The 72,089-nt window shown below is 40.5% G+C and overlaps 1 protein-coding gene and 1 long non-coding RNA gene across 2 annotated transcripts; one reads left to right on the forward strand and one right to left on the reverse strand.

Moving 5' to 3' along the window:
• Nucleotides 1–18,279: 18,279 nt before the first annotated feature.
• COL1A2 (collagen type I alpha 2 chain) lies at nucleotides 18,280–53,496 on the reverse strand. The gene is made up of 51 exons (XM_077765393.1): nucleotides 53,280–53,496; nucleotides 50,732–50,742; nucleotides 50,115–50,129; nucleotides 49,445–49,480; nucleotides 48,186–48,278; nucleotides 46,849–46,899; nucleotides 44,000–44,044; nucleotides 43,859–43,912; nucleotides 43,708–43,761; nucleotides 43,341–43,394; nucleotides 42,865–42,918; nucleotides 42,314–42,367; nucleotides 40,538–40,582; nucleotides 40,190–40,243; nucleotides 40,043–40,087; nucleotides 39,621–39,674; nucleotides 39,024–39,122; nucleotides 38,865–38,909; nucleotides 38,656–38,754; nucleotides 38,123–38,176; nucleotides 37,850–37,957; nucleotides 37,436–37,489; nucleotides 37,246–37,344; nucleotides 36,285–36,338; nucleotides 35,721–35,819; nucleotides 35,281–35,334; nucleotides 34,525–34,578; nucleotides 34,350–34,403; nucleotides 33,993–34,046; nucleotides 32,961–33,005; nucleotides 31,795–31,893; nucleotides 30,298–30,405; nucleotides 29,595–29,648; nucleotides 28,597–28,650; nucleotides 27,841–27,894; nucleotides 27,689–27,742; nucleotides 27,486–27,593; nucleotides 27,052–27,105; nucleotides 26,145–26,198; nucleotides 25,011–25,172; nucleotides 24,199–24,306; nucleotides 23,417–23,524; nucleotides 22,923–22,976; nucleotides 22,644–22,835; nucleotides 22,147–22,254; nucleotides 21,635–21,688; nucleotides 21,403–21,510; nucleotides 20,841–21,099; nucleotides 20,263–20,447; nucleotides 19,329–19,571; nucleotides 18,280–18,583 (listed from the first exon to the last, which is right to left on the reverse strand). The coding sequence occupies exons 1-51, from the start codon at nucleotides 53,347–53,349 to the stop codon at nucleotides 18,437–18,439; spliced, it is 4,128 nt and encodes a 1,375-aa protein (XP_077621519.1). The 5' UTR covers nucleotides 53,350–53,496; the 3' UTR covers nucleotides 18,280–18,436.
• Nucleotides 34,344–43,586, forward strand: LOC144232535 (uncharacterized). The gene is made up of 4 exons (XR_013335431.1): nucleotides 34,344–34,438; nucleotides 35,440–35,575; nucleotides 42,411–42,504; nucleotides 43,194–43,586. It is a non-coding gene; the product is annotated as an uncharacterized LOC144232535 (long non-coding RNA).
• Nucleotides 53,497–72,089: the final 18,593 nt, after the last annotated feature.

The following is a 72,089-nucleotide window of genomic DNA, read 5'->3' on the forward strand; positions in this document are numbered from 1 at the left end:
CTTCCTGGGACTTTGAAGGTTCTCTCTCTCTCAGGGGATTGTGCTGTATAGTTTATTCTAAAATATTAGTGCAAAAAAGAGTATGATTTTTCTACAAAATTAAAAAAAAATTGGATGTCTATACTATATTTGGTTTGGAGACTAAGTATCTAAATATGTTGGTCAAACTATCAGTGAAAGTGCCAAGAACTGCTTTCTTTCATGATCTGATGTTTGGGATCATTGAATTTTGCACTGAAAAAACCAATTACTTTGATTTTATGTTCATTTTTGTTTCTAAAATGGAAGTTAAGTGCAATTTAGGCTATTATGTGCAAGTCCATCCCTATGTGGATTCTCCTTCCTTCTAAGCTTCCTACCATCCTTACTGCCTTTAACTCTAATGGTGGCTCAGCTGTGTGCTTGAATGTTTTGCTAGTAACTCAAATTTGCTGTTTTCCCATCACAACAGTATTCTCCATTACTTTTTGTTTTGTTTTTCAGCAATGGTTGTAATTCATGTAATTGTAGGATGTTTGTTTGATGTAAACTCTTAGTCCTTTTTGGAAATATTTAAAACACTGTGTTCTTTGGGAGCACATGAGGAATAATATTTTAACACATAGCTTTTATTTTCACTGAGTTCGCATTAGGCCAAGGTAATTTTGTTCCATGTTGTGTAATGTTCTCACTTGTGATTATTTCTGCAGGTTTCTCGTTTTCTTTTTTAAATCACAACAACTAAAGGACAACAATAGCGGCTGGAGATACGTTTGTCAGACATTTTAGGTTAGTTTTCCCCTTTGCATGACCAGGTTCCATTGACAGCACCAAGCTGGGTATATGTTGAGATTGCCACCCACTGGTGAAATAGAGAATTTTCATTTTCATGTGTAAGAAAACACATTTGTTTTTCTGTTTTCAGAGTATGAGTTCATATATTTAGGTCCTCTAAAAAGTATATATTTCAAGCTCCATTAAAAGAACAAGAATTTCATTATTGTGAAACAATTTAAAGCTTTATGAGATTAATAAAAAAAAAGTCATTATTATAAAACCATTTAGAAACCTTTGTTTACATCTCTTGTATCCTCTGCAAAGGGGTGAAGTGAAAAAAAATCTTGGAATTAATTATGCCAAGAGTGTTATCAGTGGTTGCTGTTGAATACTAAGATTAAGAGGGATTAAACTAATTTTTGTTGCATCTCTACACTTTTATTTAGGTACCTTTTTTTTTTTTCCTACAGAAAGCTTGTATTGCTTTAAAAGAAAATATAAATCTAAGGAGGAAAAATAACTATATGTGTGTATATAAATCGAAAGGTAAGTCTTCAATAACAGCACTTTATGGAGTGTTAAAAAAAAATAGCACCACCCTAAATCAATGCCACATTTAACTAAACAGATACGAAAGGAACAAAAGCTCTGAGATTGAACTGCAGCTTTCATCACTCCGCTAGCACAAATTTTAAATTCAAATGCATACATGAGAATTTATTATGTGATAAAGATGCCATTTCAAGTTCATGTGCAAGGATGCTTGGTTACCTTACAGTATTTACCAAATAAATTCCACATGTGAAAATTAAAAACATAAAATAAATTTCAAAATACATAAATGAATATTTAAGCTAAGCAAATATGCAATGGAAAAAAATTATAAAGGAATATATTGAAAACTCCTGTATAAGAATATTACCATAAAAGCAAATGAGAAGCTGGGAAAAAATATTTACAGCATATAGAACTAAAATAAATATTTTTTAAAAGGCCTGTGAGCATTTAGAAAAAAAGTTAAACCTCATTACTAATCAAAGGATTGAACATTTTTTTTGAAATGAATAATTTAGCTATAAATTGGCCAAGATTTAAAAAAGATCAATGTTTTCAAAAGTATTCCATACTATAGAGCTACTTTGCTATTTAAAATTGTTCCTTAAAAGGATATGTAATAACATGGAAAAGTATCCATTATCAAATTTAGATTATAAATAGGATTTAAATAATAATGTAGTTTATCTATCTCTCCAGGAAAATATTATTGCAAAGTTTTAAATGAGGTTATTCATGTTACTAGAGTTATTGGTGATAACTTCCTTTTTCATGTATTTCTGTACTTTTTAACTTTTGACAACAAAAAATTTCCAATATATAAAATGCTCATTAAAATTCACTTAATTGGAGTACAAAATAATATATGTAGTTTGATTACTATTTTAATAAGATACAAAGCATATGTATGTGTACATTTCTGTATTTGTGTCTCATATATGTAGATTAAAATCGTTTTAGAGTTTAATAGTGATTATTTGTATGGTTATTACTTTGTTTATGTTTCTGTGGTTATAGGTGATTATTCGTCATTCATTTTGTAATAATTTTACTACTGATAAACAAAAATGTACATTGTATATACTGAAAGTCTTCTTTAGGATGATAGTTAAAGACATGTAAAATATTCACAGACACTTAATGGTTGAAAGAGGAAAAATTATAGGCAGTATATGCAGTTTGTTGACAGTGTGATAGAAGTAGAAGCATGTATCTATTTTGTTCATACATGCACATGAATAGGCTTTTAAAAACTTATGAGGACAATGTTCTAAAAGTTTAACTGTGGTTATAGTACTACAAACATAGTTGATAGTTTTCTTCTTTAGTTTTCTAACTTTTTAACTAGAAATAATAGAGTCTATACATATATGTCAAATATTTACGTTGAACTGCATAGTTTAAATATGTGTAGTTTATTGTGTTGACTATACTTCAATAAAGTTGTTAAAAATGTATAGTATAAAACTGCTGCCCAGTAGCACAATAGAAACTCTCACCTTTTCTTTCTAATAAGAAAATTTAATGTTTAAAAAATGTGGTGTCAGCTTTCACTAGCCCAACTTTCACTTCATCCCATTTGTAGATATGTAGACTACTTAAGACATTTCAAAATATTTCTTCACTAGCATTTGGCACAGTAATGAATGAGCATTTTAAACCAGTTTCCACAAATTTGGATCTGCACAATTCTTCTCTAGGGTATGGAGAGTGGGGTAGAATATTTCTACCTATCATGATAATGTTAATCCTGATCATGTGCAAGGAGCCAAGTACCTTGTGGAAACATTTAGCCATTTTTCCATCAGAAGAAGGTGATTTCTTATGATTAACAAACTTCAACAAGCAAACAAACATGATTTGACTATCCAGAAAGAAACCACTTACTCAGATATTAGAGTCTCTCATTAACACATCCTGTGCTTCAGCAGTAATTTTATTGATTATGTGAACTGTTAAATAGTCCATCTGCAATGCAAATGTGACTTTAAAATTAAAAACCTGACATCAATTTATTTTCCTCCAGCAACTTCAGAGCTAAATTAAATAAAACCCTTGATTTGAGGCAGCCAGCCCTTTCTGATAAAGCTTTCAAATATCCGGCATGTTAAAAGTGTGTTGCTAGGTACGTGAAAGATGATACTAGACAAAGAACGGCACTGTTTCAATCATTTTTTAATAAAGGAAAATATACAGCTCTCCTGTGTAGCTGCACACTGCTCGACTGGTGGGCAATACTAATCTGTGTCCAGAGATACGATGATGTATCTGCTAGTCTTGCCGAGCTGTGCTGAGACCTCTTGTACAGATGCTCCTGTGTGACAGCTGGCTGTGTAGTCTGCTCTGCCTTGCTTGCAAAGCTCGTGGTCTCAAAACCAAGCAGCTAATTTTAAAATAGTAATGCATGGCACAGGCCTAAAGAATGAATGAAAATACTCATCCCCGAGGCATATCATGAGTTGATTATAATAAAAATTGCTTAATTATTTATTAGTAGTTGCTTTATAAATTACTCTGGTTTTGCTGAAGGGTATAAACTGTGAGATGGGAGAGAAGAGCTAGAGAGGTGAAATTGTCAGGGGACACTGCAGTTAAGGGTTTCATATACCACACAGATGCCTTTTGACTTTATCTTGTAAGTGATGTGGAAACAGAAATCTTTTAACGGGATATTGAAAGGTCAGGTTTGTGTTTTCTCTGTGTGATGGGAGATGGGTGTGAGAGGGACAGGAAAAGAGGCAGGTAGCAGTTAAGGTGAAAGACTACGAAAGCCTAAAGTGAAAAAGTACAGGGGAAAAAGATGAGAGGAAGCACCAAAATATTTAAAAGGGAAAACATGTGGGAAAACATTCAGAAAGATCTGCTAAGTGAATATGGGGGCCAGAGATAAAGTAGAGGAAAGAATTGAGTTTTCTTCTTTGTTTAACTGGGTGGATAGTTAACATCTTTCACTGATACTGAAATCGCAGGTGCTGATGCCTATTAGAAGGGGGAAACCTAAGTGGCTGGTTGACCTACTTTGCTAATGGATACATGCAGTCACTCAGAAATTTTACAAGAGCAAATTGTATAGATAGACATACAGTAAACAATGACAGTAAAATTACAGACAGAGCCCTCCAACTAAATCACAAAAGGCTGGGAAAGCATAAGAACCTTTTTATGAAGCTGATGTCAGAGACATGGACAAAAATGGAATAATTAGATTGCATTAATTGTATTTGTTATGTTGCAATGGCAATGATTTTCTTGCAGTAATAATGAGCTCGGTTATAATGGGCATTCACCTTGTATCCCACCTATTCATTCATTAGAATGAAGGTTCTCCCCCCCCTTTTTACAAAGTAAATACACAATAAGATCAAATAAATTTTGATGATTGCCAACAGATGGTGAGGGGCTCAACCTCAGACCATCTGATCTTTTCACTTTTCAGTTCTTTCCGGCTGTTCTTTCTACTTAATTACCTTCCCCTCACTTCCTAATCCTTTCCATGTAATTCTACACCAAGATTGGGTCTAGCCACTCTCTATTAATTTTCCACAGCCTACACTCCTTTTTGATAAGATATTCTTTCTTTGTAGCTGTGTTGCTAATGGATCTAAACAGTCTGGTTTTAGCAGAACCTTTCAATCCTACTTGAACCATGTCTTTGCTCAATTTATTAATTCAGTTTAATGCTGAGAATTTAAAACTGACTCTTACAGTTTAATCTCATTTCACATCTGACACAATAGATCAACCACCAGTAATTTTACACAATCAAAGAACTATTTTAACTGACCAGTCTTTGAAATCCTTCTCATATGAGACATTTATTTTTTCCAATCACTAAAACAGACTTACTAGAGTGATATATATGTTTCAGTGAAAAATTTCCTTTATTACATGAATGTGTCTATGCATTTTTTATGAATGAATCGGGGAAAGTATTGCTGTAATAGGTATTTTAATGAAATTTTAGACAAGTGCATAAAGGGTAGGAATTCATGGAAGCTCAACTCAGAAGGCATCTCCTAACATAATTTACTGTAGACTCTGTATGTGTATTTACATAATCTATATCTAGATAGAACCTTCTTTTTTCCTTTGACAAGTACATTTTAATGTCCAGTTCAATATAAGAAGGCTGTTTCCACGTCCTGTCCGATAGTCCCTAATAATACTGCTTTACGGAGGTAGACTAATAGAATTCTGTTGATTGAGACTTCCTGCATTATACATGTGTTCTCATGTTTCTGTTGTATTTAGTGGTAGTTTGTTTAACCAAGTGCTCGCTCTTTTGGTATAGAGATTGCACACCCAAAACTATACATTATAAGCATTTGTATTAAATAAGGCTTAGTTTTAAAGGTATCATCTATGCTTTGTGAGTGCCATTTAAAAACAATCACTTTTTTTCTGATAATGAAAGCAATAAATGTTCATTTAAATTTTTTAAAAAACAAGAGGGAAGAATCCCACCAATACCCATAATCTCATTAGAGATGATGGCTGTTAAATTGTTGCATATACCCTTTCGGGATCTCGTATGCATATCTGTTTAAAATTAAAATTTTAAAACACACTTGGACTTGAATATGGTGATTTATACAGATAATTGCTACACACATTTAACTTATGTGAATTTTACTCTGTGTGTGTGTGTGTACAACAATTTAAATAGATTTAAACACTTTTCCCCTTTATTATGTTCATGAGTATACCCCAGAATAAGCATGAGATGGGTGATAGGAATTGACTGTTTCCTCAATCTCTGTGCCTCAATTCTTGTGTGTCTCTTATAGTATGTGCATCTTGCTACAGTGACTATGATTCCAGTGGTAAAAATATATATTTTTTCCTACAACGTAGTTTAACCTTAAGCCAACTGCTTTGATGCTCACAGATGCAGTTATCTACTCTAATATGAAAAAGAAAACCTGTGATGAAATTATGGTATTTGGTATCCAACCTGGAGATTTTCAAGGATAATGGTAACTATATGAGATTTTTTCATCATGATTTAAAAGCCTATCTGCTGCATGAGATGCAACTTCCCTGTAATCTACTTATTTATTTTAGTGTATAGTTATTAATTTCCCCCCATATCACGAAGTACTCTTTGACAACATTCTTAATAACCACACAACAATCTATCAAACGGATGTGCCATATCTACTTTAACCAATACACTATTATTAGACATTTGGTTAATTTCCAGTCTTTTGCTATAAATAAGGCTATGACAACTGTTGCGCCCGAGATATGATACGACCATCAGCCATTATTTTTGCACATGTACTTACTGCTGCTGTAGTGTCTTTCCTTCAGGCACTTCTACCACGCTCGTTCTGATAAGATACAGGAGGCAGGAGAATGTGATTCCTCACAATAACCAACTGGGGATTGACTCCAGTGGAAGAGGAGGCAATACAACATGCTGTTTTAATACAACCTTTTGGTGTTTCTTGGTGATTCCTTATGATGACACCTCCTGTTCAGAGGGTTAGATTGGCACTTAGCAGTGTGAGCCAGTTCAAAGAGTGGATTTGCTGTGGCTTTTTTGGGAGCTCCAGGGTTCTGCCTCCTTCTGTCAGCTTCGTGCTGCAAATAGCCACAGCGTTTCTCAAAGTTAGAAGACTTGTGCGATTCATGTGCTTGTCGCTCTTACTGGCCTAGGTTGCTCTGGGTAGCTGCACTGAAGGACAGCTATGTGTTCGAACTTGGGCGGTGGAAGAAAAATTAGAGTCTCACCAGCTTCATGAGAAACTCTTCATACAAACTGTGCTTTGTTCAAAAGTCTGGAGAAGAGTTAAGGATTCATTTCCTAGGATACATTCCAAGGTACGGAATAATAACTGGTCAAAAGTATAAACATTTTTAAGGCTTTAGATACATGCCGATAAATTGCTCTCCAGAGGTTTTGTACCAATTTATACTTATTCCACCTGTAAATGAGACTGATCTTTTGGCTGAAACACTGTTTATTTTTTAAAGGAGCAAAGCCAGACACCAGTTAAGATTCTACTTTTTGTTTCTTTATTAGACAAGTTGAACCTTTTTTTTTGTATATTTAATGACATTTTGTTTTGTTTTTCCTAAAATTCATATTCTTTGTCCAGTCCCTCCTTCCCACATCCAAGGGTTTTTTTTTTTTTTTTATGGGGTCTGGCTTATCTGGGGGTGTTCATTCTGCCGCAAATAACCAGGGGTTATTTGTATTATTATTTTTTTTTACAAGCTCACTGGGGCCTGTGCCAGCACCAACCTGGTAGAAAAAGCAACCACGAAGCCAGAGAGGGAAGAGAGCTCCAGNCCATGGGTTTTTTTGTTTTTTTGTGTGAGTGTGTTTTTTTAATTAATGTCTAAGAACTTTCTGTATTTTATGTTCTTATCTAAAGACAAGTACTGAAAGCGCGTGAAATAAGGTACACGTTTTTCAGGAGGAAGGAGTGGCAGAAGGAGTTTAGGAGGAAAGAAAGGCTGCAGACCTCCAAATAGAGATGTTGCTTATGGCTTTTGGTGCCCTCGCCCCCCTCCAAAAATGGCCCCACCCATGGCTTCTGACGCCTAGGTGGCCAGGTGTTATAACACACGACTTTAAAGATCACAGCTGATGGGATGTCTACTCGAAGGTCATCAGTTAATAGGCTGCCAAGGGATTTATGAACTGCGCAGGAGTCTCTTCCAAAGGAATTAGGATAGCAAGTTAAAAAAAAAAAAAAAGCCTTCCAATTAATAGGAGATCTAAAAAGACAAGCATGGGGAATATGAATGAACCAGATTAGCGGTAGAGCTGCAGAGAATAGAGTCACCAATTCCTGCCCACCAGAGATCTCTAAAGCCACCTTAAATAGAGAGCCACATTCCAGCTCCAGTTCCAGCAAAGCTGTTTATGTTTCCCACTCTAAGCGTGTCCTTGTCACAACAAGCTTCCTGGATGCATCTCTATTATTTACAATTAAGTGAACTTGACGAAACAGAATGAGTCCAAGTGGAAGTACTTATGATAGAGACTTAAGAACTACCTCAGTTAGAATTCCATACATATCCCAGCAAAGCCATCCCTATAGTTAATTCTTTGATTTAACAATTTGTTCAACATAAAATCATCGAGCATGCAGTTTATTTTAGGCATTGGGCTAGGTGATGAAGGAGACACGGAGACGAATCAGACAATCTCTGTGATCTAGAAGCATATAGTTCAATCACACTTTTCTACATAGCGTGGTCTTTCATTACTGCAGATTGTCAGATCAATGGTGACCAACTAGTTGCTAGGCAACTCGAAAGACAGGAATAAAGAACCGATGCAGCTCTATTCTGATATGTATTCTTCTTCGAAATGTTTGTCAAGAGCTGTGAAGGGTCTGAAATTTTCTCTGCTTTAAAGCTAAGATGTTAGCCTGCTTACAGTTTAATAGATGCTGGCAGAAGACATGTGACATCTAGGTCAGAGACAAAGGAGTTTATGACTCAGAGCACAAGGCAAGCAACCAGAGCTTTGTGTTTACTTCTGGTTCCCTTGCCCCCAAGTCCTATGGAGACAAGGTAGAGCAACCCAGGTGGGTGAGTCACAACTGAGGAGCACCAAGTGAAGGGAACCCAAGTAGTTTACAGTGGGCTACAAACAAACCTGCCAGACATTTGCCCTGTAGGGAAACATTATCTTTATTAAACCGGACAGTAGCCTGTTCTGTCCTGGAAGAAGACACCATCTCCCTCTTTCAAGGCTGTTCACTATCTCTATAGAAGCATCCTTGAAATGGTTATCCAGAACAAATGTTATCAGAATCTTTGTCTGCAAGACATTTTGCAGAAACACCAAAGCTCCATGGAGAATTGTTTCCTTACTGTATTCTTTCTCTGGCTACTTTTTTAAGTCATTCAAATTTTTGGTTCTTATTTTTACTAACTCTGAGTATCTACTCATTCTAAGATTGGCCTATACTCCTCTATTTTTGCTATTCACTCTATATCCTGTTTGCTAGGTGTATTTGTTGAAACTTGTTTGGTTTATGTAATAGAAACCAACTTCCTCTAACTTAAGCCAAAAAGATAGTGGAACAATACTGGATTATGTCATAATTCAAAGCAAAACACCTATTAGCATTCTAGGACCTCATCAGCAGAAGTGCATGTCCACATCTAGAGTGCTGTGTTAGCACGCCTCAACTTCAGTGGCTCTATCTTCAGTCTCTATCATTCTTCACTCCAAGTTTTAAATTCTCAGGAAAGAGGAGTCAAATGGCCCGGTGTGGCTAAGGCCCTGCCTTTATTTTTTCAGTTAAGGAAGGGGAAAGGGCCATAAAAAAGCACAGGCCTAGTAAATCTTGGCTGTCCCCAAATTAGGAGAGATTATTTCTTGAGAGCTTTGGAAGCCTTCCCAATTGCTTTCTACTCTGTCTAGATTTGTTTTGATTGACATTCCATTACATATAAGAGAAATACAGTTATTGTATGTAACTTCTTTTGAAAAATCAATTAAATACAGTTTTGCTTTGCATATTATTTTCTTGACATCTTCTGCCATTTCTCAAAATTTTTTGTTTTGTTTTGTTTGTTTGGAGTCATTTCATGACCTGATAAACCAATTTAGTGATTCAAGAATTTTGGGTAAATATAGGTAGCCTCTAGTGGTTGGAGGTTGATTGGACTATATGTCTTTTCTCGTCAATCTTGCTACCAAGTGGTATACCAGTAGAGCAAGGCTTAGTTCAAATTTTGTTAATATTAATACTTATTAGCTAGTCATTTATCTTCAAGACCATTATTCCAACAACAAAATTTATTTTTCACATCTTTTATGCTAATTAATGTATCCCCTGATGTAGGTTTCAATAATGCTATTTGAACTACCACAGTAGCTACCTACCTCTAAAACTTGAATTTTCCTAATTAGGGTCTTTCCAAGGTTAGCTAATCAGCCCCGGAGTGTGGACTAATGTTACCTTATTGCCCACGTGCACGTATATACATGAGACTTCATGTGGAAGTATTTTTAAAGTAAATTGCCAGACCGACAATATAATAGGTCAGAATTTAGGCATTTAGTCATGCACTCATACTAATTTCCATACTCCTTTGTAATTAACATTCCTCCTGGCTGGATTAATTGGGTTTGCAATAAGTAATCACATTTATAATACTGCAACTGTTCCCAAATTAATTGCTCACAAGTTCAATGAGCCATTACATGTTCTCATTTAAAGCAGCTTAGAGAGCCCATGATTTTAGAGCTGTGGTCCTAAACATTTTGGGGAGAGGGGCACAGAATCATCCAAGAATATGTCAATAATATGGTAACAGCAATAAACCGGTGGTTCCCTAACTTTGAGAGTACATGGGAATCATCTTAATGTACTCCCTGAAAATGAAGATCTCTTCCTCAGCAGTTCTGGTTAGGCAGATACTATGGGGTCTGGAAAAACTTTTAAGTATTGCACACCATCTTCCTAGCAAAAGGCCTGAATACACATACTTCCAACTTTACCAGTGATTTTAAGGGAGAGTATCAGAGCCCAGTGCCATGACTTGAGTACAGTTTTTCTCAAGACTGGCTGCATATTACATTCACCAAGGGAGTTTTAAAACAATATTTCAGACCAATTAAATCATAATGTGAGTGGTATAGGGTGACTAAATTGTCTGCATGGTTTTTTCCCCAACCCAGAATGGAGACTAGAGATTTTTCCCAGTGTATCAATCTATTTTACTGAATTAGACTCACTTGACAGATACCTAGCAAAAGTGATAATAAAAAGAAGCCCACTTACTCTATAAATCTTACAAAATACACAGTTTAATTTGTGTATTGGTGAGAAGGCACATCATTTTTGGCATTGATTTGTCTCTCTCTTCAAAGGTTCAAAGGATTTAGTGGACTTTGTTTTCTTGTTTGATAGATAGCCCTCCCAAGCTTGAGGGAAGAAAAGCAAGGCTCTTTTTATAGCTTATGGTGACAAGGTGAGTGTTTATTGTGATATTTTAGTTGAAGAAAATCTAGGAAAACATTTCGAGCTGCAAGTTGACCATAAGTTTACTATATTTCAATGTTTAACAGAAAGTAAATATTTGTTATGAATAAACCCAGAGAAATGGTTAAAATGGGCAATTGTCTGGATGTTATCTGAGGAAAGTCTTCTTTTTTTCATTCTTTTGATTAGGAACATATCGTGATGAGCAAAGTAGCAGATGGAAACTGTAGTTACATTGATAAAGTTTAAAAAAATTTTTCGACACTTGTGTTATAAGGAAAAGGAGACCTATAATCAGTGATAGAAAAACCATGTTGGAAATTGCTATAATCCAACATCTTTGAAGTGGATCCACTTATAATAATACTCAGAGAGACATTCAAAGCACTGGCAATAATAGGTGATTTAATGATGCTTAAAACCCTTGAGTAAATTCATATAGGCTAAGAAATTTTCCAGAGGAACTGAATTTAATAATTACCATCATTTCTTGTGCTGATAACTTTTGAGTTAGAAATTCTGCTTCCAGAGACAAAGTTTTAGAAACTCAAATTGTGAAAATTAAGTGTCAGGAGTTTGGCTAGTTCAACATGTATATGTATGACTTAGTCCATTTGTGTACAAGAACTGGTTTCCACGTAAGCAAAAGGGGCATTTTCTCAGCTCAGAAAGCTTTGTCTCCAAAGTTAGATGAACCTAATGATTTTAGAAATTTTGCCTTTTTGTTTTTACTGTTAAGGTGGGATTGTTAGTTTCCTTTGTAAACAATTGAGAAGATTTTCAAGCTTCTAATAAAAGGTTGATACTTTTTTTTTTTTTATCAGACTGTGGAGGACTCACCAAAATTGTGAGAGTTTGGAAGTTTGCTGGAATCCATTTGTAGGAGAAAGTAAGGTGTAATTGCATTGTAGATGTGCTATCATTTTAAGCCACTCTTGTTAGAGAAGGTAGTGACCCTGGAATGGTGAGGATGGGGTTACAGGCTTTAGGGAAGACCCACCTTTGTGGGGACAATGCTAGCAGTGGTTTTGCCTGCTTACTGCCCATCAGCCTTACAAACTGCTATGCATCCCCGTTTCTGATCCTAACAGTCTGGTGGGCAGTTCATCACTGTCCCCATCTTACAGATGAGGAAATGGTGGAGACTGGGTTCATATCCAGATATCTGCTTTCCAAGCCCCTGTTCTTCTATCACATCCTCTTATTTCTGATCTACATAATCCCCCAACCCCTTGCTTAAATCCTGAAGGGTTTTTTTTTAGTGCATTTTGGGGTAACATTTGTAGCATTGGACAGCTCTACTCACTCCAAAAGGCCATTCTCCTTTTAAGCTTATGTTTGCCTCCTTGTGACTTCCACTTACCAGCTCCATGGGAGAGATATGAAGGATAGATTAAGGTGGGTAAGAAAAAAAAGGGAGCATTGAGGACATGGAGGTAGGCAGCGTGGAAGCTGGAGAGAGGGCCCTGTGTCTGGGGCAGACGGGAAATAAGCACAGGAGACTGTTCTATTTTTCTCCTCCAAAATTTGAGTTTTCATTCTCTGATGGTGTGCATGTGGCCGTGTTAAAAGACTGGGGTGTTCTATTATCCAGTCAGCAGGGGGAGCAGTGAACTCGAAGTGACCTCCCGTGGGGAGAGAAAGGCCATCTACTCAGCACAGTGGTTTATGAGTAGGTGTTCTTATTCTGCCTGGGATTCATAGATTCCATTAAAAAATTGTTACTGGCTTTTTTTTCTTCATGCTGTTGATGGCTAATTAAGTCATTGGGCACCAAGACCAATGTTGTCCTAGAAAAAAAATTCACTTTATTGGCATTTTGTGTTTGTGAATTTCTTTAAATATGTAGTGAATTGCAATTTTAAGGATACCTTTCTAGAATCCATAGGCTTGTTAGTTCTGGCCAAAATTATTCTTATAGGTTGGGTTCAGAATAATAGCTCCGTTTGAGAAGAGCCAGATGAAGAGGAGACATTTGGTTCTGGGATGACTTAAGGATCTCTGAAGAACACGTTCCAATCATTGTCCTTATCGTCTTTTTTCTATAGAACCAGGGACTGCAATCTCTTTTAGGTTAAAGCTTCTGTTTTGAAAAGTAAATACAACTAATTTATGCATATTTTACCTAAAAATAACTCCTTAATCAATCTCCATTATCGAATATGTTTATTCTTAATTGAAAAGGTTGTGTGGATGGGTGTACTTTGACGTTGTAAAGTCCAACTCTGGGTCAGAGCACATCTGCCAGGTCCTGTTCAAGCTCAGGAAAGAGGGTCCACAGCAGGGAAGGTGGAAGAGCGAAATGTTCCTATTTTCATGTGGGTTGCTGCTGGTTGGTTCTCTCAGGTCTTAGGATAGGAGAAGCGGCATGCTCTGAGTATGAGACCCGAGATGAGATAAGAAAGTCATAGTTCAGAAAAGCCCAGGGTTTAATGGATAAATAATACTGCTTTTGTGCAGTAGTTCATAACTACTTCTTAGTCATAGACCCGTTAAGGTATCTGAAGAAAGTTGTGGCTTCTATTCCAAGAAAAATGCACATACCCACAACATTTGGCACCCTATTTCAGGAGTCCGTTGATGTTCTGCCCTCGCCCGAAGCCCATCATGAATCCTTGTTGAGGGCCATAGTCTTCACAGTAGGGGGTGGGAATGTGCACACACTCTAGGGTGTGTGTGAAATGATCCACTGGAGTATGGAATTTTCTATTTGTATTTATTTTCTCTCTTTACAGTTTTCTTCCCATGTAGGTTTTCCATTGCACATCATGTATTAGTCCCATAGTATATAGTACATGTATAACATCTATATATAAATAGACTAACAGAATTAGTTGTTAAGGGCTCACATTTTTTACTGGTGGGGAAGCATGGCTCAAAATTGATAGGTTATCAGTTTGAAGGGCGGTGCTTATTAAATTTAAATTCTGGGCTCTCTTCTCCCTACTCCCTACCTTGGAGGGCCAGGGATAGGAGATTAACTCAAGAGATGACCACCAGGGCCTGGAAACTTGGGACCTAATGATGATTGGTAGCATTTGACCACACTTCACAGAGTGCACACGTGTATGCCATGTTCTATTTGGAGCTCCCGGTGGTCCTGTGAGAGAGGCAGAGCGGGCATGCTAATGGAAACCTCTGAGAGCAAGTGTGTTAACCAGATTCTCAGAGAACTTGAGAGACGTTCCCAGGTGCCCTTGGCTAGTCACTGGTGGAGCTGGTGCACATAACCTTGGCTGCTGGCCACCAATTATGTGCTCCTTCCACCGAACTGCAGGGATAAGTCAATCATTATGGGCTGTCGATGGCCCCATTGCAGCAGTTACTGGTGCTCTCTGTGGACAGTGAGTAGTTGAATCCCTGGCTGATCCAGGCAAAGGGATAGAAAGCATATTTTAGCTACTTGATCAGAGGGCCAGGAAGCCAAGCTAACAATTCAGCATTAGCTCTCTCCTGTTGGTATAGTAATACCAACATATTTCAAAACAGATAGAGGGCTCTGGAAGGGTTTAGATTCATCTATGTACAAAAAAAGATTTACAAGGGGTTATTAAATGGGAGTTTTGAGGCGGGTTTCTCAGGAAGTGCCAACCACTCTTTCTCCCAAATTTCCCTTGGTGCCACTGTCAAAGGCAAAGTACTCATCTAGATGGATTGTTGTTCTGACCCAAGATGACATTTCCAACTTTTCTTATATACAATCCAATTTCTGAACTTCTTTTTCAGTGATATTAAGTGGAATAGCAGAAAAAAGTATTTTGGCATTAAAGATAATAAATGTGTTCTGCATTGGTCAGGTGTCCTTGCTCTTTGCCAGCGCATTAGCTGTATTGATTTTAGAATTTTAAATGACCCTTTTTACCAGACTTGATTAATGTCTTGTCCCCCAGTCTTGGCTACCTGCTCCTTCCTTCTCTCGTAGGCAATCTTCTTCCCTCTCAGACTGGCACAAGTTAGAGGCGGCTGACCTTCATCAGACCAAGGGTCAGGAAACGTTATGAGGAGGGTCGCTTGGGCCTGGCGATTAGTCTCTAAAGAGGGGGCTGGTATGCCAGAGTCAAGCCTTCAGTGCTCTGCCCAGGCCCTGGGAACACTCACAGTGGACCTCCTGCTTGGTAAGTACCAGACTGTTCTAATACGTGGCTTCCAGAGAAGAAGCCTCTGGCCAGACAGAGGGTTTGAAATTAGATCTCCGGCAAAAGCTGGCCAGCTCAACCCAAATGTCACCGTTACTGCATGAAGCTAAGGTTAATTTTCTGAGATTCCCTCTCATTAATTAAGAGTGTCTTCCACTATCGTCACAGGGCACTTTGTTTAAAATTGTGTTCACACATTATTTTATTCTCTCTCTGCAACCGAACCGCGAAATCCCTCAGGATGCTGCTGCCTGGTATGTATGGCCTCGTGTGCCCATCTCTGATGCCCCCCAGTGTGGCCGGGTCACAGTGAGTGATGACTCTTAGGTTAGGGTTTTCTTCTTTCTCAGAAGATAAATGGGCGGGAGGTTGACCACTCTTTCCCCGGGGATGGCCACTTCTCAGCCAGGATTGTTTTCACTTGTTGGCTGCTTATTTCTTTTCATAATATTTTAAGGCTAACTTTGTTGTAAATGATAAAGGTGATATAACTACATTACAGCAAATTTGGAAAATTTAGCCATAAAAGTCATTCCTATCATTACTCCTTGAATGTGCCTACTCCTAGCATTTTTGCATGCATGTTTGATATATTTCTAATGACATTGTACTTGAAAATGATATTTTAGAGATTGTAATATTCCGTTCTAAGCATTTTTTGTTGTTTAATTATCCTCATAAAATGTTTTTGGGATAGCAACACTTATTTCACTATTTTCCCATTGCTGTGCATTAGATATACCATTATTCATTCCTCATGAGTATTTATTGGATATACCATCATTTATTTCCTCATTGTTATTTATCAGATACATCGTTATTTATTAAACAATTTTTCTGTAGTCCCACACTGATGGCTAAATGATTATTAATGACTTTTGGCTTCAGAAATCTGCCTATTTGGATTCAGTTTGACAAAGAGCTTATTATTATTATCATCCAACGTAGTGTTTGGCTCATAGCTGGTACTCAAGAAATGGTTTTTTCCTTTTTCACTTTCACCCTTGATGCTAACTTTCTTGGATTGTGAACCTGAGGGCATAGCATGTTGAAGAAATCCAGGGATTTCTAACCGGTTATCATGTAAGCTTGTCCTGGCCATTTTAATGACTAATTTGTAGGGAGCACTCATATCCTCATTTACAGGGGTTTGGTTTTCTTTGTATCATTTGGCCAGGTATATTGGTTCATTCTTGGCAGATACAAAATGTTAGAGCTACAAAGCGTTGTGGAAATCACCGTGTACAGTGGCTTCCCAATGGATGTACATCAGAAGTTGGCAGGGTGCTTAAGAATACTGATTCCCCACTAAATCTGAATTTGGTGGCTGAGGACTGGGAATCTGCATTTTAATAAGCATCCCTATGTTCAGATTCCGGTGGTGGGAAGGACCATAATTTGAAGTTACCATTTGGTTAATAGATTTTGCTAACTTTTTAGACTTGGTGTTAGATTTTCATCATGTTCAGTCTTTTGCTTTTAAAACTAATTGAATCTTGAGATGACTTATTTCAGGAGGCAAATATTATAATCACAATTATGTTCTGCAACAGGAAATAAGCTCTAAATGAATCTTAACATTTTACTTGACACATTACTATGTTTAAGTGTATTAAAGATGTCATTGAAAGGTGCAGGGGAGGAAAATGAACTTGATTTGGCAGGTAGGTGTTCATGGTACTATTATCCACAACTGTCTATGCTGATTGACAGCACACACATTACCTCCTCACAGGCATTGTACTCAGTTGCATCAGATTTAAGTGTATGGCATTTTTACTGAATATTTGAAACTGTTTTAGTTAATAGTATTAATTGTGCATAGACCAACTTTCAGCCACTGTTTCAAAGTGCTTAATAGATAATAAACCAGAAGGTTCTGTGGATCTCTGCTTAGAGTAAACTTAGGTCTACAATACCATTTGCTCAAGCATTATGTATTTTGAGCAGGGCAAATGTTTATAGTGCAGAGAAGTAATCTTCCCGTATTAGAGATATGGAAGTTGAGAGGCAGGAAGGGGAAACACTCAAGGTCCTTTGACCACAAGCAGCAGAGTCAGAATTAGGGCTCAGATCTCCTGGGGTCCTTGTTCTCTGCTCTTTCTGTTATCCCAGACTGCCTTTCTTTTGCATAGTTTCTATCTAATGAGAAACAGTCTAACGGCTGGTAGAGAGGCTATAATCCGTATTTATATTGCCAAGAGCACCGAAGCAAGGAATTCTACTCAGCATTTTCTTTTGGAAAACCAAACATGCTTTATTTCATTTTTCTCACAATTTATTTAAACATCTCACATATACAAAATAGGTACAATTTAATTTTTGTGCTTGTCTGAGAAACAAGGCTTCTTTTTGGTACCATGGGAGAGGATGAAAATGAGACTGGCAAAGAACAAATGCTGAATTTAAGGAAGAGGACAAGGTTGGGCAAGCGATCTGCACACTTTTATTTGGGAAGAAGATGTAAAATACTGATGCAAATCAAATGAAGAAAGAATACACAACGCAACTCATTACAGAGGAGTCTGTCTTCTCAGATTCCTCTAGCACCATCAACATTCTTCAAGTATCTGAAATACTGTTAGCACCTTTGTATTTGGAAGAGAACAAAACAAGTACCTCAGCTCATCTCCATCTAGGTCAGCACCTAATGGTGGGGATCACACTCACAGGAAAGTGTTTTGAGGTAGTTTTTAAACCTTTGGAAGCTTGGGTTTTAAACTTCCCTCTGTGGAAGATACTCAAAAGCCACAAGTGGTGCAAATTGTTCATGTTTTTTATTTTATTTTTCAATTTTTATTTTGGTTTTCTTACAAAGGTTGACATTTTCCACAACAGATGTAAGAGTGTTGAAAAACATTCCAAATCTTNTCCTTCTTCTCTTTTGCCCACAATTTAAGCAAATAGATGCGCAGGGGAGATGAAATGGAAGGACTCAGCTCTCAGTTTAAAAAGAAGAAAGAGAAATGGCAAAGAGAGAAAGTTTGTTCAGACTTCTTTTGTTTTCTTTTTAATTTAGGTTGAGTTCATTTATTTGAAACAGACTGGGCCAACGTCCACCCTGATTTCTTGGTCAGCACCACCGATGTCCGAAGGTGCAATATCAAGGATGGGTAGGCGGGATGGCTTATTCGTTTTGTATTCAATGATTGTCTTTCTCCATTCATTTGTCTTTTTCTGTTTAAAAAAGGAAAAAAAACAAAACCCACATATATGAAAAGCAGCACTATTTCTAAGTCTAGTATCGGTCAGAACCTTAGATCTTTAAGAATCACTTTTGGGCTTGTTCATTCTGAAGAAGCCTTCCCAAGATCAACATGTTCATCTTTGAAGCAGAAGTATCAGGGGTGTCCTTAGGGAGAGCAGTTTCCTACCAGTCTAATTTTTTTTTTAAGAAAATTTCAATACATATTCCACATGGCTTACTGCTACGTTATCATTTTTGGGGTGTGTGTGGGGAGTAAGGGAGAGCTGGGTAGGTATGCTGGCTGCTGCAAGTAAACTTTAATTTTTCTGCAATGTATAGCATATTGTAGAGAAAAATTGCATGCAGGCCACACTAATCAGTAAAATAAGATCTATATAACCATAAGTGATAGCTTGGGACCTTTTAACCTCAAGTCATTTTAAGTTGTGGGCAGACATCATCATTTAAAAAACTCACGTTTAAAGAAAAACAGCAAATGCATGAACATTGTATATATTTTAGAGGTGCAGAGAATTTCAGAAGGCAAGATCTGGTAAGAACACTCTGGATTTAAATAGATACAGTTACGAAAATAGGTTATATAAGTTAGGTCGATTATTCATCTGCTTATGGTCTTATTCATTCATTTACGGTCTAAGCTAGAACTCCATCCCCGTTCCCCCACCAAATTCACTACCCAAGTAAGTGCTATTCCCATATTTCACTATTACTTACAGAGCAGCCATCCGCAAGAACGTTGTAAGTGAACCTGCTGTTGCCCTCGGCAACAAGTTCAACATCGTTGGAGCCTTGCAGAATGACAGCCTTTTTCAGGTTGCCAGTCTCTTCATCCATGTATGCGATGCTGTTCTTGCAGTGGTAGGTGATGTTTTGAGAGGCGTGGTTGGCCAGCAGGCGCATGAAGGCAAGTTGAGTAGCCATTTCCTTGGTGGTTACTCCTTCAACATTATATTCAAACTACACAGAATAAGATAGAAATTCTAGTTAAGTGGAGATGGACTCAGGTACTAAGAGTCAAAAAAAAAAAAAAAAAGTCTGGTATAGGGAGGAATAACAGATTCAGATCTGACCTTGGGAAAAAGGTATTCTTAAAGGAAACTCAATTCACTGGTCTTTGAAATATTAGTTACCTAAAAGGGCCATAGGAACTACCAGGCTGAGGCAAGATGATCTCATAAAGGTACCTGTTTTAGATAAGGTATTTTTAATGGGTATGTATCTTCTTTAGAATAAGAAAATACGGAGACAGAGAGTCACACCTCTTTCTTTTTCTGTAATCCCCACCAGTAGGCGTGCAATAAAGTTAGTGAAAGGATTTGATTAAAAATTCAGAAAAGCACATGTTCTGAAAATATACATGCATGGACATGGGGATATATGCCGGCCAGTACTTCTTCACACTAAATGGCATTAGTTTCTCCAGTGATTATCAGTTGAGTCAAATTTGAAAAATAACTTTAAATTGTATGGGTATGGTCAAACAATCCGTCTTTAACGTGCAATCCCAGGATAGAACTGGAATCCAAGAAAAGAGCAGGTTCTTTTAATAAACCCATTTGGGCAAGGGACTAAAATGTAGATCATTAAAAAGCAAACAATCTTAGCAATATTATTTAGTAGGAGAAGGAATGTTTGTAGGGTCCCTCACCTGGGTACCACCATTGATAGTTTCTCCTAACCAGACATGCTTCTTGACCTTGGAATTTCTGTACCAGTTCTTGGCTAGGATGTTTTCAGGTTGAGCCCGGATACAGGTTTCGCCAGTAGAGAAATCACAGTATACTTTGATAGCATCCATAGTGCATCCTTGGTTAGGGTCAATCCAGTAGTAACCTTTTAAAAAAAAAAAAAAAGCTCATGAAACCTCTTACTGAGTGGAGCAGAGGCTCTAATAACTCTAAGACCAAGACTTTGATTCTTGTAAGTAACATTGTCTACCCTACATTTAACAGGAAGAGGCTGGCTATTTTCCAGATTAGACAGTTCCTTCTCCCCTCTCCTCCATGAAGCATCAAATCAGAGTATATGAAAAGTGCAAAAATATATATTACTAGAAGCCTGAGACTGGGTGCTAGTTGGAAGAAGAAGAAGATGCTTCCAATTAGGTATGATTCCACATAATGCAATTTTTACCCTCAACCTTTTCATTCTAAATGTCAGTAGGAACTGACTTTACAGAGCCTAGCTTGTGAGAAGGGCCATTCTGGCCTGGATATCTTGACCTACCACTGCTCCACTCGGGGTGGCTGAGTCTCAAGTCACGGCATGTGCGAGCTGGGTTCTTCCTAGAGCCTTCAGGGGTAAGAAGGGTCTCAATCTGGTTGTTGAGAGATTTCAGAGTAGCATCAACTTCATAATCCTTGGGTCTGAGAGAAGGTGGTGAGCGAGGCTGGTCAGCCCTGTAGAAGTCCCCTTCATAACCAAAGTCATAACCGCCACCGCTTGGGCCAGGGGGGCCAGGGGGGCCAGGGGGGCCGGGAGGGCCCTGCAAAGATGGAAGTGAGAAAGTGGAGGGTTAGTATTTGGTCACAGTGAGAGACATCAGTGACAGCAGATTTTCAGTTGAGCATCACACACGGGCATGTTCTAATGAGTAAAAAAGAACCAAGTCCATGTAAATAAACAACCTGTTCTCAGGCATACTTGCAGGCATGGACGACTCATCACACACAGATACTTTTTACACGTTTTAGAACTAACAAATGGCAGCGGGGGACAACTTGAATATGTTGTCAGAACCATCTTGGTTCACTTGGGTCTGTGATGCATTTCCCAAAATGATACTTACAGCAGGACCTTGGCTACCCTGAGAGCCACGGACACCAGCAGGTCCGACTGAACCAGGGTGTCCAGTGCGACCGTCTTTGCCGACGGGGCCAGAAGGACCAGCAGGGCCCTGGGGAGGAAGGACACAGGGTCTGAGTGAGTCAGTGAAAAACCCCACAAGGAAACAGAGGCCTGGAGCTCACTGCCTGCCACAGACTCTATTTCGGAGATAAATGTCTCTTAGATTGACTTACCCTAGGACCAGCGGGACCCACAGAGCCAGGAGAACCTTGATCGCCGTGTTGGCCCTTTAAAGAGAGAACAGGCAAATCACACTTTCAGAACACGTGTCGACAAATAGGTTTTTTTAAAATTGAATGGAAAACTTTAGTTTCAATGGACCCTGGATTGAGAAAATTGAAAATGTAAAATGGGGCTCTTTTCTCCCATTATGTCTATTATATTCAATTATATTTTTTTCTGCAAGCTATTTCAGCAGTGCAATATTAGTCATTCCTCTAATTATATTTATTTTAAGTGGGGTTGAAGGACATTGTTGCCAGGAGATTTTAATATATGTATATTTCAATCTCCCTTAACCCTCACCTTTTTGTGTTGGGATGAAATGGCATTATCTCTGTGAGATGGAGTCAGCCAGAGAATGGGAAATGAATAGGATGTGGGGCATTTTAGAACAATAGCAGTGAGAATTTGAGGAAGATCTTTGACGATCTGTCTACATGTGTGACGTCCACATCTTACTTACAGCAAGACCAGGAAGACCTTGCAGTCCATTGTGTCCCTTTAAGCCAGGAAGACCTCTGGGCCCCTTGTCACCAGGCTCTCCCTTATCACCTCGGATACCTTGTGGGCCCTGTAAAGAAGAAGGGCAGACAGGACATTTAGTTTCTTTAGAAAATAACCCTCACGTCCCTACAAATATCGCTTAATCTGTTCACGAAGCAACCCCGGACCTGCAAAGGCTTACCAGCCGCGTGGGTGTTACTCCTATCTATTCCCTTAATCTGCTTCAGCTGAGCTTCCGGTGAAGTGGCTAGATTTTTGTAATTATTTAAAACAAACAAGCAGAAGGGATTTGAAGCAGAAGAGACCTGGAAGCTATTTGTAGCAATTCTCAACATGGACTACATTTTTTTCAAACATGTGAAGTCTAGCCCGTATATTATTTCTTTTCCTCGCGGACAGTGTGGACTGAGTCTCCTTAAATGTTAATTTGTAGAGAAGTCATCCCCGCGTACGTACACTAGGGCCTCTGGGGCCGACAGCACCAACGGGACCCACAACACCAGCAGGACCCTGTGAGTTGGAAAAGAAAAACATTAACTCCTCAGGAAAGCNGTTTCCATGTTTGCCAGCGGGACCCACGGGCCCGTGAGGACCGGGTGCACCCGCAGCACCAACCGGACCGATGTTGCCAGGGTAACCGCGCTCTCCCTACCAAAGGCAAAGGAAAGTTCAGCATCAGAGTGGCCTGTGTTTTCGCCACTTGTCAACTGGAGAGAGACAAAGAGGTGTACTGACCTTGTGTCCAGGTTGACCGTCGCGGCCTGGGGGACCATCGTTCCCAGGGTTGCCCTGTGAAGACACCACACCAGTGCAGGCACTTAGTGAGGCTCTTTAACCCACCAGCCCCTATAGTTCAGCTCCTCTGTCTTCATCACTCCCAGTGCTCACTAGCGATCCCACGTTATAGACGGTTAAAAGACAGGAGCAAGAACTTGGCAACCTAGTTTTTTTTTTTTAAGAGGTGTTCTGGCTATTTTGGCCCCCTCTGAAGCATGCTATTTAAAGACCCGTCCATCCCCCAGTGCAAGTAATGTTGCCCATTTCCAGTACCAGAAGTGGTCAGTACATGTTGATTTAATGGAGAAACAGACCATCTTCCGAAACTTGGAAGAAGAGGAACGCAGCTCAGGATATGATGTTGCACATGATGAAATACAGCTGGGCTTTCTAGCTATATTTGTGTGCTTAGTGTGTAGTGTCTAGGATGACAAACCAAGTGTCGTACTCACATCCCGGCCAGCTTCACCAGGAGCACCATTGACTCCAGGTGCACCCACAGCACCAGGACCACCACGAGCCCCAGGGGGACCAGCGAGGCCGAGAGGTCCGGGCTCACCCTGGATGCAGAGAACACAAAACAACATTTCTCTTGGCGGGCTGAGTGCAGATCTCCCTCTTCCAAAAGAACCCCAGCTAGGAGACACCAGTTTGCAAGGAGAAGGTACAGTGAAAGTGAATGGGTCACAAAAAAGGTAAGAAGTGTCATGAGCGTTGTCCTCGCCCTCATCCTAGACACTCAGATGGTCAGCTTTATTTCGTTTTGGCCTGTTGCTCTGGACAGGTGAGCCTAGTTACAGCCAGTATCCCAAATGAAATGAATTCATAAAGTTGAGAGGGTTTATGGAGATGAGCTGAGCCCTAGCTGCTGTCATGTATAAGATTTAATGGAATGATTCAGAACTTTCAGAGCTTCATTCTTCCAGCGGGATAAATGATGCCAGCATTTCACACTGCAGAGGAGTAAATGCAATTAGAGCTTATATAGTTCTTAAGCATGTAAAAAGAACAAAAATCATTCTGCATAATATTAAGCTGTATCTTTATAGCGTGTGTCTAAGTAAGGTGGTATTAAAGCTTCTTAGATAAGTGACATGTGATCTGTATAAAGAAAATGCCATGAATAAAAAATCTTAAGTGGAGTTATTCAGTGATCAATCTGTCACATCTGAAGTGGCAGCTTTTAAAATCTTTTATTATGTTAATGAGAATGAGAATGGTGTCAAACACTTACCACAGATCCAGAAACACCTGGTAGACCACGTTCACCTCTAGAGCCTGGGAGACCCAGAATACCAGGAGCACCAAGAAGACCCTGAGGACCGGGGGTGCCAGGAGGTCCCTGAACAAGAGGAAAAATCCTATTACTAATAAGCCCGTAGGTGACAATACGGGTTGGCTGGAGGATTGTGAGAATGAGCTATCCTCAGTTTAGAAAAAAGCTAGTGACCTTCCATTAGTAGGACGTATCCTTGGATATCTTTTCTCTAGTGAAGACAATGAGTTTCATGAGTACACTTCTTTGTACCTGGTTCCTCCCTGACACCAATGGAACAACATTAAAGAATATGTGGTTGAGATTACTGAAGCCATCTGGGGTAGCGAAATAGAGTTTTTATGGAATCTACGCCAAGACGTAAATTTTGACCTGGCCTCTCACTGAACCAGGTCTAATAAAGGCACATTTCAGTGTAACAATAATACTGGACAATGCATGTTCAAGGAACTGGTAGCTTGCTGAGATGTGATTCATTTACAATAGGATGACCACGGCAATGGGACTCCGTTCTAATCTCAGTACCAGTAAGGTGCCGCTTTGATACAAGAATGAGTTCCCTCATTTATTGTCACCCCATCTCGTGCCTTCTGAGCAACTACGGACGCTATGACACCTCAGTATCTGTTGGACAGATTTCCTGGCTCAGCTGAGCTCTACTTAAAAGCCTGCAACACTCATCAACAGATATATGCCACTTGAAGATCTGCGTGAGGCTTTATTTTAATTCAACACAAGGTATTAAGAAAGAGGAGCTTGAAATCACTTACAGCGGTACCAGGCTCTCCAGAGGGACCCTTCTCTCCAGCAAAGCCAGGGGGACCAGATGCACCTGTTTCTCCCGTTCGGCCAACTGGACCTTGGTCACCCCGAGGTCCACGAACTCCTTCTTTACCAGCAGCACCAGGGGGACCAGGAGGCCCAGTGATACCCTGTGAGCAAATGGCAAGGTCTTTTATTCCCACTTAATCGTCATAGACCTGGGAGAGAGCAGTTGACGTTCCAGGTAGTAAGATGTGAAGCAACAGAATGATAACCCTGACCATTCGGGGCACATGTTTAGGGTCTGTAATAGCCTTTCTTGTGGAGAGAAGCAGCTCCCATCCCCTTTCCCCTGAGGTCATGGCAAAGTAAATAACGGAGGCAGAGGCTGTGGCAAATGCCTGCGAGGAAAGGTAATGCTGTGCTACTGGGAACCTGGCCTACTGGCATCAGAACGAGGGAGGGTCAGAAGAATTAGCTGTCAATGAATGGGACTTTGGGCTTTGGAGGGTTCTGCTCATTTCCTTTTGGAGAAAGCCAATACTGGCATTTTGTTCATAATTGAGGAATCACATATGCTCTCAACTAGGTTTAATTAAATGCCTACAGGGAATGAAGATTTTTCTGTTATGGACCTTAAAAGGATTCCAAGAAATCAACATCTTGGCGATTTTTTCCCCCTGAAACCTTAACCGGAAGACTTAATCCTTGGTAATTAATTAAATTCTCTTGAGTCCTGACAGGAGAGTCTGAATCAGAATTAAATTAGAGGCCAAACCACCTTTAGATTCAGGAACAATTATACCTTAACAACGGAGGAAGAATGTTGGCCATAAAGGGTAATTAGATATAGAAATATCTGATATGTGACTAAAACTGTTCTGTTTTTTTTTTTTTTTAACGAAGAGACCATGCCCCTAAGAAGGGACTTGTGTACACATGAATAAAAGCCTCTTAATCTGATACTATAAAATATAATTTGTGACGATTTTGCCTTCATGGTTCAGGAAAACTGATTTCAGGCCAGGAAAGTAATAGCAAAATATCAGTAGCGTGTTTCTAGAGAGTTTCTTACCAGTTTCCTACTAGAGGCAAGGTCGTTTGGCTAGAGTCAATGACATAGTTTGAAGCGATTTACTTACAGAGGGCCCAGGAGGACCAGTCCGTCCAGCAGCACCAGGAAAGCCAGTAGCACCCTAAGAACCAAGCACAGGAAATTCCACAGTCAATACCAGCTCTAGGGATTTGGGGGAGATAGACCTTTCTCCTGTGGCAAATCCTCAAGACATGTGACCAAGGATGGCCCAAGGAGCAGGTGGTGGCAGCCTCACACAGAGTATTCTTTAACAAGGGCCCCGAAGACCTTCCATCTCTACACAGCTTTCTGACCAAGGTGCCCCATTGCAACCCTCAGAGTTGGCACTAAGGCTCTGATGGCCCTTTTTGAAACGCACCCTGATGATTGTCAGAACAAAGAAGACACCAGGCCATTATTACACACTGATGTGTATGCATTAATAATGATCTTAACCACCTGGCTGGGTGCTAAAGAAGTGGACACTGGATAAGTAATTTTGCTTACACAGGAAGGTACAACAAAAGACCACAAGTATTAATTGTTGTCTGGCGAGAGCAAGAAGGAGTGAGTGCAGTTCTTTCCTTGGGAAGTCTGGGTCTTTAAGGAGTCTGCGTAACAGCACTGGGCGCCGAGAGAGAGTGCGTGGTCAGGCAGAAGAAGGGGGGCATGGGCAAAGGGATAAAGAGAAATACTTTTACCCATCCCACAATTTTACCAGTTAACAACCTGGTGATAACTTTGGGTTTTGCCTCAGGTGAGTGGTAGCAACATACACTGCACTGAGCTTTAGGTGGGATTAAATTAATCTCCCATGGCCTGACTATCACTTCAATACCAGAATTTCTCTAGATAAAGTTAACTTGAATCTCAAGAGACTCCTTATTCTAGTCCAACACTAACCAGAAATCTCCAAAGTTGCAAGCTTTTAATAGATTCTAAAGAAAGAAACGTCATCCACTATAAGTACTCACAGGGGGGCCGCCATCACCACGGCTTCCAGCAGGACCAGGGGGACCATTTGGACCCTAAATGGAAATTTAAAAAAACAGATGAGGTCAAATCACAAAAGAGTTCCTTTACATGATGCTTTTTTCTTCAAAGGCATCATTCCCATATCTATCAGAAACAAACCCCGAAATTAAAAATGATAATCTGTGTCATAAGATAAATGTCCTTATTTCAGCGTTACCACCGTCGCGGAGTTACCAAAGAAGTAAAGTGAGACCACACTCGTGAAACTTCTATAAATCAGAAAGCAGATGCAAATGTTAATTCTTACTTTTAAAATCACCTTCTATCTAGTACGTTCCTGGGGTACAGTAGGCACCTGCCTGATGTATGTTGAATGATAAGATTTCAAGGGTAACCACACAGGCTGTGTGGGCCACCGATGAACTCAACTTACAGATGGGCCAGCGGATCCCACGGGGCCCGTGGGGCCAACGGGGCCATTTTCACCCTTGGGTCCTTTGGTTCCTCTCTCTCCTTTAGCACCGGGTTGACCAGCAGCACCCTGTTGGAAAGGAACCGTGGGAGTTCAGGCATCCGGCACGCTCGACCTGCCAGCTGGGGACGGTTCCGGATTAACCTTCATTATGTGATACTCACAGCAGGACCAGCAAATCCGTTGGGGCCGGCGGGACCAACCTCCCCACGTTCGCCCTAGGTGGGAGAAGGGGTGGAAGATTGTCGTGGCGGTCTTAGATTCGTCACTGTCTTAGAAGCTAGGAGTGTCCAAAGTGACCCAGGTTTCTACTTACGGGACTACCACGAGGACCGGCGGGACCGGCGGGACCGGCGGGACCGGCTTCACCCTACGGGCGGGACCGAAGAGGAGTTTGTTACTGTGCCCCACATAGACCATCAAAGAGGAGGTGGGGGGAGGGGCAGCGGCAGGCGGTGGGCCCTTGTCAGGGGCTGCGGTGACATCAGAAGCGAAAACTGATGCTCATCGCAGACAGTGAAATAAAACGGATTCTTACTGTGCTTAATGTTGTATTCAGTTTGGGGGTTGGAGTGGTATTGGTCAGACACTTGCAAAAACACTATCAATCAGCGCCCGCAATACTAGGAGGAGGCGATTTTAATTTTTAGATGGACACAGAGCCGATCTATTTGCTGCAATCGGTGCAATACAATAAATAAGGTCTATTTTAAGCGGACTGTTCGATGTGAAATGGGCACACTATGTATTTTATTGATTTTTTTTTTTTTACAATTGAAGGCTTTGAGAAGGCTCAGTGCATTAGGATATTGTTAATGGGAAACCGGGAAACAAATGATAGGGATTAGAGTTTAGATCAGATAGCGAGCACATCTATACGAAGGGAAAGAGAACTTAAACACACAGCATTTGTTTCCCGCTGCCCCATCCCAACAGATAGGTTTTTAAATAAGCAGGCTTTATGCCAAGTCATAACAATGAATTGCTGGGGCCCCCTGGGGCTGGGGCAGGCAGGACATTTTAGACACTGCTGTTGGCTCAGAGTTGCCACTCTGTGAAAACGCGTACTTACCCGGTCACCAGTGGCTCCAGCAGGACCGGGGGCACCTACGGCACCAGGAGCACCCTAGTACCAACAGGAAATGAGTCTTATTAAGAACACCTCCAGTCTCAAAAGTGACCCTTGCCATACCCCCTAGCTGTGCTTACACGGGGACTGAACGCTTTCGCCGCACACTCTGGGTGGACATCAAGAAGGCTTTTGATGCATTTCAGTTCTACTCATCGAAACTATTAGCAGCGGCCCTCAGGAGGAAAGTGCCCCGGTGATAAAGGTTATAGAAATGTGTAAGTCAAGGGCAAGTTAGGAACTGGGGAGATCTGAACTCTCCGCTCTTGTCAAATTCCCTGGAGAGCAGCAAATGAGTAGGCTTGTTTGGGACCGCTGGGACTGTGTGACTCAGAGAAAGGACTATTATCCATGTGCCAGAATGAGTTATCAGCTCTGAGGGAGGTGAGAAGACCGAGGTAGCTGACGGCCTGGAAGAACCATGTTGCCAGTGCGCTGGTAGGGTTATTCTACCGTTAGAGGATTATCTTTGGCATCGCCATGGCATTAACAGGTAATCCTTGGGGCTGCCTTTCAGGTGATGGGTTCTTAGGACATACATTTGAATAAGTGGGACCTTTTTAGAGGTTTTTAAAATGTAAGAGTCATTTTTTTTCCACAGTCGTATAATAATTTGAACATTCACTTGAAGTTCTGTTAAACCCAGAGCTTTTGGTTTATAGTTCGTACTTTGGACAGTTAACACTAAGGAAGGTAAGAAATTCGGGTTTTGATTTTCAAAGGGATAAGTTCTGTTGAATCTTTCTTTTGGAACATGTAAAATGATATTAACTATTCAGAGATCCAGGAAGGAAAGGAATAGTCTTCCACTAAACCCGGATTCTTCTTTTGTCAGTTCTGTTTTGGAAAACTGCTGACCTCAAATCGAGCGAAATGTAAAAATAAAATAAAATAAAATAACAATCTAAGTACAAACAAACAAACAAACAAACTCTACTCACACGGGCACCATCTCTGCCTGGGCTACCAATTTCACCTCTGAGGCCAGGTTCACCCTGAAAGTATAAAGCAAGAGTAGCTTTCTGTTTTCTAACCAGATTTTCAAGTCAGAATTAATCTGAAGCGTTTATACCTTCAATCGCTTACATCTTGATTCTCTACTATTCCCTACCATTCTATAGGATGTTGAATTAGAAGAAAATTAAGGAGGGGATAATTCAAGGCCCTCTCCAGATTATGGCTAAATATTCTTTTCTAATTTCCATACACCCTCCTGAAGCATAGTCAAGCAAGGTACAAATTCATGTGGACGGAATTCTAAGGCAGCATCACAATGGGCCTCGGCGCCTGATCACTCTTATGGCATAACTAATGCGGCAGCACGGTTGACAGCTGTTCAATATAGCTTCTTCCCATTAATTAGGGCAGGATGAGGCATTATTGTTAGTGGCATTAAAATGAGCCTCATGTATTACTCAACACCATCTGTTTGCGTGAAATTCCATGGTAGCAAGGAATTTTGCCAGATTAGTGAGTTCAGAAATGCGTAGGTGCTAGGCGGCAGAGGGAAATGCGTATTGATAGATATCAAAATGCAACCAGACCACCTACCAAGAACTGTAAGAAAAACTGGGCAACCCTGTGCAGCCTGCTTTGCTAGAGATCATCAACAACACGTCTTAAGGTCCAGCACTGAGAGGGTACCTTTTCTCCCTTGCCTCCAGGTATGCCGGCAGCACCCCTCTCTCCCGGGAGTCCGCTGGGACCAGATGGGCCAGCAGTGCCTGGAGCACCAAGCACACCGGGTTCGCCCTTGAATCAGACACATGTGAAATCAATTATTTCAGCGGCCAAAGAAGAAAATGAAGACCCGAACTCTTGCGGGATTCCAATTTAAACATTTAATAGAGAGCATTCTTTCCTGTTTAGAGACACAAAGGAGGGCCATTGAAAGGAGGGAGAATATAACAGAGGGAGATGCTGTTAACGACACCGTGGCTAAAGAGAAGAGAAGTGGGAGTGGGTGGCTGTGATTTTTGTATCACCCGCTGCTAGTCGGAGAAGAGGACAGGACAATAGTATGCAGAGAGTGGAAAATGTTTGCCCACAAACATTTTTCAAGGATAAGTCTCGTAGCCCACACAGCGAATATGGAACGAAACCTCATCAACGGGGGAGATGTTTACATTTTAATCTCCTTAAGAGCGGGGACTGTAGCTTCCACTTTATATAAAAACCCTACTATTGCACAGGCTTAAAACCTACTGACTAACTTCTAAGATAGAAGTCTTTGGAAGTACGACCTCACCGAACCATATTTTCTTTCATATTTCCTCTCTCCCTCTTACCTTTTAATTTTTTCTAATATCCTTCCACATAGAAAAATAGCTTTTTGCAGCTAATCTTTCCATTTTTTCCCCTTAAAGGTAGGAAGCAGGAGTAATATTTGAGTTACTTCTTTGTATTGCAGTTAAAGTAATCTGTTTTTCAGAAATGTGTAATTCTATCTATTTTAAAATCTACACCACAGATTCTGTTTTGAAACACAAGTTGTCGGGCTTATGCTTTGGGGATGAATATATTGTCCACTTAATTTTTACCTCTCCTGTTATTAAAATTTAGACTGCCTTTTGAAATTTTACTCTCTCAAGTAGCAAAGTATGGTAAGAAGGTGAAACTTCGTTCTCTAAAAGTAGTGTCCAATATTATACAATGTTTCTAGATTAAAATCAAAGTATAGGGGAGCCTGGATAGCTCGGTGGGTTCAGTGTCTGATTCTTGATTTGGGCTCAGGTCATGATCTCACAGTTCATGAGATCAAGCCCCACGTTGGGCTCTACACTGACAGCATGCAGCCTGCTTAGGATTCTCTCTCTCCGGTTTGCGAGTGTTCTCTCTCTCTCTCTCTCAAAATTAAAATAAACTTAAAACAAAAAATCCCCAAATAACCCAAAGTATCAACAGTTTGATGAGACAAGAGTAAAAACCCATACTAATTTGTTTATGTGTGTAGAACACTGGGGTTTCCCTTCTTTTGGAATAATTCAGGTCCACCAGAATCAGATTGTCATTTACTGGGATGGAAATCAACACAGAATTGGAAATAAAAACTCTGAAAAACAATTTATTTACTACTGTAAATGATCTAGTTACTGTAGAGTATAGTGGGCCCAAGTGGCAGTATGGAACATAAAATTTTACCTTGTTTCCATCGGGCCCAGGGGGTCCAGAAGGACCTCGGCTTCCAATAGGACCAGAAGGACCAGCAGCACCACTTTCCCCAGGAGGCCCACGCTCCCCCTGTTAAAAAAAAAAAAAAAAAAAAAGAAGGAAGGAAGGAAGGAAGAAAGAAAAAGAGAAGACAGAGTAGAAGTGTTACACTGTTCATCGCTTTCAGAGATACCATTTTACACATCAGAGTTCATACTTTTTTAGCTTTTGAATCCGGGTTCTGCCATTAACAAATTATAATTATTTTTTCCTTAATTTCTTTGGTAGTAGAATGAATGAATGGGATGAGATCATCTCTAAAGTCTCATTTGGCTTTAACGTTCTGTGGCCACAACTCCAGAAGGCTTTTCCTCTAGAGTACAATATTCCACCTTTGGAAGTCATCTTCTTTTGTCTTTTTTTGCAATAGATCCAGAGGTAAGAACAGACATCAGTTATGCGTGGTATTCATTGGCAAAGACGGTGCCATTTTAAGTGAAGAGCAATGCTAGGTGTAGATGAGATATTCTAAATAGCTCCCAGTTGCATGTAAGTATCATCATGGCATGATATTCCATGGCCCAGAATATTTAACATGTACACAGTCTGCGTTGCACCTGTTTCAAAGACCCTTGTCATAACTATGTTTCTATGATACTAAATTTGGTAACTGATCATATAATAGGATACCTGTTGGGCAAACTAATCATTCCAGTTATTCTCATAACTACAGACAAACAAAATCTATTTACTTTTTTTATAAGAGCAGATTCATGGTTTCAGCTCCAGAGTTAGAGCATCAACACACGTTGCAAAAATTGATTTTGAATCTTAGTACGATATTACTTTTCCTTGGCTCAGGGTGAGCCACTATCATAAATATATCATACTTGTATATATACATTCCTAAATATAATGCATATATTAACTCATTTATGTTTCTTATAACCATGTGGGTTTTGGCTCGGAAATATGAATAATTAAATTTAGAGGTTTGATTTAATGTACAAATCAAACATTTTCTACAGATTATGTGTAACTACAGAAGAATGTCAGGAACTTGTTTCAAGGTCATCAATAGCTTTTAAACGAAATCCCCTACCTGTTTTACAAACACGCTGCCAGAAGTTTATGAAACTCAATTAAATAACACTTACTCTTGGGCCAGCAGGACCAGGGAGACCAAATTCACCAGGGAGACCCTAGGCAAAGCATGATAATAAACAAATAAATCATGAAATGTATGTATGTTCTCGAACGCCACTTATGATTATGATATTTAGGCAAGTTTCAAATCAGGGACATAACGCCACGCAGGCTCTCCCTCCTTGAGTTATAAGTACAGGGCTATTAGAAATAAGAGCAATTTGTTGTATATGGACAGGTAGAAAAAGTGAGAATTTCACTGATACCAGAGATATTTCTATGCTAGAACCGGGTATCAGCAAACTTAAGCTTTCCATTACTTAGTTTATTGCTTTAAAAAAGTGACAAAACAGACTATCTCGTTTCATAATATGATAAATAATGATGAACAGTATCAGACCTTGCCTATTTTTAGTTATATAACAGACTGCTTTCTTAATAGAAATGATCATATTCTGCACATTACCTAGTTAATTGTATACCCAAGTGGATCTCCTTTATTACTGACCAGCTGTCTCCTTAATGTGCCCCACTGTTGACAAAGGAGACCCGGCCACAGAATGTAACTGAATTGAGGCACATTCATCACAATTACCAGAGAAAATGACTCAGAATTCATGCCCTGATTGTGGCTAGCAGTGTCATGTCTGAATGCCAAGAAAAACATTAAACGCAATTTTTCAGGGTCTAGTTTGATGGAAAATCAGTGCATTTACTTTTTCGCTCTGGGAAAGGAAATAATTTGCATGTTAACATTACCACGAACAATACAAAAAGTAAGGCTATTAAATAGAATGTTCATTGGTACATTTTACTTCCATAATGCAGTGTTTCATTCAGTCTTTAAAATGAAGGATTTGTTATCCCAACAAAAATGAGTAACTTGGTTTATTCTCTCCAAAGTACCAGGTAGGTAGAACACTATCATTAGCATATGAAATAAGAAATTCCTTTTTGCCTATTATAATTGCACTGGAGGAGGGCATTACAAGGGGAAAATGTCCCAGCTTTAGGTAAGTCTACTAAGCACTTGTTTTACTCACCCTTTCTCCCGGTTTGCCAGCTTCACCAGCTGTACCAGCGGGGCCAGGCAGACCCTAGATAAAGACAGACAAACACACACACACACACACATCTCAATCTTATGGCTATATTCACAGGATACTAGTAATTGGGTTTTTCTGGATACTGATAGCGACACGATCACTAACTATTATATGTTATTAAAGCATTACACAAAAGTTGGCCTTGAAAAAGTGAACCTCATACTTTACAGTTCTGAAATCGTGTTCTGTGTGGTGGGGGGAGAGCAGTGATTCTGAAACCACATTCTGCTGTGGTGATTTGTAGCTGGACAGTCGGACTAAAAGGCAGTGTTCTGTATGTTTCAGGCGACTTACCTGGAAGCCTGGAGGACCAGCGGGACCCTGTTCACCTTTTCCACCTTGGACACCCTGAAAGCGACAGCAAAGAGAGCATGAATAGAGAGGTATGCCACCCCTGCCGTCTACTTATACAACTTTTGGACTGGAAAAATGTAGGGCAGCAAAGAACAAGAATGGAAGAAATACCCACTTGTGGTCCGGGAGGTCCCTGAGCACCATTGTTTCCGTCAGGACCTGGGGCGCCCTGAAATATTTCACAGGAAGGCACAGAATTACCAGTGAGACAGTTTAAGAAGCCTCAAAGCCTCATGCATTGCTTCCTCAAAGCTTATCATCTTGGAATGACTCATTGTGGGTCCCCTGCCCCAATACTAACTTTTGATACGGCTTGTGGGAAGTCCACAGATGGAGGGCAATTTACCAAGGCCAGAGAATGCTACTAGCCTTTGCAGAGCAGTTTAATCATAAAATAAATAAAAAGCAAATTCATCCATGAATACTTTAGACCTAACATACATTCTGATTTGTTACAGCTCACTGCCTTGTGTGTTTTTGTTTGTTTGTTTTCTTTTTTTTTTTTTAATATTTTTATTTCTAGGAGAGAGAGAGACAGCGTGAGCAGGGGAGGGTCAGAGAGAGAGGGAGACACAGACTCTGAAACAGGCTCCAGGCTCTGAGCCGGCAGTCAGCACAGAGCCCGACGCAGGGCTCGAACTCACGAACCGCGAGATCATGACCTAAGCGAAAGTCGGACGCTCAACCGACTAAGCCACCCAGGCGCCCCTGTTTGTTTGTTTTCTTAAGAAGCCATTTTGTGATGGTAAAAGGATAGTTGGGGATGCCATTTTGAAAAGAAAATGACAGAATTCTGTCAGGTGGCCTCAAAGGAGGTGTGTTTCCTGAGCGCACACTATGTGGGCAGATACACGCAGAAGGCAGCGCCTACCCGAGCTCCAGCAAGGCCAGCATGACCTTTTTCACCACCTTTGCCAGGTTCACCCTAGAACAAACATTAAAAAAAGGACACATGTAATGTCAAATTCACCACGACAATTTTGCAATGTTAATTTCTTGCCTTTTTTTTTTTTTTCCCCAACGTGCCCAGTCTTTGAATTCTGTTAGCCAAGGCATGGTCCATCATCTTGCAAGTCCAAGTACACCAAGGTGTGGAGGCATAGACTCAGGATAGATGGATTTCCATCAGGTGTGCAGTGACATAGTGGAGATCAGTTATTAACGTGGTAAGTGGCTTGCTGTTTTCTTGTGTGGAAAGGGACCTCCCCCCACCCTCTTGAGACAGACTGGACTGAGGGCAGGAGAGAAAACAGAATTTTGGTGAAATGTGGCAAAGAAGTGCCGGGGGAGAAGACGGCATGGTGTTCTTACAGTGGGGCCTTTGGGGCCAGGGAATCCGATGTTGCCAGGCTCTCCTCTTGCTCCAGCTGGGCCAATTGGTCCAGGCCGGCCATCAATACCGGGGACGCCCTGAAAGCAGAGTTTATTTAAAGTTCACTGGGCACCAACAGGGTCTCCCAATCTCAAGCTTGTGATGCTGCCATGGGATGAAACAGAATCATTTTCTGAATGCAAACAGCTTCCTGGTATAAAGGGTCAATAAATTATGATTCCATTTTCCTTTACTAAATAGCATGTCAGTACACACGCGGCCAAGTCAATCTCATACGTACACAATTCCTGCTTTCCCCTCCCATCCCATAGCCCCGTCACCCTCTTCAATTTTCCCTGCCATGTTTTCCTCTTTCCTTCTCTCCTTTCAGTCCTGCGTTCATTTGGACTCCATAATTACAATCTATTACCCTGCATTCCCAGATGATGTATGTGGCTGATATTTATTTCCAATGTGTTCATGTATAAATAAGCCACAGAATAGACTTGATAAGGGTGCAATAAGTGTCCTTGAAAAGAGAATGGAAAATGAGCAATTCTTACCATGGGACCTTCTTTGCCAGCTGGGCCAACATTTCCAGGGGCACCAGGAAAACCCTAGAAAATAAATGAGGATGCTTTCATGTTGGCACTTTAACGCACAGACTCGAGGCTTCAATTCATTACAATCTCACAAAAGCACTTTCCACCCGACTTCTTGTTTGTTGCCTAGGGTAAATCATTAGGGGTATTAGCCGCTAGCTGGGAGGTATGAAAAGAGGTCTGAAATCTTGTTTCTTTCTATCTTTTATGCCTTTCCTTTTATTGGATTCATTTACAGATGTCTCAAGAAACTGTTAAGCACCATACATCGTATCATGTTATTTACCTCATAACAGAAAAACAAATACTTTTAGTCAGCAATTTTCAAAGTGGATTTTTTATTGCTGTATTTGGTGTCTTTACTACTTGTTTATGGTCCAATTACAGATGATATTCATCCATAAGAGATAATGGAGGCAAAAAAAAAAAAAATCACTCTATTGCTATGGAATAGAGTGTCTACGAATCTAAAGGTCATTTCCCCGTGGCTAGTGTGATGCTGAATACATTATAGCACTTTGTGATTGCTGGAAAAATGATTTCACTTATGAATCTAATACACTGATAATGTATAGTCCTAATACGTTTCATGAACACCTTATATAAAACTCATAAGTTGAGATGCAAGATTCATGTTGATAGGGAACCCAACCTAATTTGGATATATTAAAATCAATCTACTCTTCCAAAAACCTCACAGCCATCGTATCAAGCAATAAATAAGAAATTTACGAACTAACCAAATTTGTCAAAATATCTCTGGGCATTGATAAAGTTAAATTAAAAAGCCAACCATCAGTAAATCTACTAGCAGATTTACTTTTGATGATTTTTTTCTATTGTCGTCTTCTGATATGAATCGTCCCTTTAAAAAAGGAAACGGTGCCGGGTGTGACTCGCTCAGAATCTTTCTGAAACTCACCCGGGGTCCCATGAGGCCAGGCTCTCCGGGGCGACCAGCATCTCCATTAGGACCTCGGACGCCAGCAGGGCCAGTAGCACCACGGGGTCCGGGAGGGCCCTATTCAGCAGAAGGGGAGAGGAGGGTGCTCAAGCCGGGGACGCACCCCCCCCCCCATGCTCTCCCCAGGAGTGAGTAATGGACAGCTTACCATGACACCGGCTCTGCCATCAGCTCCAGGGAGACCACGAGAACCAGGACTTCCCTGTGAGAAAGGACGCGAAACAGCAAGAGTCAGAGAAAATCCTAGAATCCAGTGGGGCAGCGTCTACAGAAACATGGCATATGCATGCAAGGAACCATGGTCCCCATAAGGGAGACGGACAAAAACAAACCAAGGCAAAAAACATCTCACCCAAACCCCAGAGGAATGTGTGCAGGAGACATTCTACAAAAGTAGGTCAATACTGTTTCCAGACCAGATTGAGTCACTGATCTAATAAAGCAGATGGAAAGCAGATGCTCCCTTCGTCTAGAAAATACACTCAGTCATTCCGACCAATTCCAACGAAGGGGCGTCATATCCCTCTGGGGTGCCTGGGTGTCAAGAGCATCTGGGACCTACTCTCAGCCCAGGAGGCCCGGAGGGGCCGGTGGATCCAGCTTCACCATTGGGGCCTCTCTTTCCTTCTTCACCACTGGGACCAGGAGGACCTTGGGGTCCAGCGGAGCCCTGTTTAATGGAAAAAGCAAAGAGGAGGGAACAGAAGAAAATCCCTCTTATGTCACATCCAGCCAGAGGGAAAAAATAATAACCATTTTTTGAAAAGCAGGAGTATTAACTTTTTGGATCGGAAAAGTAATAACCCTATAAAATTGTGATTATAGAACTACTTACGGGCTCGCCCTTGTTGCCACTCTCTCCTTTGGAACCAGCTGGACCGGGTTCACCCTAGGGTTCCATACAAAACGGTGGGTGGTCAAATGACAAATACTTGTCCCAACTCTCTTATAGACAAACATCTTGGAATATTCAGGGATCAAGGTAAAGAGAAGTTCAGTTCCGTAAGAAATGTGCCCAGTTCATATTTAAACAGCTTACGGGCAAATGGTTTAGGTGAAAGGACAAGGCTGACAATGGAAAGGTACCTCGCTGATCTTTGGGCAGTGTTCTAGGGTAGCGGGAGGGTCTGCGTGCGTGTGCGTGCGTGTGTGTATGTGTGTGTGTGTGTGAGAGAGAGAGAGAGAGAGACAGAGACAGAGACAGAGAGAACATACATGTGCACGCACTCATAGAAGAAATACAGACTAAAAATGGTGAGGAAAGAAAAAAGAAAAAGGATAAACCCACAAGAGGAAGTCTAGATGGCGACAAAATGATGGCACAGCCAGTATTTCAGGCAGATGAAAGCCGTGGCCATGATCACTTACAACGAGTCCTCTGGCACCAGTAGCACCAGCAGCACCGACAGGGCCAGGAATACCCCGGGGTCCAGGAAGGCCGGGAGCCCCAGCAACACCGGGCAAGCCCTGTGAAGGAGATGCAGGGTGAGCCATCATGAGGTGACCGGCGGTGACGCGGTACCAGCTCATTGCAGTGCTTTTAAAAGCAGAGCAGCACGTAATAGACAAATACTCACAGCAGCACCCTTAGCACCAGTCAGGCCGTTGGCTCCAGGGTTACCCTAAGAAGAAAAAGAAAGGAGAAGGGTATCAGTTAATGGGAGTTATTTCCCGTCTTCTTTGACCCTGCCTTCGCTCTCTTCCACTCCTTGAGGTTAGTGACAGTGGCCACTTACAGGAGGTCCGACGGGGCCAGAAACACCTGGAAGACCCATTTCACCACGGGGACCCGCGGGGCCAGCGGGACCAGGGTTACCCACAGGTCCAAGTTCACCCTAAAAGAAGGAATGACACTGAGGCATTAGTCTGCAAATAATGAAACAGCGTATCTCCATTTTTAGGACGTCACGTTTCATGAACTTTCTTCAGAGCTGCAGTCAGTTCCCTTATCTGGCTTGGTACCACAGGTTTGGATTGGGGTTCCTGTTTTCCGGGTCTAGTCCTGCCATCTTGGCTACCATCTTCACATACCTCTGTCTCCCTGCGCGGAGACTCTGTTTCTCAGCTAGTCAGTCCTGGGAGTATATTTCAGAGGGGTCCCCTAAAACAAATCTCCATGTTGGCTTTTTACATCTATGGCCTTGGGCTCAAGTACAGAGACGCGATCTGTTTCACGTTTGGAGTGAGAAAAGCAGTCCTTCTATATCCACTTGGAAAGGGGGACTAATTAAGGTACCTGTTCTGTAATTATCTATCTGCAAACACAGTCTCTATCTTTCACATCACAATGAGAAATTTATCAAGGTAATGACAATGGTCACCAGTGTTTTTACCTTGGGGCCGGGAGCACCTGGGAAGCCTGGAGGGCCGGCAGACCCAATGGGACCCTGAAATCAAAGTCGAATGTGATAAGAAACTTCCTGTGTTAACAACACAGCAAGACTAGAAGATTGGAGTGGCTCACAATGGCCGGTTCGTATTTCTATTTAATATTGGCAAAGAGAAAACTGACAGCTAGCCTGTCGTCATTAATATCAAAGGGGAGACATTCAAAATATCTCAGGTAAGGTAGATTCTCCTTTATGCATCAATGAAAAGCCCTAGGGATGCTAGTACTTACAAATAGAACTTTCAAAAGACCTCATAGGACACTTGGTAAGGTGTCTGAAATGGTGTCATTTTATAAATTAATAAAGAAGATAGTTCCCATCCCACACTCTCAACCCCTTCCAAATTCTTCGGTGTCAAAACTTACAGCAGGACCCACAGGACCCACACTGCCATCACTTCCACGGGCACCCTATGAAGAAAATAAGGAGAAGAAGTCAAGGGGCAAAGTCAAACGGCAGTTGTTAGAAGACCGTTTAAAAGGATAAAACAGGACAAAGTTGGAAATACTCACAGCGGGGCCAGGGGCACCGACACGTCCTCTCTCACCAGGAAGCCCACGAGCCCCCTAAAAACAGAAATATTTTCAATGAAATCCAGAATGCTAATGTAAAAAAACGCCACAGGCATCATTTGCTTTGTCCACAATTTCCGACATACGCAAGAATCCACTAGAAATAAACAGGTCTTGTTCTAATTCCAACTAAGAGGTAACGGATTTCAGTTAAGTATGCAGAAGGTTATTAGAAAAACACCAGAGAATACAGTGCTGAGGGAAATGGTCATCAGCAAAAACATTACAGAGTTTCCAGCTTGCAAAGAGCGTACACATTTAGATTTATATCAGGTAATCGATACTTACCGTTTGACCTGGAGTTCCATTTTCACCAGGAGCACCGGGTTCACCCTACATGGAAAAGAAGGGTTGGGAGTTTGGTCATTACAGGTATTGATTATTTTTTGTCCTGATTGGGTAATTTTTACCCTCTTATTTTAATTTGAACCATTTATATATTTTGTAACATTCTGTGTACATGCAGCTTCCCAATTACGCCACATACATTTTTTAAATTTCTAAAATGTAGGCTTTTATTTAGATAATACCAAACATCACGGTACTAAGGACATGTGGTTATTTGAGTGTTATTTACCCTGGCTCTAATATTTCCCCTTAGGATTTGGATATCATTTCGACTAGGCTTACATATTAGGAATAATATCATAAAAAGAGATGGCAGAGGATAAACTGCTTTCAATCAAATCGTATTTACCCTCTTTAAAGTTATTTTTTAAGTTTATTTTATTTATTTATTTTGAGAGTGGGGAGGGGAGGGAAGAGAGAGAGGGAGAGAGAATCCCAACCAGGCTCCACAGTGTCAGCACAGAGCCCATCGTGGGGCTCGAACCCATCAACCATGAGATCATGACCTGAGCCGAAATCAAGAGTCAGTCGCTTCACCAAATGAACAACCCAGGCATCCCTGAAGTTACTTTGAACACTAAATATCTTCGTTGTTGTAAAATATGCATGGAAATTTAGAGCTTCCTAATATTCTTTAGAACTATCTTATTTATTTCCAACCTATATTCTTGAGTAAAAAGCATGATGGTAGTGGTGGGGGGGGGGGGGCAGTCATTTAAAAAAATGGTACACATAAAGAAACTTTCCTTCTAGATAATCTGATGAAGATACAGAAGAAACAGGTTGGAGACACCCTTTAAGGACCCTCCATTTCTAGGATTCTATGTGAAGTGTATTCTTTGGGAGTAAGTGCAAATTAGAGTCAGGGATTCCAACCTAAGGCCTCCTAACTCTGGGCAAGCCACTCATTCTCTCTAAGCCTCAGTTTCCCTCAGCTGCAAAGTGAGGGGTTCTCCAAAGCTCGCTGTGGCTCTAACATTTGCTGATGCTGGGGCTAGTAGTCTAAGCTATTACATTAGGCTCTAGGGAGAATGAGTTTGACCTTATCCATTTGTGTGGCAGCTGGAAAGTTAGCGCAGGCTCTCCATATTCACGTTCATTTCTGGTCCCGCTAGTATTCGTCACTCATTAATTTGTAATTACGTTGGTATTCACTTTAATATCACATTATCTCCTTAATAGGAGAGAGAACATTTTATAGTTGAAAGCGCTGTCAGAGAAGAGCCTAGCCAAGAGATAACACACTTCTGAGACTTTAATTACCTAATTAAAAATTTTTTGAGTGTGCACAGATAAATCACAGGAAAGAGGTTGAAAAGTGGATTGTGACATGAATGTACCTATCCAATTTGTGCATGGCAAAGGAGAATTTACAGTGTAAAATAACATAGCGTTCTAATATCTGATTATATGTTTATTTACTTTTATTTTGGCTGCGGAGATCGGCTGAAATTACAGGAGGATAGGAAATGGGGGAAGAAACTACTGACATTATTTTTATCTCAACTGTTTAATACTGAATTAAATAAATATTATTAATAATTGGCCTGTCGTCACAGAATCCTGTATCCTCCCCATTAAGGGCTCTGAAGTATTGAAGAGGAAATAAGATACTCCTTGGAATATGAGCAGTCTTCAGGAAAAATATACTTTCTGATGGTGATGGGGAATTACAGTCAATTGTTTTAAAAACAATGCTTCTGATGTGGTATTTACCTTCACACCTGGAGCACCAGGCTGTCCCTTCAATCCATCCAGACCATTGTGTCCCTGAAATGCAAATTCTTATTATTAAAATTCTGTCCCATTATAGTGCTTGGTCAAATCCAAACCTCCTGGGGGAATCTGGTGACCGCTTCAGTGCAATGGAGTGTCCAGCGCCCAGCAAACTTGCTCCGTTTCCCCAGGTAAGTTGCTAAACCTCCCTGCACTTGAAAGGCAAGGCTATAGAACTGGATGCTCTCTCACATTCTTTCCATCTTTCATCATTTTACGATCTTCAGATGGTTATAAATACCTCTTACGTCATGTGCCTTTTATACAATTTTCTCTGTAGGGATTCTCATTTCTTGGGAGCTATGAACAGACTGAAAATTCAAACTATACCCCACTGCACTTTCCAGCCATCCGAACTCTTCTCTCACTCTCATTACTCTGGTGACTTTCAGGAGTTTGGAAGCAAGTATGTGTCACCCAGGAGTTTAAATATAGATGAGGTTTTGCCTAAAAATAACATTTTCTTTCCTCTGGGTAAAGAATGTGCTCACCCTAATGCCCTTGAAGCCAGGAAGTCCAGGAGTCCCAGGGAAACCGCGAGCACCCTTAAAAAGAAACACAGAAGAAGATAAATAATGTTTTCGCTCTCAGTTCAAAAACAGTGATTTCTTCCCTCCAAAGTATGTCTTCTCGTGGAGGTTCAAGCTTGGAATCAATGGCTGGGATATTTATTTAAGCACAGAGCAGTAAATTAACTTGCTCTATTTTGAGTAAGTAATACTATGGTATTTGTACAAAACATGATTTCGTTTATAGTATGCTTACTGTCATTAAGACGACATCATTTGCATTAATGAAAACTGTATGCTTTCTTAACTAGGCTCCTTGATTTGTCGGATGTCTTCAGTGAGGGGTGCAGGTGTTCAGACATCCCTGGCCATTTAGACTGATTCCAGTTTTACCAACCGTCTTGTATGCGAGATGCCCCTGGTGTCTGGACTGAATACACGGGGGTAATAAATCTTACCTGTGGTCCAACAACTCCTCTCTCACCAGGTCGTCCAGGTTTCCCAGGGTGACCCTGAAACATGAAAACATCGTAGGGTAAGCCGTTTTTCTTGCTAAGCCATCAGATGGAAGTCGGAACATCCTGGTTTCTACAACAGGGGGAACAGGCGTCATATAAAAATGTGGGTCCAAATATATATTTAATTAACGACTACTTCCCTTAAACCAAACAAATTAAGATTTCATTAAAAAAATGTTTTCCATATGGGGAGAGTTATATCCTGCATATTCAGCTTTGGCAGAATACTTCATCTGAATCTAGACATTCTTGTTGAGGCAGGAGTATTTAAACGGTGTTTTGGAAATGCTGATGAGTAAATACTTACATCCTCACCGGCCTTGCCAGGAGGCCCAGGGGGACCACGTGCACCCGCAGGACCCTACGAAACGAGGAGACCGATCATTTCATTAAGGTTGTATCAATAAACATCTTGAAAAAAATAAAATCTTTACCACAGAGGGGGAAAATGTACTCACAGTTTGGCCAGGCTCACCAGGCTCACCAGCAGGTCCTTGGAAACCTTGGGGGCCCTAAAAGAAAACAGAAGTGTCGTGCTCCGCACCCTTGTTTAATTCTGTCTTTTTGTCGAAGAGGAACGACCAGCTTCCGGTACTTACGGGAGCTCCAGATGCACCAGGAGGCCCTCTCGGTCCCATCAAACCCTGTAAAGAGGAAAAGTATAGTTCGCACTGAGAAGCTCCCACAGCTTTGGTTTGGGTTAGAAAGGAGAGCACAGTAGGGCCACAGACATCTTGCGATGGACACGTGAAGACAATTATCCCGGTTTTATTTCATAGTTTTTGTTTTCCCAAAGGAGCGCTTAATGACCCACGTTTCCTCCACTATTTCTCTGCCTCTGCTCTCACTTCTCCTAACCCAGATCAGCAGAACCCAGCTGGATGGGTGGCCACAGGTTCCTGCCAGTCGCGCACAGCTGGGCACACGGAGGCGGTTCTAAGGCCATGAAGGGGATCCGCCTTTGCACAGTAGAGAATATATGACCGCCTTCTATGCAGCTGGCGAAGCTTTTCCATTTGGATTCCCTCCATCATATGTCATCTCCCCGTGTCATAGTCAGCTAAGAAATTGATAGGTTTTTTTGGCACAAGAGGCGTGAGTTGAAAAGGATCAGAAGGCCTTCTTAGTGATTAGAGGGAGGCTTGTTATATAACCTTATAGCTCCTTTCATGGGTGACCAATGAAACTGTCAAACAAAAGGGGATGTAGTGAGGGGTGAAGGAAAAAGAAAACATTATTGAAACATCCTCCTGGAAGGATCTGCTCTTTTCCTGAAACTGTGGCCCACAATGATGGCAGATTGTTCTTTTTGTTCTTCGTTCTGTAGCACACAAGTAGAGCCAAGCGGCGTTACTAGTTTGGGAGCTGGCTCCACATTCGTGACTCCCCCTCAACCCCCATGCAGTAATGAATGCCTGGGCAAGCTCTCCTGTAGGGGCCGGCTCCTTCACGCTGAAAATATTGCATAGACAAGTCTAGGGTAATTTGTTCGTGACACATGAACCATGGGGGCTCTGTAGGCAAGTCTGTCCCACTGCATGAAAGCCTACGGTGAAATAATATGGATTTTATTAGAAAGCACATCATCTTAATTATAAGAATTGTTTGCTTTTAGAAATTGCTTCCACATTAAAAGAAACTGTCACTTTTCAGTCAAAATGATTGTTTAGGTATACGTTAAAAATAATTTTCTTTGACTCCATGAATTTTTAATTATATTTATTCATTTTTCCACGTATTTGCAACAATTTCATTTACATAAAAGGTAGTTTATTTTGTGGGGGCTGTGAGGCGGACCATGATTACTCATTAATTCAGAGAAGAACCCTGTGGGGTTTTACAGTTATTGATTTTCCAACATGGAAAATTATTTTAATACTTTATTGCTGCCTATCTTTCTTATTTGTGAGCCACATATCTGTTGATTACATATGTCTGTGACTGTGTGTGGATGTAAAAGCTTAAATTATATTCCACTGATATTTAAAAGTAAAACACTCTGTTTTATGCCCCCCAGAGAATGTTCCAAAGTCAGGGGAATCTGAAATCCATATTAATTTTCTGGGCTTATGCAGGCTTTTTAAAAATTATTATTAGTGTTTCACTTTTTTCCCCTTTAGCTTTTTCTTGAGACATAGGTACTGCTTTAAAACTGACTAATGTCCAGCATTAGCTAAGATGGCTAATTTCAAATATCCAATATAAACAAAGCCAAAGAAAATCTCTACTTCTTCATTTCACATATGGATGCCTTAAATTACCAGGAAAAAGCAGGAAATTGGAAATCATCAATTAAAGGCACATTACTTCCCAAGTGAGAGTTTTAATTTACAGAAAATATTATCTTGCCCTTATAGTGTATTAGCTTATTGCGGACCATTAGGTCCAGCCAAACATCTTCTTTTGAAGATAGAGCACCGAATGCATTGTCCAGGTAAAATTTATATTTTAAAGACCATATTAACTTTAAACTGCAGTGTTTAATCAACTTAATGTTTTTAGTTCCAGCAATTTTCCCCTTTATTTTATACATACTAGTATATATTTTGCATGCTCGTATCATTTTTTTCCCTAACACACCTCACTACGGCTTGTTGGAAGGTTCACTTGTTAAAGATAGACCATCATCATCATAATCATATAGATGCTTTTCAAGATGTTACTCAAATTACAGGATATGTTGCTAACTATGTGTGCTGAGTGATATGAATGCTAAATTACATTCATATTCTCTTCTATATTGATTTATAGCCGGTAGACAAAAAGGGGAATTTTTATTGAAAGGTATAAAAAGAAACTTCCTGTATTGTAAGTACTTGAGGGAGGGTGAGATTCTGTCATAGTCACTGCTGTATCCCTAGTGCATAAGGCAGCTGGGGGCTCACTGAAGGCACCTGATAAATATTTGTTGAATAAGTTGATGTTTTATTCGAATACTAGATACATGAGACATGACGTTGTTGATTATTAGACATCCTGCTTGGAGGTTAGTCCTAATTCTGCCATTAACCACTTCCATGGCCTTGGGAAAGGGCTTAAACTCTCTCGCTGTAGAACGAATGGGATGGACTAGAACGTGTTCCTTTCCGGCAAGTTTATAGAACGTAATAGCTCCGTCTCTCTAAGGGTTGCTTAAAATTCTGAGCAATATCAAAGGATGTAAAAAAAATTAATCAGAGTGATCAAGCTTTGAGTTAAATTGATTTATCTAAGCCATGGTTACCATGTCCAGAGATTATCTATACTTTGGAAACATGGTTGTGGAGAAAAGTGAACCCCCAAACTAGGCTCAGATTATTATAGCTTTGAATATAAAAGGAGATACTGCTTTCATCTGATCTAAGTATTGAGTGTTAACCTCGGGAACTCAGGAAATGGCAATGTGAAATATTGAACATTAAAAATAAACTCTTTTTGTTTTGGTTAAGATAAAAAGAGATAAGCATACCATTGGTCCGGGCCCAACTCCTTTTCCAGGGTCATACTGAGCCGCAAAGTTCTAGAGGGGAGAAAACATAGTATATACGTTATAATTACCAGCCCTATAGTTCAGTTTCTCATTCTACTTGTAAAGATGTTTACACTATTGTTTAAAAGGGAGCGATATTTTTATATAATTATTAGTTTATAATTCCACAATGAGCTAAGTTCCTAAAAAGTGAGGAAAAAATGCAAGCTTAAAAAAATTTAGTCCACACCTGGTTTGAAGTGGGAAGCTTCCCTACCTTATTTTTCAAACCGTTTCCCGCGTGGTCAGTCACCTCCCCCCTGTCCCCACCCCCTAAGCCTCTACACTGAGAAGGGGGAGCTTTCTATACTTTAAGGTCCTGGGGATCCCTGATAAATTAAGCAGAGAACAAGAGGTCACCTTTGTATTTTCACCTGCTCCCCAGCTCCTCCAGAACTACCCAAAGTGACTAAGAGACCTTTTTCATGCTTGAGTTTCAAAAAGGATATAAAGAGTTTTCAAGTTTAGAGGAAAATTAAATTAAAATGCCCCTTGGAAGATTAAACTTTTAAAAAATAGTTCACAGTAATAACTTTACTGTTAAAGATCTTTCTTATAGTAGTAGATCTATTAAAAAAGGTGCTTTTTAATGCACTCAGTAGATAAGCAATCATAATAAGATCTTTTGGGGGAGAAAGGTCTTATTTTACTGGCATACAGTTGGGTATTAGAATCAGGCTTCTGATTCATAGTGCTAACCAATTAAGCAAATATGTTTTCCTTCCTGCAGTGAGGCCATTTGGCACTCATACCATTGTTAAAGACATAAAGCGAAAAGAAGATATTAATGAAAAAGGGAAATGTACTTTTCTCAAATTAGTTTCAAGCAAATTAAACCTAAAACTACTTTTGAATGTTGGTTCAGCAGACTTCAAGCCAAGGAGAATAAAAAGAGTAGGATGTTTGTGAAATTGCTGAAGATCAGGGATTTCACTTATAATTCAATCTAATCAAACTCTTTAATAATGCAACACCTCTTATTTGTGCCCTACTGATGAAAGATATTAAATCCCCAAATTAAATAATAGTTGTGAGGGCTGCAGCTACCTTCCGTGCACACAAAGACCAGGCCTGTAATTGACAAGGGCTCACAAAGAGAACAGGCAAAGCAGAATCTTGAAAGAAGAAATGAAAGAAAATGAAAGAAAATGTACCAATATTCAATAGCAGACTCTCCCTTAACTGCTAAAAGTAAGTTCCACAATGAGCCTTCTTCCATACAGAGGTATAACAAAACTGAAGTCAGCTGTAAGTTAGCAGTGCTGAAGACACCTTACCCCGCCAAGACCAGGGGGGCCAGGAGGACCGGGTGGACCAGGGGGACCTGGGATACCGTCTTCACCATCTCTGCCTGGTGGGCCTGGTGGACCCTGTTTTGTAAAAAGTGAATAACGTCAGGGTTAGACAGACCCCTCAGGAATCTATATATCTAAAAGGAGACCTAAGAACACAGTGGTAAGATCAGTTGTTCAGCTCTTTCAACGTGCGAGCAGTCAGGAAATGTTAATATGCCGTATTTGTCACTAACGGAAATTCACTTATGACATGGGTCTTAGAAGGAGGTTTACTGACTGACACACAAAGAAGACACAGGGAGAGTAGTTCCTCTGGAAGAGGGATATCTCAGCCTTTGAATATTAATTCATAATGGAGCTCCACTATTTAAATAAAGATGAAGATTACAACTACAATCTAGAATTCTATAAACTTCATACGGAGAAGAGTGCACAGCGAAGTCCCATGTACACTGAGTGTCAGTTTCAGACTGATGAACTCATTCAGTTGTTTTGGTTTATTATGTGTGAACAGGAGATTAATTGATATGACAACTAATAAAGCCACTTTATCACAAGGTAGAAAATCCTGCAGATTTCTTACCATTAACACTATGTATGTTGTTAAGATAATTTACTGACATAATGCTACCTCTAATGGATTGTTCGAGTGGAATGCCTTTTAGTCTGTACTTCCCAACAGACATAAGATGTAGGTATTTATATACCGGCAAAAGTGTTATGTAATGCAAAAGCATGTAGTTATACATGCCAAATAAGCATAGCGGGGAGATCTAAGAATATGATGAATAACTTGTAAGCCTAACTTGCACATTTACAAATTTAGACAGAAACATGTTGCTGACTGCTTTTTCACTACTATTCCCGGGTTACGTAAGAGATCTTACTTGAAAAGCAAACAAAACATGTGAAAAGAGCGGATGTATGGTTGTAGGTAGATACATTTCCATTATGTATGAGTGGGACAGGTCAACTGAAAACGAAGAAAGATACACCATGCAAAGAATATGGTGGCTTATAATAGTTTTGCTTTCTAAAAGGACAGTCTTGATCTAAAGAAAATTATTGATTATATGTAATAAAGCTCATTCGCCTTTTCTTTAGGTCATCAACTGCATAAAAGGTGGTGCAAATATCTGGATGCATAGTATTCTTACAAACTGTAAAAGTTTCTTGTAGTTTCTAACATGTAGTTATTCAGATATAGTTCAAAGCTTTTTAATAGTTCAAAAATTACACACCCTTTCTCCACGTGGTCCTCTGTCTCCAGTTGGGCCCTACAAGGAAGATACAAACAGCATGAGAATAAATGTGTAAGCAATTAACAGTGAACATGCAAGCATTCTTGATATAGTCAGTAAGACTGATCTCAACACAGTATTATTAGTAGCTATAGAAGAGGCATAATACAATAGAAAAAAGTATATTGTTTTTATTATAATGACCTGGAATGTTTTTAAGCTGGGAGACTAGAGGCTATAGTCTCCAGTCACTAGGCCAATATTATAACGGCTATTTTTAGAAATATGATTTCTGTGGATAAAATTACCATTTTGTTACATCGTTAACAGTATATTTATATAGTCAAAGCCCTTTAAAATAAACTTTCATTTACCACCTATAATTAACATAATACTCATTCCATCTCCAGAATTAAAACAAGTCTTTTTTTTCTTTAGTATGTAAATCACCAGTTTGTATAGTATCAATGTAATTAGAGATAATTCTGGAAGATAATAAAGCTTGGTTATCTTTAACATCAAAGATACTTTATTTTATGGTTTAGCTAATGCATATTCATGTGGGCAAGATCTTGACAAAGTATTTTCCTTCCGTAGTCTACTTAAATTTAGCTAAATTAGAAGTTCTTTCTGATCATTTCAGATATTATGGAAAATATGAGACTCTTACCTTTCTTGCAGTTGCCTAGAAAAGAATAAGTAAGAAATTATTAGGAGGAAATTTGTATATGTGCTTTTAAAAATGGCTCCCAGCTCTGTGTGGTATACAAATATATCTAGAGTATATATACTGTGCGTACCATTATTTCAACATTTCAAAGTTTGATTTTAAATTTTACCAATAAATTAAAGAAAATATGTTCAGAACCAAAATGTATACTTATCTGTAATTATGCCTCAAATTCAATTCATGAGCTAAGAATTTGTTCATAATACTCTTGCAAATGATTCCAAGGGAGTAACAAAGATTCTCTAGCTCTGGGAAGTCTCCTGCTTTGTAGTAGCGGATGCTTAAAACCCAAACTTCCACTGGATTATTTATTCTGTTTCTTATGAGTGCTCTTATAAGGGTGGTCTTACTCAGTAGCACCGCCCATTTTGGAAATTGGGTGGGTACCTTCTAGGCAGCCAGCAAAGTTTGACTACCACAACTCTTGATGATTTTCTTGGGAATCCAGGTTGTTCAACACCAGTGTAGCCTCCTCTTCCTCCCCCCCGAGAAGACTGTGTGGCCACAGTAATCCCAGTATAAACAGAAAAACAAATTCTAAAAATAATTTTACTCACCTCTTCTAAAGCTGTAGAGAAAAGGGAAAAAGAGGGAAATAATTATAAGTATCATTTCATTGATCGATAGCAGTGATTAACAAATAGATATATTGGTCTATAAAATAGACTTATCCAATCAAAAGATTGAGTGTTTTGTTTTCATTAAGAATATTCTGATGACTTGGAAATTATGCAGGTCAAGAATATGGCAGGGATCAGCAGTGTGAATGGTTTGCAATATTAATATGTAAATATATTTTGAATTAAATTGTTAATTATTTACTATTTTATAAATGCTGTTAAATATTAATGTGTCTGAAGGATATTTCTAATGCGTAGTAATTAAGTTGGTAAACTGCATAGGTGAATCATGAATGTGAGTAAGACCGGTACATCGATGAGGAAATAATTTATGGTTTAGATAGGTTTTGATACGTAAAAACCTAAAAAAAGGAAAATTTAGGAAACTATGTTACCTAAATAGACTTTGTTCTTTTAAAAAAGTTTCTTAGTACTTCACTGAATTCATACCATTCTTAATGTCCTTTTTCAAAAGGTCTAATTTGTAAATTAGTCACTATGAATATGGAGTCATTTGGATATCTGAAATTTTGCTTTAAACTGGTTCACTTAAATTAGGTAAGGTCATTTTGCCAATACGTATCACTTTTGTCCCTGGGAAGGAATTGCTCTGTATAAATGGAAAAACTGTGGATTAAAGATCTTGAGAAATAATGGGAGAAACACACTAAAGTAATATCCCCCCCCCCCACTTTGCCATAATTGGTATAAGTCCTTAAAGACCGAATTCCTCTCCTATGGTATAAAAATTATAGGTTAACACAGGATATAAGAGTGGCCAAGCTGGCAACAAGATGAATCACCCCTAAAAATTGCTTTAATTAGGTGACCAAGAAGTATGTCATTTGGAGTGAGAACATCTGTTACAACAGTCACAATTCAGGAGGGTGGACCACATCCAGCACTGACATTTAAGGGCAATTTATAAGAATTACTTTTAAATTAGGAAAATGATATGTTTACTTCATTGTGTCCATCAGTAGGAAGAATAATTAGGCCTAGACTTGATTAACAGAAGTCCTTATGATTTTGGAAATTTGCCTTTTAATTACTCAGACTGAGCCATTTTGAAGAAATGCGTGTTTGGTAACTTTTATTCCAAACTGTAGTTGACTGTAGGTTAGAGGTGAGTTGCCTTTTGTACTTCAAACTTCCCTAGGTCTGTTTTCATCATTTCTTTAGGAGCCAACTCTTTCCCCCATCCTCAGATCTCATAAAAAAAAAAAGTAATTGGTACTGTGAATTTCTTCAATACAATCATTCCTTAGTATCCACAGTGTGTATACTACAAGTGGACAAAGAGAGAAAACACACAGACAAAAGTGAGTCAACAATGATGCAATGATAGACACCGTGGCATATGGGTGGAGCAAACTTTCTGGAGTGTTGGGTGTGGCCAGACACCCCTCAAACCCCACCAAGTCGGTATCTTTGGTATCTAGACAGCCATTTTCAAGACAAAAATGAACTGCTCTTCTCCACTCTATCTTGACGTAGAAGTCTGGTCGTAAAACCTATGGCTGGAAAGTGGCCTTGGAGTCAAGCTAACCTCCATCCTCCGTTTTAGAAAAGGCTCAGTTTGACTTGCCAGAGGTCACGGGGTAAATTAGTGGCAGAGTCATTGGAAAAACCTGGTCTCTAGAGTTTCGGATCAGTGTTGATATTTCCCAACGTACTATGCTCAGAGTGTCTGATTGTCACTGAGGACATGTTAAAGAGGGAACTCTCAGGTTCAACGAAAGGTAGGACAGATTTTTATTAAATAAAGTTACCATTTCCGTGACCAGATAATAAATGGAGAAGCTAATTTTACTCTTCGGAATGTATCCATTCCAGGGAACATCCATTTTCCTTCCCAGGATACACTGACTAGCTATTGGGAATGGCTTCAATCAGAAATGCGGGTCACCTCTGTGTGTAAACCCGTAGAGTCTCTATGGGGATTCCATTACCGTTTAAGGCCTGGTCCTCTGTCCTTTCCTTGTCCTCCCTCCAGAGGGCGCCTCATAGTTATCAACCTCACCCAGGCAAGCTTCAAACCGCCCAGAAGAGAAAAGCCCATAGTCCAGATTTACACAGTGGGGTTAAGGTTTGTATTGCTAAATTAAAGGGCTTTCTAAAGCAGGCCTCAGGTTTTACAAGGCAGCCATCAGTGCAGTTATGGGGCCTGTTAGTTAATGTCTCATCCGATGGGAAAAAGACGGCCTTTTGAGCTTCACTAATCAGAGGACCCAGATCAAATCAAGACTCCCTTGGAGTGGAGAGAAAAGTTCCTTAACTTTTGTTGAGAGTTGAGCCTTTTATGTTTTCATTTTCTAAAATAACTTCCATGTTTTTCATCCATGCCGGTGGTTCTCCACATGCCAGGGAGCCTTCCCCCCAAGCTGTACCTAGAATTTACTTTAGGTTTTCATTCTTCCGACCGGGGTGCCCACCCATCTAACCTTTCTCCCCCAGCTGCCCCAAACAAGCCGAAGGCACTTACATTGGCATGTTGCTAGGCACGAAGTTACTGCAAGCAGCAACAAAGTCCGCGTATCCACAAAGCTGAGCATGTCTACCACTTAGACATGCAGACTCCTTGTGTCGCAGAGCCCCTGGGTCACCGGCGGAGGTATCACCTGGCGGGCGCAGGCATGCAGTCGTGGCCAGTACCTCCAACTTAGCTGAAACCTCCTGCCGCCTTGGTGCTAAAATAATAAAGCCCGGATCTGCCCTATTTATACGGCCAAAGTTTCCCTGGCCCGAGGGTGCCTCCAAAAGCGCCTCCACCAATCGGAAGGCTGGGGCTGGGGGCCCGGGCAGCCACAGCTGGGAGGAGACTGCGGGGGCGCTGGGGAGGGAGCGAAGGGGGGAGGGACGTGGCCACGGGGCTGGCTTCTTAAATTGGTTCCATTCTTTTTGAGGACGTGGACACTTTTGAGGCTTTCAAGGGGAAACTCTGACTCGCTGTCTGCATACCTCCGCCCTCCCCATCCCCCCTCTCTTCCCCGCCCTTTCCAAGTTTGGAAACACTTTTGGACACGTCGGAGCGCTCCGCAGACACCGACGTGGGCACAGCTTGCAGATCTCCGGGCACCGGGCAGCTGTAGAGGGGACGGGAGCCCGGAGATCAAAGCAGGAGCTGTCCAGCCCTGCATCACCTTGTGCCCTGCGGGCCACCCGCAGGGTGGAGGGGGCCCGGCGGGGGCGGACAGAGCTAGGGAGGAGGGAGCGGGGATTCTACAGCGTGGCGCAGCCGGAAGCCGCCTTCCCCGCCCCCGCCCTCTCCTCCGGCTCCCGCCCGCTCCCCCTCTCCAGTTTTGGGGCGTGTGTGCGCCCACTTTTTCATCACTAATGCTCCTCCGGGATAGGGTGAGAAGGGGTTTCTGACTGTGCCGGGTTGGGGTGGAGTTCGAGGACGCCTACTGTCGGGAAGGAGGGGGGATCACGCGAGGGGCAGCGTGGCAACGAGTAAGGGGGGGAGGGTGTGCTTTGCGCACACAAGACTAGATGGCCATCGGGGAAGTCCTTCGACCTCCTCCCTTCCCCCAGCTGAGGCCGATTCTCAACGGAGGCTTTGGAGATGATCTGGCCTGCGAAATGACTGCAGTGGACGACCTGGACGACTCTTCATGGGGTCTCTCGTTTCTGAGGTTCAAGGGGGAGAATTTCCCCTCTCCCCTTCAGGTTTCCACTCTCCACCGCCTCTTCTCCACAGACATCTTGTCCAGATTTACCGGCTCCAGGTTGAGCCTGGGCTCAGATAACTCTCTGCTGAGTCCACCAATGCCCCTCTGGCACCCGGGGCGCGTTCACCGACCCCACTTACAGGCAACGCCCAAGCACCTTCGCGCCTTTCTCTCCTTCCCCTCCACACCTTGGGGGAAATGTCTAGCTCATCTAGAGAGGCTTCCAATCCGACTTTGGGATAGGGCAGTCTTCTCTAGTAACACCCCAAGTTGTGCCCTCATCAGGGTGGATATCAACTTTCTCCTCAAAACCCAACCTCCTTCTCCCCTTTTGGCCACATCCCAATCTCTGCTCCCCAGCAGCGGGAGGAGGAGTTGGGACCTTGACCTTGAGGCAAGGAGGTTCCTGAAAGGCCTCACTGAGAGCTCAGAGAATTGTGGAATACTGACTGGGTGCCTTCAGCTTCAGTGGATAGCCCTTTTCCCAACCCTCCTGAGATGTCTTTGCCGGCCCGGAGGAAAGGCCATAGATCTGGGGCTGTACTTAGGCTTACCTCGCACCCCCAGTGAGGCAGTCAGGTGGCACTCAAGAGTACCTTGGGCTCCCAGAAGTCAACTCGAAAGGGCCATCTTTAGGTCAATTCCCTCAGGGGCCAAACAGAAATGAGTGGGCTGCAGCTCCTTGCCTCCCCGCTTCTTTCCCCTAACTCTTCCTTTTTTGATTTTTTTTTTTTTTCCGGCTGTGCTTTAGGGAAGAATTTGCCTAAGTTAACTCCATCAGCGGCCTCTATAAACAAAAGGGATTGAATATTAAAGCTGGTTGCAGCCTGGAAACTTAAAAAACAGCAGGTTAAAGGAAATAAAAGGAAACAATCAAAGCTGTAATAGACCTTTTCTTTTATTCTAATTAAGGGCATTGACTGGGGAGATAACTTGGACTTTTTGAAGTAACTTGGAGTGAAGGAATTTAAAAGGGTGAGGGTGTCTGATCAGTTTTAGGAGGGTGTTTACTAGGAGGACTCAGTCAAATCCAATAGTTCAAATTGGAGAATCTTTTTTGGAAGCGCGACCATAAATTCTCTTTTAGCATAAAGAATACTCAGCTAGTTTTGGAGAACTAGAAAAATATAATTTCAAGCACACGTTCAGAAACTTAAAGGAAAAACATCTCTGCAGAGTAAACCGATAACTTGGAACACATTCCTAGAAACTGATGCAAATACCAAAGGCTGCCCGGCTCCCTCCCTGCTGATGTGGCAGGCCCTCGGGTTGAGGCCGGCAGTCGTCAGCATTTGGTGGGAGGCCCTGGAAATAGATGGAACAATGAAAATGGTGAAAACTGAAGGAGAATTTTTCTTTTATAAGCGGGAGACTGATTCCAGTCCCAGCCGTGTTTATAAATTTTTTTTTTAACTCTTCTTACTCCTTGCTTAATGGGGAAGACGGTGTTTATATTTAGATCTCTGTTAAATATTTTATGCTTCAAACAGAGAGAAGCTTTTCATGTGGAGAGGGGTGGGGCTGGGAGGAGAGGGGATCCAAAGCCTACATGAGTGCCCTGGTGATGTCCGCCATGGTGTGTGAGTGTAGGAGGGGTTGGCGGATTGGGGACTGAGCCTGAGGGGAGAGGAGGGAGGCAGTAGATGAGGGTGACACTGAGAGCCGAGGAATGAAGGGATGGAAGAAGGGAGGCAGAGATCAGTCTTTTGCTTGACAGTTAACACCTGGGTTCGTGTTCCTAAAGTATTCTCTGTTGCAAACAGATGGTCTCCTCAGCTCCTTACACCCACAGATTTCAAATGGGTCACATCTTAAAGTATGATGTGAGAGTTGGCCTGTTACAGGGACGTGAAGAGCCCGATGAAGCCACATTGTCTTCCGTTTGTATTCTTTCTTTACTTTGATCAAAGTAAGCATCTGACTGATGTCTCCTTTCAAACATTTGTTGAGGATCCGCTCTGTGAAAAGCCCCACATTCTAGTTTGAGTTTGCATTGAGCTGCTTGTCAAACAATTGTAAGAAGGTATTAGCTAATAATTAAGGTGGTACCTGACAAGGTTTGAAGGCTTACTTCTTTCTGTGATATGTGTTTGGAAGGCATGGAGATTCCTGCCCTATATCATCATATCAGTTGGGTTATTCAGCTCCTGCTGATTATTTAAATGAGACCAGATGTGTATTCATTCAAGTAATGTTTAGTGTTGTGCCAGGCACTGTACTAGTTGGTGGGTTGAAACAGAATGACATGGTCATTGCCCTCAGGAGGCTGATGGTCTGCTGGAGGACAGAGAAGAGTGTGGGGAGTACTACCCTGGGGGAGGACAGGATGCTTTTTGGGGGGAGGGGAACTTTTAAGATGAACACCTAATCCAGACTTAGGTAGGTGGAATCAAGGAGGGCTTCTTGGAGGATGCAACAAGATCAAGCCCTAAATATGAATAGGATTTAGAAGACATCGGGGAGAGATTGGGCACAGATGCATTAGAAAATATGGCAATTCTGGGGCACCGGGGTGGCTCAGTTGGTTAAGCTTCCAACTCTTGATTTCAGGTCAGGTCATTTTCTCATAGTTTGTGAGTTTGAGCTTTGTGATTCTCTCTCTCCCTCTCTCTTTCTGACCCTCTCCTGCTTGTGTTCTCTCTCTCTCTCTCTCTCAAAATACATATATAAACTTAAAAAAGAAAATATGGCAGTTCTGAGCAATGGAAGCATTTCAACATGGTGGGATTGTGGAGTGGGGGTGGGTAGAGTTGAGGACAGAGAACAGAGGACAGACCTAGAGATGAGATTGGTGGATTTGGCAGGAACCAGATCAAAAGCACCTTTAAGCTGTATTCTAGTATTTGTGTTTCCTAAACTGTACAATCAGGAGTGTTTGGATGATTTTTGAGCAGATAAATTATGTAATGAGAAAGGGCTTCTAAAAAGATGGTTTTGGCTGCAGTGCAGAGAAAATTATTAGAGGGGGACCTAGTGGAGCCAGAGGAGCCAGTAAGGAGGCTGTAGCAGTAATTCTGCCAGAAGACAATAGTGGTCAGTAACAAGATAGTGCTGTTGGGAGCTGGAAGTAGTCTGATGCCTGGTAGGCGGGAACATCAGCAGCTGGCTGCCTGCAGGCAGAGTCTATCTAGCTGGGAAACATTTGAGGGGAAGAGGTGAAGAAGGGGAGGCTACAGAGGCCAAATCTGGGCATATCAGTGTTGGGTGATTGTGGACTACCCAAATGGATAGTTTCTGTAGGTGATTAGTTGGATAGGCTTGGAGTCCAAAACTTATGCTTGGCCTGGGTTTATGGACAAAGGAGTCAAAGATATTAGATTACTAATGTCACGTAAGTGGGTGAAATCCCCCAGGTTGTATGTGTGTGTGGAAGTGGACAATAGTAAAAATCCAGAACAAAACCCTGAAGAGGTCCAGCATGTAAGCAATGGACAGAAGGGGAAAATGCATAAGGGTGACTGAGAAGGAGCAGCCACATAAATGATGAAGGAAAACCATAGTGTGTCCATCACAGAAAGCAAGGCAACAGGTTGTTTGGGGGAGAAGAGGTTTTTGGAGATGCTGAAGTTTCATATATTTCTGAGAAGTCAAGTAAAAGCTAAAAAGATTACATAGATTAGTAACTTGGAGATCACCGGCGATCTTGGTGAAGTGGTTTCAATGGAATGGAATCCAGCTTTGAGAAGGCAGAAGACTGAGGTAATAAACACGTCTAGGGTAGAATTTAAGTTATACAGGGAGTATAATAGGAGTTGGGAGAGAGATGGGATATAGTTTAAGGATGATGTTAGGATTCATATGGAAGACAATTATGTATATTAGAATAAGACCATCTGAAGCAGATGTTTAATCTTAACACAAACCCCACTTTAAAGACTTCTACTGAAATGCTCTTTTCCTCCTTTAGGTTTCCTGCATTATACCCCCCTTCATCTGCATTTTGCATTAAGTGCTTATAGATTTTTTTTTAACTTCATAGTGAATGAGCATTCTTTTTGGGGGAGTTCTCTTTAAAAAGTGTAGACAGTCAATTTATCTCATAGTTTAATGAATCCCAGTTTAATCCAGGGAATTAATCTGGGACTCAGTGCCCCATTTTTCAAGTTTAGAAATATAAAATAGACACTCATTTCTTTACTTCTGCATGACTCTGAGTGTCCTGGTGTACAGATTGCATGGATAGGTTTGTTTTGTGGTATCTTGTTATTTTCTGTTCTAAGCCTGATAATTCCAGAGGAATCTATTAGGGCATACAAATCTCAGCTTTCAATTAAGTCCACCTCTTTCTTTGAGAAGATGCTGATTATACTTCTTCAGCTAGTTCCAAATCCATCCTTAAATTGAAGTGCACCAGAATGCTGATGCATTCCAAAAGTCCACTCTGGCTTATTAGAACTTCAGTTGGCTTGATTTCCAGACTCATATTTTTCAATTCTTTTCAAGTAGCTGGACAAAATGAGGAGAATTTTACTTCAGTTATAAAAAGGATTCTGGGTGATGGTAAATTGATTGATTCACCCATTAAATTGAATCTAGATGCATTCTCTTTGGTTCCTACATTACATATAGAAAAAGAGTTCCAAAGACTTAATTATACATGATACCATATTTAGAATTTATGTCATTTATATTTCATCTTTTAAAAATAACTAGTGAATTAAGTTAAAGTTATTACTGATGAACTCTTTAGAGTTTAAAATTTGATCTTGACCTTTGAAATTTCCTATTTGCATGGATAATCTTTCAGTTAGTTAATGAGCCATCACAACTACCTATTATATTGTGTGCTGAGTACTATGCTAGGAATTTGACATACGTTACCTCAAACCTCCAATAATCATTATCTAAATCTCGGTAGGGTATGTTTTATTATTCCTGATTTTACAAGTGAAAAAACCTGAGGATTAGAGAAGTGAAGTGACTTGTCTAAGGCTTCCTGGATATCCTAGGATGGGTCAAGTCCCCATTGTACATTTTCTTTTCTTTAAAAAAAATTCCAGTGTAGTTAACATACAGTGTTCTATTAGCTTCAGGTGTACAAGATAGTGATTCAACAATACATTACTCAGTGCTCATCAAAAGAAACGTCTCTTAATCCCCATCACCTATTTTACCCATTCTGCCCCCCCACACCCCATCCACCACCCCTCTGGTAATCATCAGTTTATTCTCTATAGTTAAGGGTCTGATTTTTTGTTTGTCTTTTTTTCTATTTGTTCTTGTGTTTTGCTTCTTAAATTCTACTTGTAAGTGAAATCATATGGTATTTGTCTTTCTCCACCTGACTTATTTCATTTAGCATTGTACTTTCTAGATCCACCCATGTTGCTACAAATGGCCAAATTTCATTATTTTTTAGGGCTGAGTCACATTCCAGTGTGTGTGTACACACACCACATCTTCTTTTCCATCCATCTATCAATGGACTCTTGGGGTGCTTCATAATTTAGCTATTATAAATAGATGCTTCAGTAAATGTAGGGGTGTATATATCTTTATGAATTATGCTTTTGTATTCTTTGGTAAATATCCAGTAGTGGATCATATGGTATTTCTATTTTTAACTTTTTGAGGAACCTCCATACTGGTTTTCACAGTGGCTGCACCAGTTTGCATTCCCACCAATAGTGCATAAGGGTTCCTTTTTTTCTACATCCTCACCAACGCCTATGTTTTTGATTTTAGCCATTCTGACAGGTGTGAGGTGATATCTCATTGTAGTTTCGATTTGCACTTCTCTGATGATTAGTGATGTTGAGCATCTTCCCCTTGTACGTTTTCTAATGCCTTGTAAGTCTAATATCTAATAGCTCTCACAATGACAATTGATTAATTAATGAAAGGAGTTAATTTTTCATTGATTGACCTCACTTAAATGTGAGGTCATTAATAGCAGAGACAAGGCCTATTTCCACTTCCAATCCTTTCTCGTCGCGTAGTGCTGGCTAAATAATAGATGCTTAACAAATATTTACTCAATAAACACCAAAGATAGAGTTGGCATGACATCCTTGGTGAATATGGATCTTAAATGTCAGTTCTGGTTATTGTCTTCATTGTTGGTTTACCACTTAATCCACACACTTAAACTTTTCTTTTTATTGATAGGTAAGACTGGCAGTCAATACGTGAAATTTAGTTGAATAATACATGAATGTGTTTTAGCCTACTCACCCAATAGGAGCACCTAACTTTTCCTTGATATCTCATAAACATTTCAAATTCAATTATTGAAGAACAAAGTGATTGAAGAATAGGAAAAAGCTAACTTTACTATTATAAAGTTACAACATTTTAAAGCTGGAAGACAATTGAGGGACCATCCAAAACATAACTATAATTCTGAATGTGTAGAATCAGGATTTGCTTTCTACCATACTTTTAATATCTGGCAAATGTCAGGTATACATCAGGCATTCAAGATATTTTAGCTGCATGAATTAATATGTTATATAAATGAGAAAACATACCTAGAGAGGTTATATGACTAACTGCTCTCTGGGAGATCTGTAACCAGGGGGTTTCCTGTTTCCCAGTCTCTTCCTTTTTTCTTTAAATTAAAATAACAACTAGCATTTGCCTGGAATCTTCTACAGTATTTAAAACAATCTGCAAATAAGTTATTATTTTCCAGAGGATAAAATTGAGGCTCAGCAAAGTTAAAGTTTTTCTCCAGGTCAGTGGTTCTCAAAGTATGGTCCCTGGACCAGTCATAGGAGCATCACCTTAGAGCTTGTAAGAGATACAAATCACATGTCCCATCCCAGACCAAGTAAATCAGGAACTCTGGACACGGGTTAGCAGTAGTCTGTGTTTTAACAGCTCTCCAGGTGATTTAGTATTGAGGAATGTTACTGTCATGGTTAAACTTGAATTAGATCTAATTCATCTAATTCACATCATGGAGAATAGATGTGAACACGTCAAGATGGAAAACTGGGAGAGTCCAGTTAAGAGAGTGTTAACTCCTTTTCTCTCTTCTCCTTCACTCCAGAAAGTCCCTTTCACATCTATTTTTGCTCTCTTTCTAATGTATCTGTTGACTTACTGCTTCTTTTCTTAATTCTTCTTGGTCCAAGGGGATGGGTAGCTGAACATTATGAAAGGCTAGTAATTATTTTTTATTCACAGTATATGCAACATCAAAGGAAGACTATTTCAGTCCTGTTTTGCCGATCCAAACTCTATTTAAGATAATTTGGATAAATAGCATTTATAATAGAAAAATGTGTGCTGAAGGATAAATATGAACTCTTTAAGAAAGCTGAGTATGGTTGGCCTAATGGTTAGATCTTGGTGGTAATGAAGTCTAGGGAGTCCGTCTGTGGACCAATTAACTTCTCCTTGCTACAGTGCCTTGGAATTCACCACTCTGTGGTCGTAGGTCTAATTCCCTGGGTAGTTAGTTCACGTGAGGCAGGAAAGATTCATGGTTTACTGCAAATCCATGACTCATTCTGGACAATGCCCCCCAAAGGCCCAGATAATGTTTTGAAACATTTTATTTATATATAGACATCACAGACATATGCTTCTATTCCCTGTGGTTCCCATGTCACGTTTTGATACTTGAATTAGAATGGCACTCAAGAGCCTTAAAAAATGGACGTTCTTTCTGAAGCACCCAGGAGAGTAAGTGAGCAAATAAATCTTCCTATTCAGAACTTCAGAATGTGCAAGATGCTAGACTAAAACAATCACAGAAGCCATTGTTTCTGCCCGTGAGTCCCTGCTGGATTTCCTGACAGGTCCTGATTTTACAACTGTGGCCACTTGGATACACCTTCACACCCAGTTCTGCCCAGACTCTGGAAATCTGCCCTGTCCTTGTATAAGACAAAATTAAGAAGCTCCAGTTCTAGCATTTTCTGTCATTCATTGGACTTGACTCTGTGGCATGGTTCTTTTGTCTGGGCTTCATATATCTAAAGCTCGGTGTAAATTGTGTGCCCATTCTTACATTTTCCATCTCTTCTTACACTCAAGATCCTTTTTTGATAATATGCTTATTTCCTCTATGACTGGCTTTCTTTACTCCACTCATTCATTCATTCATTCATTCACTCAACGAATCTGCTACTGTCTATGCAAGTAAAATGTTGGAAACTGGGTGTGAGACATGCTTTTGGCAACTCTCCCTTTACCCCCTTTTCCTGACATCACGAAGACTGGAGTCCTGCCCCTAACTTCAGCACCATGTCTCTATGTTCATGTCTGTTACTGTTGCAGACGTGCCTGCCTGGATCTGTGATAGTGCTTCCCCAGGGCTCTATATTCCAACACCTGTTGCAACACCTGCACTTCTTCTTGCAGAACCTCACTGATGGCAGTCCTGGCTTGGCCCAGCACATGCTAGTCATCTCTGTGCTTCCAGCTATTGCCTACAGCTGAGTCCATTTCTGCTGTGCCTGCTCCCAATCTCCACTTTTCTCTCAGACTCTCCATCTGAGAGAAAAGAATGGGTTTTGCCAGTTCCTCTAGCAACATCTTGTTTTGGATTGTATGCTCGAAAAATGATGCTGGAGTTCCGATTATGCACCAGGTGCAGATGTGGGGATAGACAGAGGGCTAAGGTATAGATCCCAATCTCAAGAGATGTCACAAGTACAGTAGATTCTCCCCAAAAGTGAGCGTAAGGAGATATCTCAGTTTGAAGTACTCAAGATGCAAGGGGGAAAATAAGGTTATGAACGGACTAGATGCAAACCCTTGTAAACCCCTGTATCATCTCCAAAGTAGAACCACCAAGACAGCATGTAAATCAAGAGAGTATCAGTAACATTTTTCACATCTTAAATTACTAATAATGGTTATGGTACAATTGCTTTCCATTTACCATCTTTTGCTCAAAAGAAATTTCTCAGGGTCTTTCTCCCCTGCCATTTCAATGAAATGCCCATAAATTTGCTTTGCTTTGCTGAAGATAATATGCATATGAAAGGATTCTCCCCCCTGTATCTGGTTCTCCATCCAAATGCGCGATGCCTTTCTGATTTCATGATTTGGAATTGTTGACTCCTGTATCCTCAGTCCCAGAGATAACTCCCCAAAGCACATGCCATCAGGCCCCTCTTACACAAATATCACTTTCCTGCTTCCCTGCAGCTGCGGGAGTGCCATTTTAAGGTCCTGGTTTATGTCTCCTCAGATTCCCTTATTTCCTAAAGCCTCAAGGCAAAAACCTCTGTTACTGCCATGCCATCTGCTTTACTTTACTTTTTTATTCCCGACAACCAATTTCCTTTTTTCCCCTAATTATCCTCAACAGGAGTGACTTATAATTCTTATATACTGGAACTAAAATATTGTGGCTGGGGAAAAAGTATACAAAACCAAATCTGCATATACTCAAATCCCTGGTTTACTAAAATCTGAAGTAGGGTCAGTTTACTCATGGGGAGAGATTACCTTACATAACTGGAGAAAATAACACATTAGCTCATCAAAACAGATATTTTGCATTTGTTCAGTGAACAGTGTATTAACAAGATCTAAGGGAGTCCACAGGAGGATCAAAGAAGAAGTAACTGATTCTGCTGGGGAAGGTAACTAGGGGAAAGAAACACTGAAACTGATTCTTGGAGAAATTAATTCATCAGGCAGAAGGGAAAGGAAAACCTTTTGTAGGGAGGCGGTACAACATGCATAGAGGATGATGACATTTATCATAATTTGTACTTAAAAAATAATTAATGTTATAACAATTTCCCTCTAGAATAGTGGTTCTCAACCCAGGGGGATTTTGGCCCCAGGAGACATTTGGCAATATTTGGAGACATTTTTTATGGTCATGGGCGGAGGGGTGTGGTGTGTGCTACTGGCGTCTAGTGGACAGAAGCCAGGGATGCTGCTAAGTATGATCCAATACACAGGACAGACTCCATAACACACAATTATCCACCTCAGATGTCAATATTGCCTAACCTGTCTTATTCACTCCTGTGTCAACAGGCAGAGTTGATACTGATTTAACATTTGTTGAGGGAATGGAGGCATGAAAGAGAAGGGGAAATATTTGGGGAGGGGAAATACATATGCAGAGTTAGAAGTTAGGGTATAATTAAAGAGGAGTGGAGAAACAAGGCCATTGGTACATTAAAGAAAAACTATATAGGGCATCTTGTGCCATATTAAGTCCTTGAAGATATAGTTTATGGAGAACTATGGAAGGTTTTCAGCAGGAAAGTGATACCATGTGATTTGTGTCCTACCAAGCAGCAGTAGAAAGAACCTGGAATCTGGGCCATCATTGAGAAAGGTTTTGTAATAGTGCAAGGCTGCTGAAGGCCTAACCTAAGGCTGAAATAGTAAAGACAGAGAGAAGAGGGCAGATCTGAGAGATATTTGAGACTTAAAATTGATAAGACTTGATAATCACTTAAGTATGGAACATATTTAGAAGTTTCTGCCTTGGGCTATTTAAGTGGACACTGGTACCATACTAGAGATAAGGAAGATAGGAGAAGCAGGATGTGTGTGTGTGTGTGTGTGTGTGTGTGTGTGTGTGTGTGTGTTTATGAGTCTTTGTATATTCATTAAAAATATTAACATATCATTATATTCAACAGACTTTTGATTAACCAATTATTTAGGCACTTGAGGATATCAACATAAATACAGTCCTTCAGAAGTTGACATGTTCATAGGTGCTTTAGTCACATTAGCCAAGAGGTGGACACAACCCAAATGTCCATTAATGGGTGCATGGATAAACAAAATGTGGTATATCCATACAATGGAATTTTATTCATCTGTAGAAAGGAATAATGTACTGATACATACTTCAACATGGATGAAACTCAAAAGTATTATGCCAAGTGAAGGAAGCCAGACACAAAAAGATCACATAATATATAATTCCATTTTTTTGAAATATCCAGAACAGAGAAATCCACAGAGGCATATTAGTGGTGGCCAAAGGGCTAGGGAGAAAGGGCAACAGAGAATGACTACTTAACGGTTATGGGTCTCCTTTGATGATGATGAGAATGTTCTGGAACTATATAGTTGTATGGTTTCCCAGCACTGTAGATCTACTAAATGCCACTGGGTTTTACACTTTAAGGTGGTTAATTTTATTTTATGCAAATTTGCCTCAAGTAGTTCTTAATTTTAAGTTTATTTGTTTAGAGAGACAGAGAGTAAACAGAAGAGGGGCAGAGAGAGAGGGAAAGAGAGAGGATTCCAAGTTGGCTCTGTACTATCCAGTACACAAGCAGGGCTCAAATTTATGGAACCTGAGCTCATGACCTGAGACACTTAACTAACTGAGTCATCCAGGTGCCCATCAAGCAGTTTTGTTTTTTGTTTTTTTTTTAAAGGAAGCTCACAGTATCGTGAGGAAAAAAAAGACTAGTAAAAAATATGGCAAATCAATGTGAACCATCTATTGTTGTCTCAAACAATACAAAATGTTCTTCAAGCTGAAGAAACTTTCCAGATAAAGCTTCAGCAGATATGAAAGCCCATGTCAGGAGTGGGGAGAAAAAAGGGATTGAAGAGACCATTTGCTCTATTTTTACAATCCTGATTACCACACTTCATGTGAGGCACAATGGAGTTATTCCAGAGACATAAAGTGGTTCCATCAATGTCTTGTGACCAGACAATGGGAAAGGTCTGAAATAGTATAGTTAGTTCACCGCTCCTTGGAACTCAAGTCTCCTATAGACTTCGTCTCCAAAATATTTGTAGAAAGTGAAGTCAGAGAATGACAATGATAATTAAAAGAATTACAAATAGAAAAATAATTGTTTAAGAAAGAATAGTGGAAACTTATAACACAACTTAAAATCGGATGGGCTTTAATGCTTTATATGGATTTCCCAAAGAACATTAAGGAATTTCCACTACTACAGTTGTTTTTAAAAATAAAGAATGGGCTAAAAAGATGTAGTGTAGTGAAAAGTAAGGAATTGGTGGAATAGTCTCACAATCAACTCAAGGTATTTTCCTAATGTAAAATGGGATAAGGAAGATAGGATTATTATTTTCTATGCCTTAAAAAATAGACTATTGTTAGTTTTATGTTTATAATGCCTTTAAAATATGGTAATGAAGAACCAGAGACACTGAGTAGTTAAGATAGCTCCATCCCTCCATATTGGAAGAAATATTATTTAACCTACCTCTTTCTCAAGCAAATCATTTATCTATTTATTCAGCAAACATGTACTGAATCATAGGCTCTGAGGAGAAATGGATGCTTAAGATGATAATTGCCTTCAAGTTGCTCATAATTTAGTGGGGATGTGTGAGAGAGAAACAATACAATATGATAGAGGTCTTTCTGTAGGAAAACAGATGAGTTATCTAACTTTGCCTAAGAATATTAAGGTGGATCCCCAAGAGGAGAAGATGATTATTGATGGGTAAGGGTTTGTGAGATTGGCACTCCAGGAAATAAACAAGACTATGTAAAAGCATACCAGCATGGCGCAATCAAGTTATTTATTCATTTATTTATCAAATACCTATTTTATGCAAACTATGTCTCAGACACTGTGACAGGCACTGATAATCTAAGGCTGGAAGGTTCCTGCTCTCATGATCTTCTAGTCTAGCATAAAAGACAGGCATTAAACAAGTGTGCACAGTAAACTGTGATGAAACACTGACCGGAAATACATGGGGTACTACAGGAGTATATGGCAGGGACCCTGATCTAGCCATGGGACATAGGGAAGGACCTGTGAAAATGTCAAACTCAGAATGAGCGTGATGTCTTAGCTTGGGCTGCCATAACAAAATACAACAGGCTGACTGGCCAAAACAACAGACATTTACTTCTCACTCTTCTGGAAGCTGGGAAATCCAAGGTCAAGGTACCTGCAGATTTGGTTCCTGGTAAGAACCCTCTTTTTGTCTTGAAAATGGCTGCCTTCTTGTTTTATCTTTACATGGAAGAGAGGGAACAAGGACTTGAGTCTCTTTTCCTCTACATAATAGGACCCCTATTATACTAACACCTTCATGGGGGTCTCACCCTCATGACCTCATCTAAATCTAATAACCTCTCAAAAGCCTCATCTCTCAATACATTCACATTGGGGGTTAGGGCTTCAACATTTGAAGGCGGTGGGACACAAACATTCAGTCAATAATCAATAAGTGCCATTTAGCTAAGGGAAGGGAGATGGGTGACTAGGTGTTGAGTCCATAGTGGTATGTGCCAGCTTAGCGAGAAGACAATCAGGGAGGGCCTTAAAAGGCATTTTAAGGAATTTATCCTAGCAGCAATGAGAAGCCACTGAAGAGTATTAAACCCGAACCCAAATGTTAACTCTAACTTTCTCTCTACCTCTAACACCAATCAGATTTTGTTTAGAAAGACAACTGTGTGTGATCTTGAGAATGGATTAGAAAGGGGTGAGTAGAACAAAAGTCTTTAAGAGAACTTTAAGAGATTCTTCTGGGTGAGAGATGAATGATAGCAGAGTCTGGGATGATAATACTGGGGATGAAGAGAATTAGGTGGATTTAGGATATGCGAATCAGGAAAAGAGAAAATCAAATGTGACTATCAGTTTTCTGCCTTGTTGTGATAACATTTCTGAGACAGAGAATCCTGGCAGAAGAGTGGATTTGAGCTTGAGAAAATGATAAACTCCCTTTCAGGTGTGTTGTTTCTGAAATACCTGTATATAATTTCCCATGCATGGAACATGGGGGCTGTTTGTGGTAAAGAATCAGAAGAGAAGTGGAGAAGTAGGCAGCATCCATGTCACGGAGGGCAAAGGTGGATCTTGTAGGGAATGGAGAATATTGAGGGGTTCTCAGTAGGGCAAATCTGTGGTTTGGTTTGTGTTTTAGAACAATAATTCTGGCAGTGGGAAGGATGGATCTTGGGGAGTTGAGATTGGATGTTGGGCAGTTAAGGAACAATTGTATCACATGACATGATGGTGATGGGTTGGACAGAGAAGGAGGAAGAGAATCATGTTTCAAGGGCAGGTTCATAGAATTTGCTGAACGAATATCAGGATTATGGGGAGAATTGTGAATGATTCCGAAATGTCCTTTGGAAGACTGAGTGGATGATGGCATCATTAATAAATATAGGGAAAGTAAAAAAAGACAGACTTGTGAATTTCACTTAGATTTGCACATGGTATATTTGAGATGGCTGCCAGGACATTATTTGCTGCTGACTGGCAGGCAACTGCTACTGGCTTTGGTGACATCACCATTGCTAGTCGTATTAATTGACCCATTTCAGTTTCCATCTATAACTTCTTTCCTTCTCTTGGTCCCTAAAGATGGATCTCTTTCTCTCTCTTTTTTAATGTTTTTTTTTTTAAATTATTATTTATTTCTGAGAGAGAGAAAGAGCACGAACAGGGGAGGGTCAGAGAGAGAGGGAGATAGAGAATCTGAAGTAGGCTCCAGGCTCTGAGCTGGCTGTCAGCACAGAGCCTGATGCGGGGCTCGAACCCATGAACCGTGAGATCATGACCTGAGCTGAAGTCGGCCACTTAACTGACTGAGCCACCCAGGCGCCCCCTGAGAAGATCTTTTAACAGGGAGGTCACTGAATATCATCGCTCTAATGTAAGCACAACCATTAAAGGTCGACTTTTGTTCTATGAACTCAATGTTAGCTTGATATATACAACTAATTCTAGATATTTCTATTGGATGTTTTGCCCTTTTCTAAATTCAACATATTCACATCTAAGCTTTCCAAAATTCTTCTACTATATCCAAAATCTTTTATCATTTTCCTGAGTTTCTTTGTACAACAATGTTCTCCTAGTTGTACATCTGAAAACTCAGAATCACCTCTGATTCTTCCATAGTCTTTGTTCTTCAAATTCAGTCAGTCATAATGTCTTATTTTTTCCTTTAAGATGCCACTTGTTTCAACCTCCTTAGAACTATCCCTAATGTTCTAGTTAATAAAAAAAAGAAAAACGTTTCTTAAGCCCCATCTGTGTGTCAGATAGTCAAAGGTGCTCAGAGGGTAGCACCACTGGAAATACAAATAAATAAACCAACAAATCCCTCTTAAAATGATGTGTAATTATTGTACGGTACAATGTATACTGGAGGCCACTATAATGAGAGGGTGAAATTCAAGCTATGAAAATGCAGGAAGCATCTATAAGACAAACAAAACCCTCGATGAGTCTTGAAAGATGAGTAAGATGGCAACAGATAAAAAGAGAAAGACAGGGGGTCCAGTATGAACCAGAGTGTTGAAGCCACCTTCCATGGTTGATGTGGCTAGCATACAAATTATGTAGCAAAAAGCGTTGGGAAGTAAGGGTAGAGAAGGGCCCAATTGCTTATCCCAAATAAGCAATGCATCACACTACCTGCAGACTGTTGTTCCAACTTTGTAGTTGCTTTGATGCCTCCAGCCCCTCCTTCATCTGACTAACAAGAATATATTTTATATAGTATTTAGAACGAGCTTTCGAAGTCCTGTCATGAATATGACCCATCTAGCCAGCACAACATGAGGTAGTAGCAAGCTCAAGTAAATAACTTTTTTGACATCGACAAAACCGAGTTTTAGACCCTAGATCTTTTATATCAGACTGTCAAATGCTTGCCATTCATGTATGCATTTTGTGTGTTTCTGCCAAACTATCTCTCACACAAGGCTATGATTATCATTCTACTGCTCAGAACTTTCATTTACTCCCTATTATCCTGTATCAGCAAAAAGAGGCTCTCTGCTTGATGTTTTCAAGGCTCTTCATAATTTGGAACCATCATACATATTTAATCTTATTTTTTACTACTCAACAAAATTTGCCTTTGTGCTCTGGTTATCTATCGCTGCCTAACAAGCCAGCCTGAATCTTAGTGTCTTTAAACAACACACTTTTGATTTATGGATCAGGAATTCAAGTGGGGCTTGGTTGGGTGATTATTCTGTTTTACTTTGTATTGACTGAGGTCACTCAGGGTTCAGCCAGCTTCTCTGGTCCAAAGGATCCATGGTGGCTTTGTTCGTGTATGTGTGGCCTTCACAGAGCTGACTGAGAGTCTGGGCTCTACTGGGACTATAGACAGAAGTGCCTACATGTGGCATCTCCAGCACAGCAGTTGGTTTTCTTATTTGGCTCCCACAGAGAGCATTCTAGGAGACTAAAACAGAAGCTGCAAGATTTCTTCTGTCTTAGCCATGGATGGAAGTAATGCAGTGCCACTTGCACTACATTCGATAATCACAAAGAGCCTCAGTGCAACTGAGATTCAAGAGGACAGGATTAGATAAGGTATGATTACCTAGAAGTATGGTTTATTAGGGAGTAACCTTTGGAGATGAATAAGCACACTTGGCTTCAGTCAAACAAATCCTCGGTATACATGCACACACCAGGCTTATTCCTACATCTGGACCTTTAGCTCTGTTGATCTTTCCACCAGATTCCATTCCATTACTCCTTTGACTTCTTGAAATCCTACCTGCCTTTCAAGGAGTGTTCAAGTCTTGAGCATTTTGAGTCTTTCTCTGCATACTCTTGTTCTAAAAAAATCTTCCCCATATCTAATGGGGAATCATCCCCATATTTAATATTTAATGCAAGAGCATTTAATAGTCTGGTATGAATGCTGTGGGCTATGGTAGGAATCAGTTAGAGATGATCTTGCCGCTTAGAGCTCCAACAGATGAGAGAATTGAGCTACTATTTACAAAAAGCAGAAAATACCATATGAGCAGTGGGGTTAGGAGAAAAGATTAATTCCTTTTGACTATGTTGCTCTAAAGGTATAGAAGAGCCAGCTGAGGGGGTCTTGCAAACAATCAAGGGAGAGGAATGGAGATGGGAGAGAGGTCAGCGTTAGAGAGGTGGATCCCGGGAGCTCCTGCTGAGGAGGGGCTATTGAAGCTGTGGGGTGGAGGGGCGCCTGAGTGACTCAGTCAGTTAGGCGTCTGACCGACCGACTCAGGTCATGATCTCACAGTTCAGTTTGTTGGTTCTAGCCCTGCGTTGGGCTCTGTGCTGACAGCTCAGAGCTTGGAATCTGCTTCGGATTTTGTGTCTCCCTCTCTCTCTGCCCCTCCCCAGCTTGCACTCTGTTTCTCTCTCTTTCCCTCGAAAATAAATAAACATTAAAAAAAAAAAAAAGGATTGAAGCTGTGGGATTAAATAAGCCTGCCAGAGGAGATTTTGTGGAGATGGAAAATAAAATAGCCAATGACAGATTCAGGGGGATTTTTGCAGCAGAAAGAATATGACGATCCAGAGAAAGAGTAAAGAAAGAGATAAGAAGACCTCTGAATGAGTGCACAGCTCCTAATGCAAAGGTGTAGTGGGCTTCAAGTAGGTGAAGATGGCCAGGTATTAAGGCTGAAAATATGCTTAAGCAGCAAGGGACTAAAGAAGACCATTGAACTGTATGATTAGGAGGTCACTGATCATGATCTAGGAATCATTAGAAGGAAAGACAGATTGTACCAGTGTAAGTGGGCAGTGGGGTTAAGAAGTGGTGAGTCAGACTGGCCACTTTTTCAAGAAGCTTAGCATAAAGAAAAAATAGAATATCCTCTGCAGTAGAATTCCAAATAAAACTCTTTTTTATGTTTTATTTATTTCTGAGAGAGAGACAGAGAGAGAGAGAGAGAGAGAGACAGAGAGAGACAGAGACAGAGAGTGAGAGAGAGAGAG

Source organism: Crocuta crocuta, unplaced genomic scaffold (assembly GCF_008692635.1).
Source record: "Crocuta crocuta isolate KB4526 unplaced genomic scaffold, BGI_CrCroc_1.0 scaffold14, whole genome shotgun sequence".
Taxonomy (NCBI): domain Eukaryota; kingdom Metazoa; phylum Chordata; class Mammalia; order Carnivora; family Hyaenidae; genus Crocuta; species Crocuta crocuta.